This window comes from Xenopus laevis, chromosome 1S, assembly GCF_017654675.1.
Source record: "Xenopus laevis strain J_2021 chromosome 1S, Xenopus_laevis_v10.1, whole genome shotgun sequence".
Classification (NCBI taxonomy): domain Eukaryota; kingdom Metazoa; phylum Chordata; class Amphibia; order Anura; family Pipidae; genus Xenopus; species Xenopus laevis.
Window position 1 is genome coordinate 148,709,388 of NC_054372.1, and position 70,296 is coordinate 148,779,683.

The window sequence follows — 70,296 nt, forward strand, 5'->3', positions numbered from 1 at the left end:
TGGGCAGGACCTATGGATTTGGGGATGGGCTGGACTCTCAAAGTTGGGGGCAGGCCAGGCAGCATCATGTGCTGAGGGAAATATTATCTGTGGTGCGGGGCCCCCAGAGGTGCGGGGCCCTATTGGGCCCAATTGGTCCAATAGGCCTAAGGCCGGCCCTGAAAGCACTGCGTATCTTGACTGCGTTATATAAATAAATGATGATGATGAGGCCCTAATTAATGAGAAATTTCAATATATATTGGACTACATCTGGATAGGTTGGGGGCCCTAAAATTAATTTGCTGTGGAGCACAGAAACATCTAATTATGCCACTTCCTCTGCACTTTGTGAAATCCAATTGCAGCAAGTGCTAAACATCTCCTGTATTTAGGGTTGCCACCTTTTGTGGAAAAAAATACCGGCCTTCCTATATATTATAAATAAATAAAGTACCCCTTGTTGGAAAATATGAGGATATTAGAAGTAACCTCGGAGTTCCATGACCATCTAAAAGCACGAGGCTAAATATTTTACAATAGGGGGTACTTTATTTACAAAATTAAGCCAGCTTTACCATATACAGTGTAGAACAACATTTGGCGGGTCTTTACTTCCCTTAGTCAGGTTACATGAGTGTGCCAAAATTATTGGACATTATACACATATTAGGACATTGAACACACCCATTCTAATGATGTCACTGAGGTGGGGCTTTTGGAGTGAATTTAAAAGAACCATAACATTAAAAACTAAAAGCGTCTTCAAGGAATGACAAGCTTCTATGTAGCCATGGAGGCAACCATTCAAACACGGGATATGCAATGGATAACAGATAAGTTCTGAAGGCTCCCATAGTATACTACAGAGCTTATCTGTTATCTGCTTTGTGTTCTGAGCCTTTTCTCTTTTCCAGCTTTGAATGGCTGCCCTCGTTGGTACGCAGCAGCTTATTTATATAAACTATTGTAGCGTTTCTGAAGCAAGCACGAGTTTTAACAGTGCAGCATAACCAGTGTTGGACTGGCCCGTTTTTTGAAATCCTGAAAAAAAAACGGCGCTGCGCAGCGCTGCCTGAACATGCGTGGTGCGCCGATCGCAGCAGTGAGGGCCCACGCCGAGTAGAGTTGCCACCCGGCCGGTATTTTACCGGCCTAGCCGGTAAAACACCTGCCAAGGCCGGGACCGGTATTACAAATTTACCGGCAATGCAATTGCCGGTAATTTGTAATACCCTTTAAAAAAAGCCCCTGGCCTGCCCCCCAATTCGCAAAGATCGCAAAGAACTTACCTTTTTTCCAGCGCTGTGCGATGTTGCTCCACCCCTTTTGTGGCACACTGCGTAGCTCCGCCCCTTTTCGCATCACGGACCGCCCCCTTTTGGTGCCCGCCCCCCACTGGCCGGTAAAATTTTTTAATAAAGATGGCAACCCTAGCGCCAAGTTCGCCTGCATGTGTGCACGCCAGTCACGCTTCACAGTAGGGCCCCGGGCCCCCCAGTCCGACCCTGGGCACAACAGTACATTATATTTTCTTTACTTTAAAAGACTTTCATTTTTTGGTGTTACTGTTCCTTTTAGGGTGCTCTTGGTTCACTCATGTAACCCGACGGAGGGAGCACTTAATGTGGTAAATCTGGCTTAATATAAGAAGAAATGCACAGCAAAGAAGTATTAAGTGCTATGTTCATCTGTGGAAGTACAGTATCTCTGCAATATGATGACATGGCCATGCGTCTAGGAATAGCAGCACCGTGTAAACCAGCACAGTTGAAGTGTGAGTAGTGCTCCCTACCTATCTATATACTCTCATAGCAAGCATTCACCTCAAAGAACAATTGCCCACACTGTGTTAGCAAAATAATGATTTATTGGAGTGTGACAGGTGGATTCATGCACTAGCGCTTTCCTATTCAGCCAGTGACAGGCATAAAACAAATAGCACTAGATGTTATTCCTGTGGCTGAAATAACCTCGGCTGTGTTATAGTAATACTCGCTAAACAGCCTCTTCCCCCCCTCTCAGAAATCACAGAAAGCCGCATTCGGTTGCTGGGAAACTTACCACATAGCACGTCACTTCCTGTCGACAATATCCGGTTCCGAAGCAGCATGTGTGTTCCATGTAAAGTGTGATCCTGAGTAGCTCTCAATACAGCGGACAGGTAACAGGAATGAGAAGGGATATCGGTGGCTGGATTTGTGTTTTTTTTTTTAAAAAAAAAAAAACATCTTAGGGGCTCAAATCAGTCTCTGTTAATTCAGCGTTTGCCAGCCTTTGACGTAAAATGTAATGCTTGAAAGTTAAAGAGTAAGTTGTAATGTTTCCTGCCGCTATAGAAGAGCCTTTAAAATGAACCTATCGCTCCATCATGAAAAATACTTGAAATACAACTGATATAGTGTTAACGCTGAAACATAATGTCAGTTATATGAAGCTTTCTAAAACTGGGCTGTCAGCCATTCAGAACATTCATTCCCTTCATGCCTCAGGCATAGCTAACTCTTCCCCTTATACAGAAAAGGTTATATATACAAAGAAAGGGCAGCATTGATGAATACATACCTCCCAACTGTCCCTTTTTAGGAGGGACAGTCCCTCTTTTGACTGCTCAACCCGCAGTCCCTCATTTGTACTGGAAAGTCCCTCTTTTCTCTGGACTGAACAGCCAGAAAAAGAAACAAAGTTTCTCACTTAATTGGCTTTTAGCAGAGAGCCCAGAACAGCTAACAGGCGCAAATAAGATACTTTGTAACAATTTTGAGACACAAAAACAGTTTAGATAAGGAGAAATATTTTCAAACTTTCATAACTTGTCAAATTTTGTAAAACAAACATGGTAATTAGGGGGTGTGGCCACAGAAAGGGGTGTGGTCAAAAAATTCTACGCTACGTGCGAAAAAAAAATTTTTGTCCCTCTTTTTACTTCCAAAATGTTGGGAGGTATGTGAATATGAGATTGACATTGCTTCAATGATCACCTACTCCGTTTTAATAAATTGTAATTGAAGGAATTCTATCAGTGGAACAAGCTTGCCAAGTTGTAACTGTAACCCATATACAGCCCCTCACATGTGTTGTCATTTTGGTTAAGAATGTTTCTCAGATCGAAGCCATGGCAGCCTTTGGACAGTGTTCTGAAAGGCCAAAATGGAGCTGCTCTTGATAAAAGCCCTGATTTGATTTTAGATGTCAAAGCAGATGTTATTTTACTTTGCTTTTTGGGTGGCAGTTAGGGTTGCCACCTTTTCTGGAAAAAAATACCGGCCTTCCTATATATTTATCTTTTTTCCCTATTAATAACATTGGGATCAGCCATCATTTTTACCGGCCAGGTGGCAACCCTAGTGGCAGTTGGTCTTTTGGTGAGGATATTTATACGAAGTTTACGTGTATGATTTCCATACATTTGGTATAATGTGTGTGTGTAGTGTTATTAACTTTTCCAGAAGAAAAATGACTTAATTTCATATGTTTTAATTCTGTTTAGACGACTTATCAAGATGGGGAAGATGAGAAAGTGGCATAACTGGAAAGCAAGGCAGCAGGTGAAGAGTACAGAAGAAACGACTTCAGGAGAACAAGAACATCTGCAGCTTGAACTACAAGGTGGGAAATTTACGTTTACATGTTGTGCATGTGTCAGCAATTGAAAGCTGACTTCTGCATCCTCTGGCTAGTAAGAATTGTGCATAAATCCAGTTGACAACGCTTTTACTATAAAGGGGTTGTTTGCCTTACAACACTGGTTTCAGTTCAGTTGGATTCAGAGAGTTCACCAGAAATAAAGACTTTTTCAGTTACTTTCAATTTATATTTGTGACTGTTTTTACTCTAATATTGGAGTGTAAAGTTTAATTTTACACCTTCTTAAGGTTTTTTAAGTCAGCTGGGGGTTTACAGACTCTGTAAACCAGGGGTGCCCAGGACGTCGATTGCGGTCTACCAGTCGATCCCCATCATTCCTGGTAGACCGCGACCTGCTTCCACCGTACTTCTTGGTACTTCCGAAGTCTCACGGGAGCATAATAGCCCAGCCGCTATCTTTATTTTACCGACACGGGTGAGAGCTGCAGAACCAGCTCCAGACAGCCCCACTCACAGTGTTTGGTGGAACAGGCCCTTTCTCCTCTCAGCAGCAAGGGCTGGCTGAGAGAGGAGAATGGAGAGCAGGCAGGCAGAGAATGGGCAGGCAGAGAGCATAGGAGAAGGGAATGCGGGCTGGCTGAGATCAGAGGAGAAGGCGGGGACGGAGAGCAGAGTCAAGCATGGACATGGAAGGAAGGGAGGGTGAGATATTGAGCAGCAAGCACGTCGGACACAGAAGGTAGGGCTAAGCAACTAACACGAGATACACCTATGACTAAGCGCCGGAGGGTGCGAAACGCGTAAGGTGGGCCTGGTGGGGTTGTTTGTAATTGATTTTTAATGCTACTTTAATAAAACAATATTTTTATGAAAACAAAAGCCTTGGGACAGCTATCTTTGGATAAAGGACTTTTTTATAATCAACTAACACGGACACAAAAGGGAGGTCTGACAGCTACAAACACGGACACAGAAGGGGGGCTAACAGCAACAAGCAGTCACACAGAAGGAGGGCTGACAGCAACAAGCAGTTACACAGATGGAGGGCTGACAGCAACAAGCAGTGACACAGATGGAGGGCTGACAGCAACAAGCAGTGACACAGATGGAGGGCTGACAGCAACAAGCAGTGACACAAAAGGGGGCTGACAGCAACAAGCAGGGACACAGAAGGAGGGCTGACAGCAACAAGCAGGGACACAGAAGGAGGGCTGACAGCAACAAGCAGGGACACAGAAGGGGGGCTGACAGCAACAAGCAGGGACACAGAAGGAGGGCTGACGGCAACACGCAGTGACACAGAAGGGGGGCTGACAGCAACAAGCACTGAGGGGGAAGGGAGGGCTATGCAGCAAACATGGAGGGAAAGGGAGTGTGTTTAAACTTTCATAACCAGCCAAATTTTGTAAACTTAATATGGTAATTAGGAGGTGTGGTCAAAAAAATGGGGGTGTTCAAAAATTGCCGCACATTACAAAGGTAGATCTCCTTATGGGGGCCAGGTGTCAAGAGTAGATCCCAGTGTATCAAAGTCTGGGCACCCCTGCTGTAAACTATTCTAAATTGATACGTTTAGTTGATATATTTGTTCTTTTTGTCCCTGCTGAACAGAATCTCTGAGTTTGATTAAAGGCAGCTGTTAGAATTGATACAATAGTTGCTAATATCCCACAACTACTGTTGAGAAATGTATCAACTAATGTAGAAAATTGTAGCAGTTCAGAATATGCACCTGGATTACTTAGCTGCCAGACTGAAACACCAGGAACATTAAACTTTAATTTAGAAAAAAACTGTAAAAAAATATAGTTCTGACGAATAATCTGAATAAAGGTATTTTTTTTTTAGCTGTGTCTGTTTTACTTCATTAATTTTTATTAAAAGGGTGGTTCACCTTTGAGTCAACTTTTAGTATGTTATAGAATGTCCAATTCTTAGCAACATTGCAATTGGTCTTCATTATTTATATTTTATAGTTTTTGAGTTATTTGCCTTGCTCTCTTGCCTCTTTTTAGCTTCCAAATAGTGGTCACTGGTCTAAATCTAAAAACAAATGATCTGTAAGGTTGCAAATGTATTGTTATTGCTACTTTTTATTACTTCTCTTTCTTTTCATGCCCTCTCCTATTCATATTCCATTCTCTTTTTCAAATCATTGCATTGTTGCTCAACTGAAATGGCAAACTGGAATGCCAGAATACCACTCTCTAAAGTTAATTTAAAGGTGAACACCCCCTTTCCAAGCATAATTATGATTAGTTTATTTAGGCTACTACTCTGAGATGAAATGTACTCAAGTTTTATGAATAACCATAACTGCCTCTATTAATACATTAACACTCAGTATGCATGTATTGTAAAGTCATCAGTCACAATTCATGTGCAGGTTCTGAACAGCTGAAAGGTGTAGATGAGAGCAATGCTTTAGTTTTACCGGGCAAGAAATCCAAAAGAAAAATAATCAGCGAGACTGGCCCCACAAAAAAGCCTTTAAGTAGAAAGCAGAAGAAGGTGTTGCAGAAAGTTCTAGAACAAAAGGAAAAGAAAAGCAAGGTTGGTAGAATTACTATGCAGCATTACTTTTTTATATGTGGCAAATTTGTAATTTATTTAGGTGCATGACATGTTATTTAGCCTTAAACCTGCATCAAAATTAATAACTAATTACATGTAGTAGCAATGTTGTGTGTACAGTTTTAAATGCACATTGCAATATTTGGTTTACCCACCCTTCATCAGGCCTGATGAAGGGTGGGTAAACCCCCCCGAAACGTTGATCTTTGTGGTTGCACAATAAACTGGGGTCAATCCCCATCTGCTTGAAGATATAGTGTGTGCGGATCCGTAATTTACTTCATTTGAATCCAGTAACATCTGGCCACCCAAGATTAGGAAACAAGGCACTAAAATATTGAAGAAAATGTTAGAGGTAAAGTTTTTTGATAAAATAGGTCTGCTGCATTAATGAGCATTATACATGTTTTCGTGGTATGTTGTAGGACCTTATTTTGAATTCTATATGAAAGGCCTATGCTAAATGTTCAGTGCCTATGCATTGGGTTGTGATTTTGGGGTTAACTTAGTCTTAATAAACTAACTTTTTTACTACATCTATTTCTGGAGTGTGATCCAGTTTGTGCTAGCCCATTGCTATTTTTGCAGTTTGAATAGACTGTCTTTTAAACCCATTAGTTCACAATTAGTCTGTCTGGACAGAAAATCTCATTATTTCTATTGGCTCATGCATTGGGTTATTGGCTGACTTAGGACTTTCAAGTCCTTCCAGTTTCAATTGCATTCCATTCTTTTGGCCTATGTGCTTTTTAATGTAATGTGGCCATCCTCTAGTAAAGATATATTGTGCAATATTTGATTAGATTGAAGTGTATTCCACAAAATATCTTAAATCGTTTCAATCTTTAACCAATTGAAGTCATTCAATTTAACATCTACTCTTATTTATTACTTTCATCGAAAGCAGTTTTCTTGTGATTCAAACGTTTTGCCTTTCTGTTACAGAAAGATATTTTTGTTTTTTTTTTGTTGTCCAGGGAGTGTGATTTCTCAAAGGTGATAAGGCAAGCTGTGTGCTGGAAGCTGGTGTGCTTTTTTCCATTTTGGGGTGTTATGTCTTCAAAGTTATGAGCTTATTAAAAGAATAGATCACATCCTTAACCGCCTTTAGAACTTTGCAGTTTGATTACATTGAAAATGTAAAATACCCCTTGTTTTCTAGAGAGCAGAACTGCTCAGTAAACTGAGTGAGATTCAGGTGTCAGAGAAGGAGTTAAGCCTATTATATACCACATCCAAACTGGGTACAGGAGATCGTTTGTTCAGTGCCAAACGGTAAGTCGGTCTCTAATTACTGCTGTTTATTTAGCAATTGTTTAGATTCTTTATACATTACCAATCTCCATTATTGCCGTCTTGCTCCACTTTTTTTGTTTAGGACAATAGAAGAAGCAGATTCTTCATTACAGGGACGGATCAGTAGCATCAGTGGGGCCAACAAAAAGAGCAAAAAATCTGAAGAGGAGGATATAGTAGAAGAAAGTGATACAACTTCTGGTAGCTCTGAGGAAGATGAAGATCAAGTTGAGGCAGAGCAGCAAAAGGATGAGGAAAATGACTTCATGGCACAGTGTAGTGTCCTGTTTACTTCAGAAAAACCTCAAGCTGAGCCAAAGTCCCTTAGTGACAAACCCACAAAGAAACCTTCAGAAACTCCTTCATCGCAGCCTGCAATATTCATACCAGTGGACAGATCTCCTGACATTCAGGTCTTTTGTCTTTTTTTTATTTTGCTGGGTATATGTTTAGGGTTCAAGATTGGAAGGGAGAAAATGTGATGGAAGGAGCTCATACATATATTAGCAAGAGAGCAGCATATACCTGTTTAAAATAAATTTACCTTTATCTTGAATCTCTGAAGGGCTTCAGAATGACCAAGATAAAATAATTAGCAACAGAGAGCCAATCATTTTTGTGAGCTATTTGGTCCCCCTCTGAGGGTAACATTTCCCCATGACCCTATAAGCTTCACTGTAATTAAATCGGTGAATTGTTTATGGTGCTTTCAGCTATCACTTTTATAAGGCTTATCTAACTGGAAGCAGTGGTTGCCACAAGTGGGGTTTTCAACTTCTCAACCTCTAGGGACTCTACAGATGTCCCTAGATAACATTTTAGTTTCATCATAATATTGCCTGCATATTAATTAAATATCAAATTATTGCTCCACTTCAGTAAAAAAGTGACAGCTTGGCTCAGAAGAGCTGTACAGTTTCAGGCAACTTTTTGTTTTAATATGTTTGTCTGTCCTTTCCTCTTATGTTAAATGCTAGAGAATGAGGATTATTCTATTTAGATATATTTACTTGTACTTAAAGGGATTCTGTCATGATTTTTATGATGTAGTTTTTATTTTTAAATTACACTTATACCGCAAATAATTCACTCTACAATATAAAATTTAATTCCTGAATCAGCAAGTGTATGTTTTTTTTTTTTTTGTAATATTGGTGTGTAGGCAGCCATCTTAGGTAATGTTGCCTGGTCATGTGCTTTCTGAAAGAGCCAGCACTTTAGGATGGAGCTGCTTTTTGGCAGTCTGTTGTTTCTCCTACTCAATGTAACAGACTTTGTCCCATTGGGACCTGGATTTTACTATTGAGTGCTGTTCTTATATCTAGCAGGCAGCTGTTATCTTGTGTTAGGGAGCTGATATCTGCTTACCTTCCCATTGTTCTGTTGATAGGCTGCTGGGGGGAAAGGGAGGGGATGATATCACTCCAACTTGCAGTACAGCAGTAAAGAGTGACTGAAGTTTATCAGTGCACAAGTCACATGACTGGGGGCAGCTGGGAAACTGACAATATGTCTAGCCCCATGTCAGATTTCAAATTGAAATATAGCAAAATCTGTTTGAATTCTGCTGAAGCAGCACTATTAACTCAAGCATTTTGAAGAGATAATCTTTTTGCTGCTATATAAGAGTTATGTTATGATGTTGTTAGACTCTCTCTATTATCTCATTCACACCCAGGAAGCCAGATTAAAGCTTCCAATCCTGGCTGAAGAGCAGGTCATCATGGAAGCGATTAAAGAGAACTCTGTGGTGGTTTTATGTGGAGAGACTGGCAGTGGAAAAACCACTCAGGTGCCACAGTTTCTTTATGAAGCGGGATATGGAAGGTAGAACATTTAGTTTTTTTATTATTGGTAATCCTGTCGGCAGCTTTAAACTGATTTTGCTGAATCCGCTATTTTTTGCCAAACTAGTTATTTTTTGTAATACTGAAAATACCCAACAATGTGAGTATTTAAACCATTCCTGGGTAGAAAAATAAGAGAGCTGCGAACCTGTATAAATGCATTGCCCAGTCTGTCTTAGCATGATGACACAGCAGACCCTAAAAATAAAAATCTGCCAACAGAGAAACTCATAAACATCTCATAGGACATGTGTTATACAATATTCTTTGAACACCTTTTTTTCCCCAGGCGTTTATATTTTTTACTCACATTAGTTTAATGTACAGGCATGGTACCTGTTATCCAGAAAGCTCTGAATTATGGAAAGGTCATCTCCCATAGACTCCATTTTATCCAAATAATTCAAATTTTAAAAAACAGTTTCCTTTTTCTCTCTGATGATAGAACAGTACCAGCCTATTTCATTTATTTAATGTTTCAATTAGATTTTAGTAGGTTTGAGGTTATGAAGATCCAAATAATGGAAAGATCCATTATACGGAAAGCCCCAGGTCCCGAGCATTCTGGATAACAGGTCCCATGTCTGTACTTTGCACTGTTCTGCCTATAGCAAAATATTTAAATTTTAGTATCACTTGAAAATGTTGCATGTTATGTTGTTTGTAATTCTTATTTAGTATAAAAAGAACTATTAACCTTTTATGTATTTCTCCAGGTCTGCTTGGGGGACACAGGGACAGTGGGTATAGATGGCACCACTAGGAGGCAGAACACAATAAAAAAAAATAGAAACTTGATCAGTATCGGACTGGGACACCAGGGGCCCACCCAAAAAATCTTAGACCAGGAGCCCACCAAACGACCTTAGATCAGGGGCCCACTCTCTACTATTATAATTCTTCTCCTCGCGCAACCTCCATTCTACTAGTCTCTTTTCTTTACATATTATAATCTATTATTCAATCTATTTAGTCTCTATGGTCTCATAGAAATAGGTGATGGCCATGAAATATGCCAAATGTTTTGAAGCAGGAGGGCCCACTGACACCTGGTCCCACCGGGAGTTTTCCTGGTATCCCTGTGGGCCAGTCCGACACTGAACTTGATCCCTCCTCCTCCTCCTCCTGCTATACCCCTCCTCTGTAGGCAGAGACACCTAGTTTTGTTGTGTCCTCAGGAGGTTAGGACCGTCTCCTGCATTCAGGAGTATTTTAGTATTTGTTTTGCTCTTCTTTTTATTTCATTACAATTCCTTTACATTATATGGAGCTGGACAGCTACACTGAGTAGTCTGATCCATTACTTCAGGATGTCAACGGGGTCTCTTGTGCTCTGCACTGACCATCCAGCATTGATTCCCTCCCTCTGTCGTCCAGAGTGAGGATGCACTGGCCGGGACAAAGGGCTGAGGTATAGCCAGTTTTATCCTGTGGCTGATTCCTCCATATATGCCTCCAGGATTCCTACACTAGCACTCTGGGAACTCCTGCCATGGCTCATTTAAGGTAAGCATATACAGAGGATAATGAAGACAGCAGAGAAGATCATAGGTGTCTCTCTTTCTTCCATCACGGACATTTACACCACTCGCTGCATCCGTAAAGCCACCAGCATTGTGGCTGATCCAACACACCCTCACACTCACTGTTCACACTCCTGCCATCTGGAAAAAGGTACCGAAGCATTAGGGCCCTCACTACCAGACTGTGTAACAGTTTCTTCCCCCAAGCCATAAAGCTGGCCATAGATGTTAAGATTTTTAAAAGATCAGATCCTGATCGTGAGACCACGATCTTCTCAGAACGATCGTACGATCGTATGAATATACCATCAACTAAAAAGACAAATTTGCCAGGAAAACAAAGGGGAGCTGCCTGCTTGGCCCTGCAAACACAGATAGATTGCACTGGGACCGACAAAGATTTTTTGACCTGGCCGATCAATTTTCTGACAGATGTCGGCCGAAAAATCGTAAGATGTGCAATCGTTCGAATCCCACTAACCGCACGATAATTTTGAAGGATTGGTCGGACTTCCCTAAAATCGGTCGTTCGGCAAGAAGAATCGTTGCGTCTATGGGATCTACTGCGCATGCGCCGAATGTCACAAAGTTTTCCGATCGGGCGCATGCGCAGTAGATCCGTACCGGTAACTGTTCCTACTGCGCATGCGCCAGAAGACGGCGGTCAAAGCAGGAAGAAGACGCGCACAGGAGAAGATGGCGACTGTTAACTCCGTGGACAGGACCTGCGCAGAGGGGTGAGTAACAAGTTAGGGGCATTTGCCCAGGGGGACAGGTAGGCCAGGGGGGAGGAGGGGGGAGGGGCAACACAGGGGAGGGGGGAGGGGTTTTGCGCCCAGGGGGTTTCCTTCTCCTTTAAACAGCCTCCACCAAACACACAGGCAGGCAATAGGAATGGCAGTTATGTTTCCTACTGTCCTCACTGTCAAGAGATTTTGCACTTACTGTACACTCACCCGGCGAGCAACCCCGGAAGTACGCGCCGGTGCCTTAGGCAACATTTTTCTAAGGCGCGCATCGTCACCATACGTCACTGTTAGGGGAGGGGCCTTTCTTCGTGCTCTCAATTGCGCATCCAGGCATCCCATTGATTCTGGAGGAGGTTCCTCTTCCGGCATCGTTCTAGTCTCCATTACTAGCAGACTCACCACGCTGGGCAGAACTCTTCCCCAGCTTCTCTGCAGCGCAGCCCCCCCCCCCTGTTTTTTCTTAGAACACAACAGGGCAGTACTTCTGACACAGCGGGGTTTTTAGCTATTGCCACAGGGCAGCAGGCTTTGTAATTACTGCCTTATCAGGCTTCTACTCTCCTTCAAGGCTTTGCACTCAGCAGTACCCTGTGGAGGCATTTTCAGTTTATGTATATATATATATATATATATATATATATATATATATATATATATATATATATATATATATATATATATAAACCTACATGATATATATATATATATATATATAACCTACATGATATATATATATATATATATATATATATATATATATATATATATATATATATATATATTGTTAATGTAATTCCTCTCTTACAGGAACAGCTTGTGTACACCATGTCTGAACCTTTTTTCCAGGCCAGCAACTACTGCATCAGTTAAGTATTTAGCTTGTGCCAAATGCCGCAAACGCCTGCCATCTGGTCACAAGGACCCTCTGTGTCCTCAGGTAAGCCAAGCCTCCCATGGGGACCTATCAGGCCAGTCCTGGGACTCCACCCCCCTGGACCCCTAGCCTCCCCCAGAATGGGCATCTCAGCTTGCCGCCGGCATTCCTAAATTGGCTCTCTCCCTTGATAAACTGCTAGCGCGGCTAGATAATCCTCGGCCTAAGCCTCCAAAACGTAGAGCCCCCTCTCCTTCCAAGGATGAGTGTGAGGCGGAGTCCATCACTACTTCTCCCCTGCCGCCTGACTCAGAGGACGTTCCGGCCCTGTCTGATGGTGAACTATCTCACAGCTCCGACTTAATCTGGCTATAGACACACAGATCCTATCGTACGAATCGATGATTCGTACGATTTTCGGATCGTGTGTGGAGAGTGCCGAAAGCTTTTCTTCCCTCCTGCAACTCTGCCGTAGGGGGGAGACTTCGCAGGTTTGACTCAAGACGCCTGGGTACACAAGGTCGTGAGTCAGGGCTACCACCTAGAATTCACTTCTCTGCCGGACCGCCGGTTCTTCATGTCCAGATATCCTCAGTGGCATCAAAAGGCTCAGGCGCTGCACAACGCGATCGACAAGCTTATGCGTTCAGAGGTCATCATCCCTGTTCCGACCAAGGAGAGATTCTGAGGCTATTACTCAAACTTGTTTGTAGTTCCCAAGAAGGATGGATCTGTTCGGCCAATCCTGGACCTCAAGGAACTCAATACATTCATTAGACCGCGAAGGTTCAAGATGGAATCCCTTGGGTCTGTCATAGCAGCCATGTCCCCAGGCCAATTCCTGGTTTCTCTGGACATAAAGGACGCCTAACTTCATGTCCCAATTTTCTGTCCCCATCAGAGATTCTTGCTATTTGCCCTCCAAAATCACCACTTCCAATTCACGGCCCTTCCCTTCAGCCTCTTGTATCTTTACCAAGATCATGTTGGTGGCCACTGCTCTAATCCACACCAGAGGGATCTCCATAACTGGATGATCTCCTGATCAAGGCACCTTCGCAGAGGCCCAGCAGGTGTTGCACTTCACTATGGTTCAGTTACAGGAGTTGGGTTGGTTCATCAATCTGGACAAGTCCTCGTTAACCCCGAGCCAATCCATGGTCTTCCTCGGGATGCAGTTCAACCCAGACACAAACTGTCCCAGCGACAAGGTCCAGCATCTACGGACCTTTGTGCGGTCTCTCCTCTCAAAGTCATCCCACATCACAAGATTCTACATGAAGGTGTTCGGAGTCATGGTTTCAATGATAGAAGCAGTTCCCTTTGCCCAGCATCACCTCAGGGGCTTCAGTGGAATATTCTTGCGGCCTGGAGGTGCAAATTCCTTCAACTGGAATTTCGTCTATCCCGCAGGACTCAAGTCTCTCTTCTCTGTTGGATGCAAACCAGTCACCTGACATGGGGCAGACCCCTAGGGGATCCACAATGGCGACTGCTCACCACAGATGCAAGCCTGTCCGGTTGGGGAGCAGTGCTGGAGGGTCGGTCAGCGCAGGGTCGCTGGTCTCTATCGGAACGACGTCTTCACATGAACCTTTTAGAGATACGGGCAATCCGACTCGCCTGTTAGCCATCTTCATTCCAGGTCTCTTAAACTGGGAAGCAGATTATCTCAGCAGACAATCCCTAGATCCCGGTGAGTGGTCTCTAAAGACGACATCTTCCACAAGATCATTCAAAGATGGGGGACGCCAGAGGTCGATCACATCACAATCGAAAAGTTCCTCTCTTCTTTTCAAGGTCCAGGGACCTGGCAGAAGATGCCCTCACCTCTCCCTGGGACATCCATCTCGCGTATGCCTTCCCTCCTCTTCATCTCATTCGAAGAACGATCAAGAAGCTTCCGAGAGAACACACTACTCTCATCTTCATAGCTCCAAGATGGCCCCGTCGATCCTGGGTCTCGTATCTAGTATATCTCTCAGTAGAGGAACCTTGGACTCTGCCTCTCATCCCGGACCGTCTCTCTCAGGGTCCAATCCTTCACTCTTGTCCTGCCAACCTCAATTTGACGGCGTGGCTACTGAAACCTTGATCCTGAGACAGAAGGGGTTCTCTGACGCTGTCATTCTACCATGCGTGCAGCCCGCAAACCGGTCTTGTCTGGTGGTGCCAACGTATTGGTTTCAATTCACGGAAGTTTTCCACTCCACACCTTCTGGCCTTTATACAGGAGGGAATGTCCTTGGAGATGTCCCTCAGGTCGCTGAAATCTCGGTTTTCGGCACTTTCCATCCTGTTTCAAAGACGTCTCGCCTTGCTCCCCGATGTTAAGATTTTTCTTCAGGGAGTGGCCCACATAAAGCCCCCAGTACGTTCACCGGTGCCGAATTGGGACTTAACCCTAGTCCTACGTGCTCTGCCAAGTGCTCCCTTTGAGCCCATGGATTGTATTCCACTTGGCTCACATGGAAAACCGTTTTTCTGCTGGCTATTGCCTCAGCACAGAGAGTATCTGAGATCTCTGCCCTCTCATGTAAGTCTGCTCTGTTGACCTTCCACAACGACAGGGCAGTACTTTTCCCTCTTTTCTTCCCAAGGTGGTTTCCACTTTCCACCTCAACCAGGAAATTACGATTCCTACCTTCTGCCCATCCCTTTCCAATGCAAAGGAATCTGCACTGCACACCCTCGACCCCGTTAGGGTTCTCAAGTTTTACCTGCACTGGGTCGAGGACATTCGTCAATCGGACTCCTTGTTCATCCTTCTCTCAGGGGCACACCAGCTACTAAGACTACCATATCCCGCTGGAAAAAACAGGCCATCAGTCAGGGCAAATTCCACCAGGAATGAGTTTGTCCTGGGCTTTTAGAAACCAAGCCTCAGCGGAACAATTGTGCAAGGCTGCAACGTGGACTTCAATCCATACTTTTGCCAAATTTTACCAGTTTGGCACCTTTGCGGCATTTGACACCCGCTACGGCAGGAAGGTATTTCAGGCTGCAGTGGCTGGTTCCACTTAGGCCTCTACTTCCTGCCCTTGATTCAGGGGACAACTTTGTTACGTCCCCACTGTCCCTGTGTCCCCCAAGCAGACCTGGATAAAAGGAGATTTTGTGTACTCACCGTTAAATCGCTTCAGTCGCTTGGGGGACACAGGGCTTCCCTCCCTGGATAGAGGCCTTCTCTTGGCTTCAAACTCGGTGGACTCATCCATCTGTTCTTTTTCTGTTGATTATTAATAACCTCCTGTTTCTGAGTGTCTCTGCCTACAGAGGAGGGGTATAGGAGGAGGAGGAGGAGGGATCAAGTTTCTATTTTTTATTGTGTCCTGCCTCCTAGTGGTGCCAGCTATACCCACTGTCCCTGTGTCCCCAAGCGACTGAAGAGAAAGATTTAACGGCGAGTACGCAAAATCTGCTTTTCTTTGCTACTATTATCTAGGTATCATAGATTCATAATAATGTGCATTAGTAGTTGTATTTAGCACTCTGGGTTTATTTTAACTTTTTCTTTTCTTTCTTTCTGTCTTTCTTTCTTTCTTCAGTGGAAATTACATTATTGGTGTTACTGAACCCCGACGTGTAGCAGCAATTACCATGTCACAGAGAGTAGCCTTGGAAATGAATCTGCCTCAGCGGTAAGAAAAAAATGTTAAAGAAGTTATGAAGAATGTAAAAGATAAATTGTAACATTGAGGTTCTTCCTATAGGTTAAGCATAAATAAGTATGAACAAGTAAAGGGAAATTGGAAATTAAAAGCAATAAACATAAAATAATATGATTATATATATATTAACTGGCTCTCCACACCCCAAGTCCCACTACTAGAAGTAATGTATTCCATAATGATCCTAAGAAAACTTAAACAGTGGATTATTTGTGTTCAGTACAAGAAGAGTGTGGAGAAAGTATGTCATTATCATTGCTTCTCCAGTTGCCACCTCATACATAGACTCTGTAAGTGGGAAGAGAGTTCACAGCAGGTTTCTGTCTCTGTCACTGCAACTGCAAAATGCACTGTTAAAGGACAAGAAACGCAAGAGTTTTTTCATGTGTGCTTAAATGTGATGTACTGCTACTCTATGCTGTTACACATGTATATTTAAGAAAATTAAATATGGTATACATAAATAAGCTGCTGTGTAGCCATGGGGGTGAGAAAGTTAAACAGGGCTGTCAGGTAGGCCTTTACATAATAGATAAGCTGTTTAGAATACAGTGATTGTAATACTTAACCTAGAAAAATTCTAGGTAAATATGATGAATTCCCATAGTTCTATGGAATAAGTTATTTTTCTAATAAAATAGGATATTTGTTGTCAAGCAATAGCTTATTTATAGGTGCTAGATGAACACATATAAACTTTAAATGTATAAACCTATTTTATTTTTATGATGTTATTAGTCGTTAAAGCTTGTCTGTCTCATTCTGCTGTATTACAGAGCAAATGATGACTCCTGTGGATGTACATACTGATTATGTTTTTTTTTCGGGTACACCATAGCCCTTTCAAGTCTCACCATCAGCCCAGCAGTTTAGTTTTGTTTTGTCATTAAAAAATTAAATGTTTTTGTAATTGCTTGAGTCTTCTTAAGGAAAACCTTTGTGACCATTAAATAGGAAGCACGAAGCTTGTCCATTATAAGCCATACAGTACCAATACAGTTAAATAACAAGCAGTTGCTGGTGATGTTGGGGGGTGGCAAAATGTGATTGTATCACTATATTCTAATGTCATTGTATTGTTTCTTATGCAGTGTAGTCTCCTATCAGATTCGATATGAAGGAAATGTGTCTAATAAAACCAAAATGGATGGTGTCCTGCTAAAAGAAATTCAGAAGGTATGTGTGTGTTTGTGTGTGTGTGTGTGTGTGTGTGTGTGTTCTCCGTGGTTTATTAACAAAGCTGTTACTTGAACTTTATCATCCTGTTTTTTAAGGGTTCCAAACCATGTTGTGAAACAGTTGATTTCAGCTAAGATCTATGACCACTGTCTAAGAATGCTTTATTATAATTTTTTTAATATGTTTGCAGATGTTAATTTAGTTTACATCTTTTAAGGGGTCATATAGCCTAAGTTCAACCTCTCAAGGACCAAACATGGTTGGTTTTAAGTTATTATCGAACAAATACTGAATTACTACAAAAATGTTACTGATTTTATTTGTTTTTGATTTTTTTTAATAGGACTTTTTACTAACCAGGTACAAAGTAGTAATAATTGATGAAGCTCACGAGAGAAGTGTCTACACAGATATTCTGATTGGGCTGTTGTCTCGTATTGTACCACTGCGGGAAAAGGTTTGAAATTTCCATTTGCCTGTTAAGAATTTTATGCTTCAAAAATACTAATTAATTGTGATAGTTATAGAAGTAACACTTAGGAGGTTATTTATTAAAGTACGAATGCCAAAAACCCGAAAAATTTGATTTTACTATAAACATTTTTTACTATTAAATCGGAATTTTTAGTGGGAAAAAAAACCTTACATTTTTTGAGATTTATTATACCCCGAGGATGGAAAAAGTCCAAATCCGAAAATCTGTCATCGCCGACCTGCCGAGGTTGTATAAAAGTAAATGGGAGAGGTCCCTATCCTATTTGAAAGTTTCTGTGGTCTGCGCGGAAATTAGCCTGAAAATACTACTATTTCGGAATTTTTGGGCAAAATCCAATTAAATTGTGCTTTTTTAATAATAAATAAGGTCCAATCGTGGATTCTAGTTTGGTCTGACTTTTTTTTTTTATATATAAATACAATTCTGATTTTGATTAATAAGGCCCTTAGATGCTATAATTCCCACACTGTGATATGTGCACACACATCCAAAGGCATCTACTGCTAAAGTCAATATTGCATATAAGGATTTGCCTACATTTTTCCCATCAGTTTTACAAAAGAAAATTCTTTGTGATTACAAAAGACAGGGCTGTGCTCAACAATTTGACCATAAAAGTTCCCCAGGAAAAGTTGGAGAAACAAATGTGATATTACTCTGTACAAGCAACCAGCAGTATAGTATTAAATATATATATTTTTGAAAAAAAAACAGAAATCTCCTGGGTAGCTGTGAGCTATTGTAGGCAGATAAACTAAAGAGTCTGGTACTAAATAACCCATCATAGTATTTGGATTTCTTTGCAGAAGGGGAGCCCATTAAAGTTAATCATAATGTCTGCTACATTGCGTATTGAGGACTTCACTAATAACAAAAGGCTTTTTCCTGTACCACCTCCTGTGATCAAGGTAGGTGAATTTTAATATTAAAAAGTTGATAATGAACTTGCTATTGCAAATGGGGAAATGTTTAGATGGTATTCAAACGGTGGCAATGATTGAGGGTGTTTTGGATCTTGACTATGTAGTTAACTGTAAGAGGCAAGTTACACAAGTCTGTTAGTGTGTGATGAGCAAATTGTCCGCAAGGTTTTTCTCCAAAAAAAACATCCATAGACTCCAATGGGTGAAAACATTTCTTGCGCACCAAAAAAAATTGTCGCCCGTCAACAAAATTAGGTTCCTATAGACTTTAATGCATTTGTCGAAGTTTTTGCAAATCAATTCGCCCATCAATAGTGATGAGGCAAACCATTTTTGATGGGTGTATTGCAATAGCCACTGTTTTCTTTCATTACTTAGAGGTGAGATTGTTGTCTAACACTGTGTTGTACTTGTTGCTTTTTGACTAAACCTCTGGTTAGAGCTTGCTGTGCTTCCCAAAACACTTAAAGGGGCAGAATACCCGGTTTTAACTTCAGTCCAGTTAAAAGAGCTTGTGTAAACAAGGCAAAATCTAACATTGAAACTAAAGACACATTCTACTTCTTGTCCTGTCAAGTAAGGTCAAAGCAAATCAGCAATCCACTGCATAGTGAGCTGCTCTTTTAAAATATAGCGGGTTCTAAATGAATGCAGGTAGGGATTCTTTTATGCAAATAGTAAATTTGTTTCTACCTTGCTCCTCATGGTGGAAGTAGTTATGTGAGTTGAATTTCAATTCAGATTTTGCACTGTTTAGTGCAAGAAGAAATAAAAACAATTTGCTCTTAAAAAGGGGTGGTTTACCTTTAAATTAACTCATAGAATTGATAATGGCTAAGGAACTTTTCAATTGGCCTTCATTTTTTTTCTTCTGACTTTTTCCAATTTTCAAATGGGGGTCACTGACTTGATACTGAAAACAGTCTATGAACCCTTTAAATATCTCTCTAATTTTATGTGAATGTGATTTTCAAAGTCCTAAAAGCACACAAGAAAATCTAGTTAAACAAATGAAGCAAAAATGTATATATTTAGTCATGTATAGGGATGGGCAAATTTTTTTTGCCTTGTTTTGCCGCGAAAATGATGCCCATAGACTTGTATGGGCATCAGCGACATTTCGCTGGCGGTGAATTTTTGGTGAAGTGAAACGGGTCAAATTCGCCCAACACTAGTCATGTATTTATGGAGAACAAAATGATCCATTAACATTTCTGTGTGTGGCAAAAGTAAGTGAATCCTTAGGATTATCATATAATTTGAAGGTGAAATCAGAGGCTGGTGTTTGAATTGATGGCATGACAATCATGTGTGAGTGAGAGACCCTGTTTTATTTAAAGAAGATGTGTATCATGGTTCAAACAAAGGAGGTGTCTTGAGGACCTCAGAAACAGATGTTGATGCCCATAAAGCTGGAAAAGGTTACAGGACTAGCTCTAAAGAGTTTGAACACCACCAATCAACAGTCAGACAGATGGTGTACAAATGGAGGAAGTTGAAGCCCATTGTAACCCTACCCAGAAATGGATGACCATCAAAGATAACTACAACTGCAAGGTGAGGTTACAAAGGAACCCAGGGTAACTTACTTCTAAGCAACTGAAGGCCTGTCTCAAATTGGCAAATGTTGATGTTCATAAGTCCACCATCAGGAGAACACTGAACAGCAATGGTGTGTATGGCAGGGTAGCAAGGAGAAAGCTACTGAAAATAATGGAATACGCACTATAGCAATTCCTACGGGGCACTTGCGAGCTAACATGAGATGCCAGTATTTGCGTTTTCAGCAAATTTGCCAAATGGCAAGGAAACTCCATATTGTTGAACTCTATGGGATCCACACGTTTCGAAAATGCACTTCACTGAAATACACCATGTATTTTCAATATCGTGGCCGAACTCTTGCAAGTTAAATTGCGCATATACTTATATATGGTATTGTATGCTGGTGACATAATTATGTTGCATATTGACGATCATTCTGGCTACATTTTGTAAGTAGCTTTTCTGCTTCACTTTTTTTTCCACAAACGTTTTCACAAAAATTCTTCCGAGAGGTTTTCCTCCAAGGCTTTTTGTTTTTTTGATACAGGAACGGAAAAGGGAAGTGTAACTGTGGAAATGACAACGAATGGTATATTGTGTCATTACCAATACGTAACAGTGGAATCGTGGGGAACAAGAAAAACCAGAAATGCATGTTTGGAAAAGAAAAGTACAGGGTGAAAAACGCATATCATGCGTGGTTTAATTTCTCATATTTACACTAAACTGCACAATTTAAAAAATGTGACATAAAAAAAGCCCCATGTGACCTCTCCCAGAAGGATACTGGAATAAGGTTTTGTAGATAGATGAAACACAAATAGAACTTTTTGGCTTACATGAGGAATGTTCCATTTGGAGAAAGAAAAACACTGCTTTCCAGCATAAGAACTTATCCCATCTGTGAAACATGGTTGTAGGAATGTTCTGGTTTGGACCTGGGCAGTTTGCCATCATTGATGGAGCAATGAATTCTGATTTGTACCAGAGAACTTTAAAGGAAAATGTCAAGACATTTGTCCGTGATCTAGATCTTAAGAGACAGTGGGTCATGCAGCAAGGCGACGATCCTAAAGACACAAGTCGCTCTACAAAACAATGATTAAAAAATAATGATTAAGTAAATATTCTGGAATGGCCAGTTTATTTGAGGAAAGCCACCACCATCCACATACTGAAGGTGTTCTGTGTGGAGGAATGGGCTTAAATTACTCAGTCAATGTACAGGACTGATCAACAGTTGCCGCAAATGTTTAGTTGCAGTTATTGCTGCACAAGAGGTCACACCAAAAGTGAATACTGAATCACTTACTTTTGCCACACACACAAATGTTATTGGATCATTTTTTTCAATAAATACATGACCAAAATAATAATTTTTTGTTTCATTCTTTTAGCTGGGTTTTCTTCATCTACTTTTAGGACTTTTTTGATGGATCAGTTGATGGTTTAGGTCACATTCATCTAAAAATATAGAAAGTTTTAAAGGGTTCACAAACTTTCAAACATCACTGTACTTTTCCTTCCCCACTTTATGGTTTATGTAATTTTCCCTGTAAAAGTTAATTGAATACATTGAAATTATACTCCTTCCAGGTGGATGCAAGGCAGTTTCCGGTTGCTGTTCATTTTAACAAACGTACTCCATTGGATGACTATGCAGGGGAATGTTACAGAAAGGTCTGCAAAATTCACAGGATGTTGCCTGCAGGTAAAAAAAAATTATATACAGCTGCAACATCACTAACCTGATCAGTCACTGTTTTTGGTAGAAATTATATTTCTACATGGCAAATAATGTACTAGTAATTTACTAGTAGATGTAGTAAAGTAATAGAAAACCAACAGACCCAACAGTCATGACATGCGTGCTGCTGATTCTGTGTCATTAATTGAGGCGTATTCCAAATTATAGCACTTTTCAGAATAATAATAGCTTGTTCCAAATAATAGCTGTGTGGAGTTTAATTAGTGAGGTCATTCATGCTGTGATAAAACAGAGGCAACAAGGCAGCAAATGTTGTACATGCTGGTTATATTGCATTTCTCTCTGAAAATGGGTCGTTCCATACATTGTTCAGAAGAACAGCGTACCTTGATTAAAAAGTTGATTGGAGAGGGGAAACATATACAGACTTGCAGTAAATGATGGGCTGCTCAGCTAAAGTGATCTCAAATGCAACTAAAACCTCAAAGATGTGGAAGAAAATGGAAAACTACCATTTGAATGTATAGAAGAATAGCCAAAATGGCAAAGCCATTTCAAAGCCATTGATCAGCTCCAGGAAGATTAAAGAAGGTCTAACGTTACCTGTGAGTACTGTTGCAATTAGAAGATGCCTTTGTGAAACCAGGCTATTGGAAAGAAGTCCACGCAAAGTCCCACATACCAGGGAATCATGAATCAGTTCCGATAAATTAAAATACTAGAAGAGGTCATGTTGCCTTATGCTGAAGAGGAAATGCCCTTGAAATAGATGTTTCAACAAGACAACAACCCCAAACACACCACTAAATGAGCAACATCTTGGTTCCAGACCAACAAGATTTATGTTATGGAGTGGCCAGCCCAATAGTAGACAGTAGAAAACTTGTTGTTTCTTAGGCAAAATCAAGAAATGCAGAATTGTGGAATGTAACAGGTGCCAGAACTTGGTCAACTCCATGCAACACAGATGTGCAGCAGTTCTCAGAAACACTGCTTATACATCTAAATATTAGTTCATTGATTCAAAGGAAAGCAAAATGTTGGCACATTTTTCAGTTTATACAGTGAATATTTGAAGACGCTGCTATTTCTTGGAACAACGTAATATTCCCTTTTCTTCACTTTCTGTAAAGGAATAACACGAATTTGATACATTTTTCTTCATGTTTTGATTTGGAATATAATGTGCAGTGTTCCATATGCATTTGTGTTTATGGAAATAAAAGCAATTATAAGGATTTTGAGCTGTATTCACTTTTTTTGTGCAACCTCAACATTGTGTAGCCAGCTTTACCCAGAAGAGGATCCTAGGCACTCATAGCTTAGTTTGACACTACACACTTACTTATTTCAGGCAATACATGAGCTGAATATGACTATTTAATTCTAAGCCCTCAGTAGTTCTAGGTTCGGGAACATCCATGTGCATGTACTTATTTGGAAGTGCCATGTTTCTCAACATTGACTGCATTTTAATGTATTATTCCTTTTGGTTTGTTTTTCTTTGGGTTTGTTCTCTGTATATTGCTACACAATTGACTGTATTTTGCTTCCCAAACCCTTGACAAAAATGCTTGTAAGTACGCAGCACTATTGCCATTGTAGGCTGCATCATTAATCATCTGTTTTACTTATTTTGCCAGGGGGAATATTGATTTTCCTAACAGGGCAAGCAGAGGTGCATTCTCTTTGCAGAAGGTTAAGAAAAACCTTTCCATTCAGTGGCAAAAATATTCATAATGGTGAGTTGCACCACTTGCTTTCATCTACCTTTGCACATGAATTATTTATATGTGCACTTGCATAAAAAAATGAAAGGGATTAATTAAAATGCCTAGAATTTTTTTTTGCTTTTTGAAAATGCTTAGAATCTGCCCTGCATGTTCATACTTATTAATATATATAAGCCAGTACAGTTCCACAATGTCTTCACCTTTCAGTGCTAACTTCTTTTTTGTAATCTAATGGAATGGCCGTTTTGACTTTTATTTCTGTGGAATCAAGTATATTTATTTTTAAAAGACCGGATGTGTCAAGAGTTTATGTACCCTTTCACATTAGCCTGACTTTATGGACTCATGTCAAAAAGGGGAGGTATATATTTTACCTTTAATAAAGTTACAGATATATACGAAAACATGATAACAATCTTTTGTTACACTTTTATTGCTATTCATTACCATAGATCAGGGCTGTTGACCAGATATGGCCCTCCAAAATACTTGTTTGGTTTTATGTTTACCACCTGCTATTCTTTCTTTCAGTAACAGAGGATGATGATTCACAGGAAGCTGTGAAAAGATTCAAAAAGTCCAAGCCAAAGAAAACCATGGTAAGAAATCCTTCCCCATGTCTAAATTTGTATTCCAAGCAGGTACCTGTTGTCCAACTTTTGGTATTTTGTTGTAGTTCTCATAATCAAGGCCAGGGTGTTTCTTTCTCTCTTTCTTTTATTTTCCACTTTCCTTCCATACAATTATGAGTCATGAAGCATTGTTCAAATAACATTCCACTTACATATTCAACATGGGTGGGGACTGTCATATTGCATTTTTCTATTCATATGTTTCCCCACAAAAGAAACTTTGTGTCCTATTGTTTATTCTTCGTACTAAAGAAAAGAGAATATTTTAGTGAGGACAGGGTGATGACAGCTGTGGCCTGTGAAAAAAGAGAACAAAGTTGCCACAAAGCAGTAATACTGCAGTAATACCAAGCCACCAATCAGCATGATATTTTGAAGCCACAAAGTATAATTTTAGTTACATTCAATATGCAGTACAGACATACACCCTTTCATTTTATGTTTGGAAACTTCACTTGCACACTAATGCTTTGCGTGTCTTGTTAGAAACTGGGAAAAATACTGTACTCCCTTTTACCTTGCCTAAATAAAGTTGTATGCCAGTTAGGGTTAGAGACCACTCAATTTAAAAAAGTGATTAAGACCTAGTATTATTTTGTTCTTCACTGAAGACCTGAACTAGTTAATATATGCAGTATAGCACAGTGGCACACATTGGATTGCATTGTGCAATAACTAGAGTCTCATAAGTACTGTACATATCATAATGCCTCCTACATTTGTTAGGAATAGTAGTTCAGTAGTAATGAGGGCAAGAACCCTGATATAGAGCCAATCATATTGGATTTTTGCTATCTTATTTAGCACAGTGTTTATCTGCAAGTGAGTAAGGAATCCACATGTAAGCATGTGGATGCCATTGTTGGCATGTTCAGTCCAGTATGAGATTATTACAAATGAAAAAAAAACATCATCACACAAAGTGGCAATCTGGGTGGGTGAGTGTCAGATGAGATTGTGTCAATAATGCACCATGTAATGTAAAAATATGCTAGCCAACTATACCCTTACTGGGACCATGTTAGACAAATCCATAATGGGAAAAGGACCTTGTGGTCCTTGTAGAAATATACTTGCAAATTCTTTTCAGCCCACGAACATGGAAATTGCGTTCAGTTTGGCCAAGCGCCTCCAAAAAAAAAAAGAGGGAGCCCTGGCCAAAACCCCAAGCAAATCCTGGATTTAGTGCATCTCTAATGACAACTATGTATAAATATATAAGGGGACAATATAATACATTTTCTTTATATAACAGTGGGTCATTCCAGCAGACACTAGGGAATCCATTCCAGAAGAAAGAAGGTTCTATATTAAAATTCAGAAAGGGTTTTTAAAGTGAGAAATGTGAAGCTGTTGAATTCTCTTCCTAAATCTCTTGTACTGGCTGATACATTAGATTCAAAAAGGTGTGGGGCGAGTGAGGAAATACAGGGTTATTAAAGTTAAGTTGATCTATATATTGGCAACTTTTATATAGTCATAAAAGGTTAAACTTGATTGACTTTACTCCGGCCTAAATTACTATGTATATGTAAACGTTAATTAACTTTTTTTTCTGTTTGGTCTGGGTCTGTTTACACGATTTCCTTTATTCATGCAGAATTTGCCCAAGATTGATTTGGCTAGCTATTCTGCCCAGCCTCTGGATGAAGGCGATGAAGACAGGGAGGCTGCTGATGATGATGAAGATGGCAGTGGATCTGACCTTGACCTTGATTTAGGAGATGGAGAAGCGCAGGAAGGTGTGTTAATGTTTGCTTACTTACCAGGCTTTAAAGGAAATATAAAAATACTGTTATACTTTTTGTGGTGTACCAAATGCTAGATAATTTTTTTAACAATTCTACAGTAATTGGTGCTTTAATTTTTTTTTAGATGAGAAAACAGACTCATCTCTCCCACTCTTCGTGCTGCCTCTCTACTCCTTGCTGGCCCCTGAGAAACAATCCAAGGTATTGTAAAGAGCCATATATATATATATATATATATATATATATATATATATATATATATATATATATATATATATATATATATATATATATATATATATATATATATAGGTGCCTGACTGTTTACTTGACATATTAACTTGTTTTTTTGGCTCATCATCCACTACTGATAACACTAAAATGCTTCATAAAGATGTTTATTATGCCAAACAGATCTAAATTTCTCTGATATGATTTAAGCCTCCAGCATAATAAATAAAAAATGGTATGGTTTGTATGACCTGTCCAACAGTTGGCAAGCAATAGCATTAAAGTAAAGGTAAACTTCTTAATACTGCTTAAAGAGGACGTTTGGTAGGTTAAAAGTTTCCAGGTGCTTTACCTGTTTGCGTTGTGATATTGTTTTTTGCCATAAAATAAAAATGTGGTTGTCCTGCTGACTTTAGACTCCTTACATATTCAATCTGCAACCCCCCAATTTCTTATCGATAAGCTCTGATGTTGGGAGTGGTAGTGTACAGCAGAATACTATTTATTCCCACCTGCTACGTATGACCAACCTGTGGTGCTCAGTATGTGCCAAAAGAGTCCCAACAGTCTAATACTTTAATGAATTTATGAGATATAGTTTAACACAGTTCATGTTTTTTCACCCATATAATGACTGTTTGCTTCTTTTTATGTTTTATATATAAAATAAGATATGGGAAAATATCTCTCTGCAGGTTTTTCTCCCCCCTCCTGCTGGTACAAGGTTATGTGTTGTTGCCACCAATGTGGCAGAAACCTCCCTTACTATCCCTGGTATAAAGTATGTGGTGGACTGTGGGAAAGTAAAGAAGCGTTATTATGACAAGGTTACTGGTGTGTCATCATTCCGAGTTGACTGGACTTCCCAAGCCTCAGCCAATCAGAGAGCAGGAAGAGCTGGACGTACTGAACCAGGTCACTGCTATAGGTGAGTAAAAATAATTGAGCAGAAATGTTGGTTTGTTTTTTTTAATCTCCAAATTATCATATTTAAAGATGCAATATACATCCCAGTTAATTGGGTTTATCAATAAATGATAATCATTCAATGAATAATACATCCAGTATTTCTTGCACTAAATCATGCAAAGCCATTACAGTGAAAGGGCTTCATTTAGTTTAAGCATATAGTTTATGAGCATTTTCTCTTGCCTAGATTAGGGGACATGGGCTCCATGGGAAATAGGAATTTGGTAGTAAGGAGCGGGCTTGCAAAATGATTTCTGGTTGGGAATGGCTCCTGCAAATAGAACTTTGGCTTCCAATAACTACAGCACGTCAAACCTGCTGATATATCTTTGCACTTCATTTAGTCAACCATGTTTGTATTTAGAAAGGCCTTATATGATGAGATGTTCCCCTGTCTTATAGATATCAGGTGGATTCCCACACCTGTTTGTGCATGCCTCCACTGTGGATCAATGCAGCGATTTCTTTTTTACCCAGACATACCTGATTAAACAGAAAATCATGATAGTATAAGGGACAGTTTCCCTTTAGCCCTACAGGTTCGTGCAGCACCTCCTGGAAGCAATGGTTATGATTGGCGGAACGAAAACAATACATTTATATTTATTTTTGGAAGCTCAGATTGTGTTTCAGCACCTTTTCTACATAAGCCCAACTGAATAAGTTCATGTCAGCAGGTGGGTTTTATATTCCACCCTTCAGTTTACAGAAATGATATTTTCCTGCCAGTTATTGTTTTTTAGCGTGCCTCCATGTAGCACAGGGCTTCTGAACTGACCTTTTGGTTTCCTTAAATTGAATATGGTACTTCCTTTTCGTTTGTCTTTAGACTTTACTCATCGGCAGTTTTTGCTGATTTTGAACAGTTTTCCCTTCCTGAAATAACACGGCGTCCCGTGGAAGACCTCGTCCTCCAGATGAAAGATCTTAACATAGAAAAAGTGGGTTTAAAACTTCTCCAGGTTTTTGAATGGCAAATAAGTACCCCATGCCAGTGCAATTTATACTTAAAGTGATACTGACACTAAAAAATGAATTTTAGCATATGAATTTACATTAAATGTTACCTATAGGTCATGGTGATAATTTTTTGCTGAGAGGTTTTGTTTTTGTATATAATTGTTAGTTGAAGTTCCTAAGCCTGACTCTCTGACACTCTGTCTTTGCCAACCTGACTGTCCCATCTCAGCCTGTTAATTACAGTTTCTAATGCTAACGGACTCCTGCTGCACAAATATGGCAGCCCCCTCATACAGGAACATGGGGGATCAGACAGGTAATGTAAAAGCATCATGCAAATACTTTATGGCAAAGTTAGAAGTAGCTTGCAAAGCCAATATTATAATAGATGTAAAAAAAAGTTTAATTTCAGGTGTCAGTATCTCTTTAAGTGAAACTGCCCTTTTTCTCACATATTTGAGTTTAGTTGCTTGTAGGTTTTGTGATCATTCCAAATGTGTGTTTGTTTTCTACTGTAATATTTCAGGTTGTGAACTTTCCCTTTCCCACACCACCCTCTGCAGATGCCCTTATAGCTGCCGAGGAATTACTGATCTCTCTTGGAGCCTTGCAAGAGCCTCCAAAAACTGGCAGGTAGGATCACCTGATTCATCCAGGCATATTCCTAACAAATATCTGTGTCACAGGGGACAGATTCAACTGATCCCTCTTTCGTTCACATTTCCACATTTGAAGCAAATTACACCAGTTAAATAACTTGCAGTTCTGCTTTATTGTATAATAATTTGTTCACCTTATAAGTAAAAAGGCACCTGTGTTTATAGCAGATATTTCTGTGTTTCCTCAGACTGAATGATCTCCAGAAAGCAAAACTGAGCAGCCCCATCACTGCCCTAGGAAAGACAATGGCATCTTTTCCTGTTGCACCACGATATGCAAAAATGCTTGCCCTGGGCAGACAGCATGAGTGTCTACCATATGTTATCACAATTGTGGCGACAATGACCGTGAGGGAGCTGTACGTAGAGGTTGACAGGTATGTGACTAATTCACCAATGTACCTACCCTTCATCTGAGTCTTGTAAAGCAAAATTACTAAAGGAAGGGTGGAGGTTAATGTTGCCATATGTACTTCTTTAATGTTAGTTTATTTATTATTTTCATTGCAAGAGCTGCATAATGCATTGCAATAATAAACTGAGCCAACCCATTTCAATACACAACAAAAGCACTGCAGTGTTAATTCTACTATTTTAAAATGCCCCTCAGCATTAATATTTTGAAGCCATTCTTCCTAAAACTGACCACAGGAATGTTTAACTCTGCAATGCAGAGAAATCCACTTGTACTAAAAAAGCCACATATTTTTAAAATGTTTATTGGTTGTTGCTTCGCATGCTGACTGACAAAACACCGTAGTTACATTGATGGGGCAAATCTGCTATGTGGTGTTCACCTATAAGATACTTTCATTATTTTTCTTCACTGAGCTGACTAAATCTGCTGTAATGCCATAGACCATTAAAGCAGCTTTTTGGCTTATTTTTATGACAGGCAATAGTAGGTGACTCCTAAAGTATGATTTTAGATTTCTATAGCCTGGGAAAAGAATGTAATTAGTATTATGAACCTTTTTTCAGACCTGCTGTTAGTGATGAAGAAAAAGAATTGCTGAAAGGGAAGAAGGCCAGAGTCCTGCAGATGCAGAGGATTTGGGCTGGACAAGGTTCTGCACAGAAACTGGGGGACCTCATGGTAATGTTAGGTGTGTACAAGCTTAAATGCATAGTAGCTATGTGTAGCCTCATCTACCAAACTACAGACTGCGAAGCTGCAAGTTTATTTTTTTACTGTTGAGACAGTATGAATTGCACGTCTGCAAAACCTTGCTGAATACTGCAATGCTGTATAAAATAACTAGCACATGGTATGATAAAACAGAGTGCTTTGCTAATTGTGACTTTCCCATAGGTGCTGTTGGTGCTTGTGAATACGCTGGACTTGCACCTAAATTCTGTGAGCGCAATGGTCTTCGGTTTAAAGCCATGCTGGAAATTAGGCGCTTAAGAGGGCAACTAACAACAACAGGTAAGGAACAATTCAGTATACAACTAAATGCTCTCTGGGTGGAAACTGGGAATTTGATGTTAGTAGCCTCTCATTTAGCATTTGTGAGTACACTATACCTGACTATATAAATAATGAGCCCTTTTCTTTCCAGTCAACTCGCTGTGTCCTGACATCCAGCTTTACCTGGATTCAAAAATGAATCCCCCCACAGAGAGCCAGGTTATGTATTTAAGGCAGATAGTTATGTCTGGTTTAGGGGACCACATTGCCAGAAGGATTCGTGCAGAAGAACTTTTGGATGAGAAGTGGAAAAATGCCTACAAGGTCAGTAACTCACATGATTGTGTTTCCCTATTTATTTGTATTGTACTTTATGGTCCTGCCAAGGAGAACCTTGCTGTTTTTTTGGTGCTTGATAAAGGGTCCAGAAGGGCCCGAAACATTGCTTTTGTTTTGTATGTAAATGGGCTAAATAAAACACTAAAGATTTTGCATCAACTTCAGAGTGCTACTGGATTTTTCCTTCTGGATGTATCAGTTGACCCAAAAAGCAGGCAAGGATCTTCCAGTTTAGCACCTGAAACCTACACAGGTATTATAACAAGGGTAGAGCAATTATCACGATTGCTGTTTGTATACAGACCTGCAGTGCATCAATTTAAGCGACTCTACCACTCAAATTAAAAGCTCCTATCTTTTTCCTTTACATTCCATTCATTCTCCCAAACTTTAGCCCACTCGTACTGATAGGGTTGTGTAATAAAAGGCACTAAGGATTAGTAACTCAAAGCAACCAATCAGCAGGTAGAATTTACTGGGCATCAGTTTAAAAGCAAACAACTTATTGGTTACTGCTCCTGGACAAACGTAGTTTCTTTTATAACATATGGGGTAAGAATCTTTCTTTTAAATTCCAATGTTTTGCAAACACATAAGTACCTTTGTGTACTATATGGTTACTCTCCATCTTTTGTGGCACTCCTAAAAAGTCTCCCTTTTACAAACCACACCTACGTTTTTTTCTTTCTGATTGCTCCCTACCTTTGAAAAGATTTTAAATCTGCGATGAGCGTTGTCTTCCCTCTCCAGCCTATTTTGACACTATGTCGCAAAAAAGAAAAGTATTTCTAATAGCAATATTTTTCTTTTTTGTGACATTTTTGTATGCAGTTGAGAGACTGAAAAAGAACGGCAGGAGAGAGACACTCTAAAGGGTTAACTATTTCTACGTTTGTTGTATATTGTTCTATTTTGACACTATGTAGTTTGGAAAGTGTTTTATTATCAGGAACCTTACTGCTTCTGAATACTCTTTTCCCTGTCATTGAGATAAACGTAACAATTGCTGATATTATTCTACATTATATTATAGACACCCCTTTTGGAGGAACCGGTTTTTATTCACCCAAACTCTGCCCTCTTCAGGCAGCTACCAGATTTTGTGGTTTATCAAGAAATTATGGAAACCACAAAAATGTACATGAAAGGTAAATATATAAGAATCTGCAGATTAAATGTTTTGTGCTATTTCATATCCAGCCTTTTACATGAGCTTTCCACAACCATATTACTGGTGCCTTTGTTCACTTCACAAAATAAACCTTACTGTATAATCCCAGTTACTGCTTAAAAAATAAAACCTAGTACCTGTATGCCTATTTACTCTATCTAGGTTCACGGGAGGCATGTTACTTCAGAATTATTCATTGCAGATATTTTATATATATATATATATACACATACACGCATACATACATACAATAGTCCAGAGAAAGCAATCACGGCCATGACCATCAGCTGCGTATCAAAATATATTTATTCGTGCATGGTGCATCAACGTGTTTCGGCTCACATGGAGCCGAAACGCGTTGATGCACCATGCACAAATAAATATATTTTGATACACAGCTGATGGTCATGGCCGTGAGTGCTTTCTCTGGACTATTGTGGATTAATTTTGGTTAGCACCCGGCGAATAATTGGGAGATTGGTGAGTGCGGTTTCATTCTACATCTTTTCCCTTAATTTGGATCTTCATACCTTAAATCTACTAGAAAATCATGTAAACATTAAATAAACCCAAAAAGCTGGTTTTGCTTCTAATAAGGATTAATTATATCTTAGTTTGGATCAAGTGCAAGCTTACTGTTTTATCATTACAGAGAAAAAGGACATAATTTTTAATGTAGTCTATGGGATAAGGCCATACTGTAATTCAGAGCTTTCTGAATAATGGATCCCATACCTGTACCATCTCCCCCGGGGTCTTATGCATATATAAACAAGCAGGACCGCCATCAGAAATCACAGGGCCCCTTACAACAAAATTTTCTGGGCCCCCTGGGCTGCGCCCACCACAAGCCCCACCTACAGGTCTGCCCTCCCCACCCCACAGGTCCGCCCCCCACCACACAGTAGAAAACAAAAAAAAATATTGGTGGCTAGGGTTCCCACATGTTAATAAAAAATAAAACATATTGGTGGTCAGGGCCCCCATAAAAAAACATTTGTGGCCAGGGCCCCCCCATTAAAAAATATTGGTGGCGGACTTCCGGGGCGGAGCCAAGTAGGCAAGCCGCATTTTACACGAGCTCCTCACGACCCCTAACTACTTTTCAGAATCTGACTCGCAGCATTGAAAATTCGTCATTGTGACTTGGGGATAACATCCAGGAGGATAAGCTGGCAGACAATAGACTGAAATTTCTTTTTTTTTTCAGACCTTGCTCTCTGCCTCAGAGCCCGGAGTCCGGGGGCAACGTGCTCCATTCCACCTACGCCGTCACGCACACTGTGTGGGAGACTGAAGCTATCCCTACTATTTGGGAGAGTAAGTGGCGTCCTCCCGACCCTACTCCGGAAGCAGCGGCATTGCAACTGAGGCTGTAGTAATACCCCTCGTCTGCCGCGGGCCCTGAACAGGCCGCGACTGCGGCCAGGACTACAATTTGGCGCCTCTACACCTACTGCGCACAACGGCCCGGATCGAGCGTGGCGCGAAAAGTGAGAGTCGGTGGAGCCCACAGGGAGAGTGTGTACCCCAAATGGTGACCTGCGCACATCCAAGGCATCGAGTCGCATGGTGCATTCATGGCTTGCGGGGCACAGTGAGTACCACGTTTCTCTGCTCCACATGGGGCATGCTCTGACCTGGGACATCACGCCCCTCCTCCTGCTTCGGCCATTATACTTTGCCTGAACTATACATCCCAAGTTCTGTGCTTGGTGCGCTCTATATCCCCCTGTTTATTGTGCAATCCGGCGGCCTCTCCCATAGCCACGGCTCTGACCTGCATCAATAGAGGGCCGGTTCGGCGGTATAGGGGAAAGCGCACACCACTGAGCGCAGCTGTCCTGCTTATTCTCAGGGGCACGCCTCGTGGCATGTACTATGCCTGCGAGATTCCATGAGTGAATTGGACCTACTCTTTACACGGGACGCATGCTTCTCTGGTATACCCTGTTTACACGCCTTTACTGCCAGCCCTGCAACTTGTATTGAGGCTTAGTTCACCTCTAGGAGTAATCTGGAACCATCACAGATAAGGGCCATATCGCCCTGCTGAGGCCTCGTTGGTGGTGAATACTATCTTGGGGACACCTTGACCAAGCAGTGAGGGGTGCTGTGGCTGAAACCACCAACCTACCACCCACACCCTCTACATCTCCAGCAACTTCAACGCTGAGCTGCCTCATAACACCGCCTACTGGTACTTCATCTCAGCATGGCAACCCCATAATTGTATACGGGATTGGTAAGACTTTATTATTTGTCTGTGTTTGGGGGTTAAATCTGCCCTCTGTGGTGCTTCTGGTTCAAGCCATTGGGACGGATCTCAATTGGATCACGATACTCGCTCCTCCTTCTCCTACCCCAACCTGAATTGGAACTGTGGTGCACAACGGGTGCAAGCGACACTTGTCCCCTTTCTATTTATTGACTTGAACATTTACAGAGGACTCTCCTCCCCCCCCTTTTTTTTTTTTTTTTTTTTTAGGGCAGGAAAACTAAGCAGTCAGTTCAGCTGTCAATACCACTGCTCTTTCTGAAGGGGTTTTTTTTTTTTTTTTCTGTTCATATCTTTACACTTAACTCAGATACATTGTTTATCATATGTAACTATTCTGAATGTTGATGTAAAAAGTACTGTAACATTCCTGCTCATATCTAAGTCTGCCTGAGAGGGGGAAATAGATCAGAGAACCTAATACGGCAACTTGGCTCCACTGCTAATAGGCAATAAGAGAGCTTAGGCATTAGTGGGGACATAAAAACTGCATCACCCACTGTATGGAAAGGTACTTGGAAAAAACTCTGCAAACTAAGATGGGGCGCAATAGAAACAAGTCCCAAAAGTCGGATAGTCCACGCAAATCCCAGGACCCCCCATCCTCTCCCGCTTCAGATACTGAAGGGGACCCTACACAACAATCTGCATTTACTAATGCACAAGAAATGTTCCAACTTCTCACCCCGTACTTTGATAACAAATTTGACTCATTACAACTGACCATCAATAACACCTTGAGTAGGATAGAGTCTAACACGCAAAGGATAGTTACTGTAGAACAGAGGGTCAGTGATGCAGAGGACCAGCTGAATACAGCTCAAACACACATTAGTTTGCAAACGCAATTGATTCAGGAACTTCAGGAGAAGGTGGACGATTTGGAAAATCGTTCACGTCGGAACAATTTGCGATTTATAGGGGTTCCTGAATCAATATTAGCAGTGGACCTGGCGGACTATATTCTCACTGAACTGTGTCCAGCATTGCAACTCCCACGTAAATTGGCAGATAATGGCATAGAACGAGCCCACAGATTAGGGGGAGAGAGACTCCCAAACAGAAATGGGTCTCGCCCGGTCATAGCCAAATTTCTGAACTATGTGGACAAAGAACTAGTGTTGCAATCGTATAGAAAATCCAGAGATGTGCAGGTTCAAGGTCACAAAATCTTGATTTTCCAGGATTTCTCAACCACGGTCTCACAAAAGCGGAGGGAATTTACCCCCATCTGTAAACACCTTTTCCAGACCAATGTCAGGTTCTCCTTATTGTACCCCGCTAAATTGCGAGTTTTCCTGAACGGCCAACCCCAACTCTTCCTCACCCCACAGGCAGCTAGGGAACAGCTGGGATTACCTCCAGAAAATGGGCAGGACGGCAATAGAGTGCCTTGAAGGTTATTCAATTGCTGATCTATGGCACAGTACTTTACTCTCACTACCCCACAAAGTGGGAGTGAGCGTTTTTTCTTTAGGGAAAATGTTCTTTTGAAATTGAGCATATTTCGAACATGTTTTACGGTTTATTTGTTATTTACGATGATCTCGTTGAAACTAAATGTTTTCTGTACTCTTTGGTCTATGTCTCGAGTGCTGATGCTGCCCTTATGCCGGAAGCAAACTGCCCAGGGACTGCCCGATGGCTGGGACGGGTGGACCCCAGATGTCTCGGATACTCAGACTTCACGACCCCTTAATGATAGAAAATGACTGACTCAGGTAACGCTAACGCGGACATGATACGCACACGGACACAACACCACATCAAGATAGTTTCCTGGAATGTGGGAGGACTAAATACTCCAATTAAGAGAAAAACAGTCCTGGCACATCTCAGAAAATTGAAACCGGACCTCATATTATTGCAAGAAACTCATTGGAAATTGGGGGACACTAGTACTCTTAAAGCCCCCTGGATTCGAGAATGTGTTTCAGCGCCTTATAAGTCTAAACAAAGAGGTGTGGCTACCCTAATATGTACTTCCCTGCCTTATCAGATACGAGATACGGTTACAGATCCTGAAGGTCGCTTTCTAGTTACCCGTCTTGACATACTGGGGACAGACTATACCATTGTCAATATATATGCCCCAAATGGCCCTAACAAACCATTCTACACACAACTTACACAGAAACTACTGAGTATCCCGACTCCGAACTTGATAGTAGGGGGAGACTTTAATGCTCTAAGGGACCCCACTATTGACAGAACTGGACCCCCAACCAAACATAACCGTAATACTAACGGTGACATACTACAAATGGAAGACCAACTGACCCTAATTGACCCTTGGAGGCTACTACATACTACCGAGAGACAGTATAGCTTCTATTCTGGGGTGCATGATATGCACTCCCGCATAGATTACATACTTACCCATGAACGTCTCTTCTTTCAGATAATTGAGGCAGAAATTGAGGAAATTGTGCTGTCAGATCATTCTCCGATCCATATTAGTCTACAACTGGCACATTCACATGTACAATGCAGACGGTGGACCTTCCCTTCCTATTTAGCCCAAACGGACTCCTTCCGTACACTATTAGTTAATCACTGGCACAACGTCATTGACGATAATATTGGGCACTGGGAGGAACCACTTTTACTGTGGAATACCACTAAAGCAGTAATGAGAGGGCACCTTATATCCCATTTGGCTAAACTACATAGAGAGGAGCATACTAAATTCCATCAAATGTTAAGTGAAGTTAAGCGAACACACAAAGACTTTATAGGCACACCAACTGCAGCATCCAAGAACAAATATATGGAAGCTAAACAACTCCTTGAGACCTATACCACATCTAAAGCCAAAAAGAACTTAGAATATACTAAATACAAATTTTATAGATGGGGAAACAAAACAGGGAAACTTTTAGCCGCCCTTGTCAAATCCAGATCTAAAGCTAAACATATCCTTAAACTTCAACCCTCGCATAATAGACCACCCATCTGTACTCCTCAGGCTATCAACCTGACGCTTGAGGAATACTTTAGGAAGGTATACTCAGCAGATGACCCTCAGGATGAATTGATAAATCACATCTTACATAAGGCCTCTCTCTCAGAAATTTCACAGACTCAGAATGACATGCTTAATGCGCCCATAACGCACGAAGAAATAACAAACGTAATAAGAACTCTGGCCAACAACAAATCACCAGGTCCGGATGGGTACACTGCTGAGTATTATAAAATTCTGAGCCCATATGCCACTCGATTATTAACGAATGTATATAATGCCATTTATCAGAAAGGAGACATTACCTCTGAACAAATTGCAGCGTATACCACACTACTCCCCAAACCTCATAAGGATCCTACTCAACTGAATTCCTACCGTCCAATCTCCTTGTTGAATGTCGACCTTAAGATTCTATCTAAAATTATAGCCCAGCGACTTCAAACGATATTACCTGATCTTCTCACGCATCACCAATTAGGCTTTGTTCGCCACCGACACTCGACGAAGGGGATTCGTACGGCAATAGCAGCAACATTGATATCTGCACAGCACCAAAACACAAAAAATGTCCTTTTAAGCCTTGATGCGGAAAAGGCATTTGACAAAATATTGTGGCCCTTTTTGTTCCGAATAATACAATGTAGAAACCTAGGTGACAGCTTTGGGACATACATACGTAATTTGTATGTTAATGCTCAAACTAGGCTGTTAATTAACGGGACAATAACGGATCCCATTACCATCTATAGAGGTACGAGACAGGGCTGCCCTTGTTATTCAATCTGACGTTAGACCCACTTCTAAGAATCCTCCAAGCCATGGTGACTTTTCAAGGCATCACAATTGGAGATCATGAAACCAAAATTACGGCCTTTGCGGATGATCTCCTTCTATGTATAGCAAACCCTAAACAAGCTTTACCGCACATCCTATCCACTATCCAACAGTACGGGCTAGCCTCAGGCTACTGCATCAATATAACCAAATCAGTGGTCCTGCCACTAGGGTCAAAGGGGAAGCCTAGATGGAGTAACAAATATGATCTAACATGGGCCAAGGATGCGATTACGTATCTGGGTATTCAAATACCGAAACGACCACATGAGCTGTACACCCGCAACATCTCACGTAGCATAATGGAAATTACACAAGATCTGAAAAACTGGAAAAACTATCTACTCTCGGCTATGGGTAGAGCCAATTTGATTAAAATGGTGGCGTTCCCCAAGCTTCTATACAAACTACAAAGTCTCCCCCTACTAATAGCTGACAGAGACATCCGAACTCTATATAAACTGTTCAGGGATTTCATATGGAATGGGAAAAAGGCTCGGATTAGTTTGAGAAAACTCCAACAAACTACCTTAAACGGGGGCCTTAACTTCCCCAATCTTAAACAATACAACTTGGCTGCCATAATGAGACATTTGAAAGATTGGATCCACAATTCAGAAATATACACAAACACCTCCCAGGAACAACAATTCATTCCACAGACGAACCTCTTATATATCCTACACATGCATAAAGCGGAGCTTACGACTACCATTACAGATAATCCATTGTTATACTCCACCTGGCAGACGTGGAAAGAGTTGAGGAAACAGAATAACTTAAATAGCAATCACTCCTTATACCTACCTCTCCTATCCAACCCAGAATTCCAAAGTGGGAGGGCACTGACGATCTATCAGGACTGGGGTAAAGACGGGGTGACGACGATACGCCAATTGACAAAGACAGACACTCGTAAGCCATTAACGTTTGTACAACTGCAAGCCACATTTCCCTGCATACAACATAAAGTATTTGCCATTCTGCAAGCTCAGACGTATACCAGTAGGACAATACGACTTTTATCGGATAAGGATTGGGACAATGATTTGGACAGGTTCCTTTTATGTACTAACTCCATGAGGGGTACTATATCTCTGAACTACAAGTTTCTGCAAGTCTCTATAGACTATGACAGTTTACCTAACGGACCTAGGCAGTGGACAGTGGACATACCAGAATTGACCACAGAAGAGGTTTTTAAATTGTATGTATATTCCTGGCGCACCATGCCGTCTAGCATATATAGGGAAATGTTTTTAAACCTGCTGCACTGAACATATCTGACTCCGGAGGTTCTTTATAAAATGAAGAGAAGGGAGCGTAGTAACTGCCCGAAATGTGAACAAAGTGGAGCTAGCCTTATTCACTGTTTATGGTCCTGTCCGTACATTCGACGGTTTTGGACTCAGATACGGGACTATGCTACTAGGCATCTGGTGAATTTTGTCCCATTGTCAGCAGCCTGGGCGATCTGGGGTAAAATTCCGACTACTCATACTAAAATTACACGGGGTGCAAAGAGGCTCTTGTTGATAGTATCGGCGGTAGCAAAAAAAACGATACTACAAGTATGGATAACAAACACCCCCCCCCCACCATCAAACTATTCTTGGAGAAGTTAGTCAGAGTTTTTCATATGGACTGGACAGAAGCATCTTTGAATAAGAACACAATTGTCAAACGGTTTTTTGAAACTTGGGAAACATTTATTGACATATGTCCAAGAACAGTAAAGATAAGGCTTCATGACTGTTTCCACTCTACAGAGTGGTATATTACTAGGACTATGGGTGGTGATCCTCCTGTCAATATATGATTAGGCCTATATAGCACTATAGATGGGGCTTCCGGCATCGCAGCTTTGGGGCCATGGTGAGACCTGTGAAGAGATAGAAAGAGTACTTTACGTGGTCATCATTTTATTTTTATTTATTTTTGTTTGTTGGCAAACATAGTGGTTAATATGTTGTTTGCATTTATGAGTTTGCATTATACATTAAGATTTCCTATCTGATACTACACTGTCTATTTGACCCTCCATTTCTGCACACTTGGATTCTGAATGTGACCTTGGTCGCACGGAACCACCCTGAGCAAACCGAGCCACCACGTGTACAGGCTACCTGTTATTATCAACTGTCAATGTTACTTGCTGTCATTGTTGTACCTTACTATGACGATGTACATGATTTCTGCTCAGGAAAATGTATGTGTAGTAACGGAAACTTTCTCTTGGAAATATTGCTCGAATAAAAAAATGTTGTTTTAAAAAATATTGGTGGCTAGGACCCCACATGAGAAAAAAAAAATTGGTGGCCAGGGCCCTCCCCCACATTCTAAGAAAATTAGTGTTATTTAATTGTCTTCTGACAATTCACTTTTAAGGAGGCAGTTTACGCCCTGTTTCAACATGAGCAAAATAAATAGATTTTATACTAAAAATTTATTCTACCTACTTTTATGAACAAAACGTTATTTACTTTTATTATTTAAAAAAAAAAAAAAAAGATTATTGTTTTGATTTTACACTTACTGCTCAAGTTAGTCGTAATGGAGAAATATATATATATATATATATATATATATATATATATATATATATATATATATATATATATATTTATATATAAAGATATTGAAGCTAGTGTGAATTTTAAACTAGCATGAACATAAACAAGCAACCTATAAGCAGCTGCATAGCAGACGTTGCCCCATTCTAGCAACCTAAAGAAATCAGACACTCGCTTTCTGTATTGTGATTGCACTAAACCAGTAAATGCTATTGAAGTTATGTAATCAATGTCACAAATGTATACCAGGTCTAGTAACTCATTAATCCTTCTGTCTTGAGAGGTGATATGGTAAAATATATTTGAATGATGACGGACTCAAGTAAACTATTGTAATATACGTTTCTGTATTTGGGGGTGTCGGCCATTGAAGCAGAATGGATTCCTGTACTCCTTCCTCAGTACTGCCATTTTGGTAAACCCTTAGAAGAGCCACCTCCATTTTACTGCTCAGAGACTGGACGAGTGAAGTGTCACCGACCAAGCACTTTCTGTACGTAAATAACAGTGTACTTTCTGTTCTGGTCCTATTTGTGTTTATACATATTGACAGAATGGTAGTGTATGGAACATTTATATATCACCAGTCAATGATGGCTGTATAAATCCTGTTACAATGTGTAGATAATATAGTGTTATATAAGTTTAGGCTGTATCTTCTTTGTCCCTTTGTGACTGATCTATATACATATAGTTTCTATATACATATGATATTTCTCAGTTGCAATACCACCTGTTTTGTGTTTATCTGTATGGTAGGAATCACCACTAAACAGTGCCGGGGTGGGTCAATCTATCTATAAAAGTCTCCTGTCCTGCCCAGTCCTTTCTTGATTCTCATGCCTGAACGACAATTGTCATAATAATTCAATAATTCTCTTAAAGACAGAGTCGGGTGGCAGCTCCCTGCCGTTGTGGTGGACTACCCAGAAGGCCTGGATCGCTACAAGTACTTTGCCATGTTTTTACTAGAAGGAAAGGTAACCAGTAGCTAATTTTTATATTTGTATTTGTTTAAAAAAAGCAAGCTTTAATCCACACTCGCTCTTATGTCTAGGTGATCAAAAAATTTGGCTCCTACAGAAGCGTTTTACTGTCAACACCAATAGCAATGCTAAAGACTTGGGCCAAGTAAGTTGTACAACAACCATTGCCAATTCCCTGTTTGTGTTTATATTCCACAGTAAGGGGCACATTTATTAAGGGTTGAATAGTAAATTAGAATTACAATTTTTGAATACTTTTTGGTGTCGAATTCACACATTCAAAAATTAAACCCCCAATTCGGATATAAATTTGAATGTGAGATTGATCACATCTCAGCCATGGAAACAGTCCTAATTCGAATAATCTTCACCTAAAGTTTATTTACAAGTTAATTTTTTTCAGAGGGAAAACTCAATTTGAATTTGATTCCAATTTTCGGGTCGGGACTATTTGATCGATTATTAGACGTTCTAAATTTTTCTTATATAACCTCCCATTCAAGTTGTAAGTATATTCTAATTTATTAGAGTAAAAAAAAAATAATTCACTTAAATTGGAAATTTGACCTTTGATAAATGTGGGTGGGGGTGGGTGTGGGTGGATTGTGTGTGTGTGTGTGTGTGTGTGGGTGGGTGTGGGCGGCGGGCCATGTCACGGTGAAGGCCAGAAGGAGGACAAAAGTTAAGTTTGCAGCGGATTGAGGACAGGCCAGGGGGTTTTGTTAATGGTATCACAAATTTACCAGCAGCTTCATTGCCGGTAACTTTGTAATACAGGCCCTGGCCTTGGCAGGTGTTTTACCAGCTAGGCCAGTAAAATACCAGCCGGGTGGCAACCCCAGCAGCACCCACAATCGCCTCCTTTGCATCATATACACTTGAATTGAAAACACCAGGCAGTGAGTGCGTGGTCTCTCTTGTACCCATGCGGCACATTTTCAATGCATACCATATTTCCAATAACCTTAAAACAGAAAACTATGAACTATTGGTTCAGAAAAGGAAAAAGGACTGTCTATAAGGAATGTATCTGTAAGCGGCTTAAATTATTGTTGCATGTGATTGCACAAAATCTTATCTGAATCGTCTTCATTGTGTACAGGCTACAGCCACGAACCGAAATACTTCTCAAGGCTTTGGTTTCTGAGAATGCAGACTCTCTAGCTGGTTTGCTTGCTGCCTGGAAGAAGAACCCCAAATGTATGTAAATGAAATTCATATTGCATCAGAATGCTGCATTTATGCTTGTAAGCATTAAATAAACTATATTACAGCTGGACTATTTCTTTAAATTATTCCAGAGTAATGGCATATGGAGCTGTTTTCTATAGATAAGGCGTTTAGGTTGCTCAAGTGCAGTAAACCCTAGCACCCAACAAGATGCTTGTTTTTTGTAAATAGGTGACTAGTAAATGCTTACTTGGTATATTGTCACTTTGTATTTTATGACCTTTTTTTATTTTAGATTTGTTATCTGAATTATGCCAATGGACCCCAGAAGCTATTCATGAAGACATTTCCAAGGCTTGGCCACCAATACAACATGATGAAGATTAAGCACTGTGGTTTTATGAATGCTTTTTGAGATATTTACTTAGTGACAAGTACAGCTGAAGCTGGCACCTGGACCTGAGAGCAATGTAAAGAAGCAATTTCACAGCGACTGCTTTAATGTGCCACAAACTGAAACTACATTAGTACAATGTATACACTTCTCAGGATTTTTTATATTTTTTTGCTAAATATGATTATGAAATTTCGGACTGTTTAGAACTTTTTATAGGTCAGTATTTGACCCCTACACTCTTCCACTTCCAACAACATTGCAGATGTGTGTGAAATTTTGACCTGCGAATATATATATATATATATATATATATATATAAACAAGTATTGGAAAAACCGCACACACAGGACTTGTATGAATGAAAAAAAACTAAATTTTATTGTTGTTTGTTTTTTTCATTCATACAAGTCCTGTGTGTGCGGTTTTTCCAATACTTGTTTGTACACATTTTTCTTAACCTGCACCCAGGCAGTTGGCCTTTGTTTGTATGAGTGCTCCAGTCCGAGGACGAATATATAAATATCAACTGAGAGCCGGATGCATTACATGAAGATGTTTAAGCTCTGTCTTATACATATTGTAACATATGTAAATAAAACTGTTCTGTAATGTTTCAACGTATCTTCTATTGATGTTTGACACTGAGATGTATTACATTTGTCATACAGCTTTCCATATTAAAACAGCAGTATACCTCTTTGTTTAAAAATAAAGCATTCAGATATAGTAAGAGGTCATCTAGCAGTAACACAGTAGCCAAGGTATTTTTATAAAACTAAAAAAAACTTTATTTTGTGCCTGAGGTGGGCACTTACTCATACACTAGCCTATGAGCAAGTGCCCACCTCAGGCACGAAACGCGTCTGGCCTACATATGTCCTAATAAAGATTTTATTTACTTTTTTTAAAAATACCTTGGCTGCTGCGTTACTACTAGATGACCTCTTACTACATCTGAATGCTTTGTATTTTCCCTAAAATTTTGGCAAACCTTTGGACTGGTTGGTTACCCTGGTTAAGAGACCATCTTTCAAATATATTTTTGACTTTGTACTTTTTCATTATATATTATCTTAATGTACACTAGTACATATATACCACGTTGTTTAGCCTCCGTTTAATTAATGGGCATTGTGCCAAAATACTTTTTTGCCTATTTTTATTGTTATATTGTTATTTTTTCTTCTAGACAGGAAACATTGCAACTAAAAGTACTCACAGTCCCCAGGCAGACCTCTTGTGTAAGGAGCTCCTGCTTGCTAGCAGTGAACACATAGCTAATTCTGATACATATTAATACCACTTCCTTTAACATGTGCCCATTCAAGTGGAAAATTCTCCTGCACCAACAGGGTGTTTAGATGCAATAAAATGGCACTAGAGCCAATGATATTACTTATTAGACTAAATATATTGCTTGCTGCAAGCAAACAGATTACAAAATTCTGGCTCATCAGTAAGAACGACGGGGTAAGGATTAACAGATCCAAAATTATTTGGGCCGATGATTTAGGTTTGGGGGTTTTAAAATCCAAAAACTGGAGTAAATCCAATGGACACACATATATAGTAGAGTTTATGTGGTTTATTAGAGATCTGTATATGTATGACACAGTTTGACCACATCCAGACACACATCATTTGAAAAAGACTTTGAGAGAGAAACTCTGCTTCTATTCTAGCATGTAGACAAGATGAGCATATGGAGAGGTTTGAACTGGCTATGATAGTGCTGTCCAACTGGTGGCCCTCCACCATGATTTATTTCATGGCCTATTTTTGTGTAAGCTTTAGATGGTATCAGAACTGAGATCAACTAGTCCCTGCATTGTTCACACCTCAGATTTAGACTGTAAAGACCCCCCATACAAGGGCAAGTAAAAGCTGCCTCGTGTGTGGGGCCATCCGAAGGGCTTCTCCAATCAATATCTGGCCTCTCGATAGTAGATAAACTGATGGTTGATCCCAATGTTATTAATATGGAAAAAAGATAAATATATAGGAAGCCGGTATTTTTTTCCAGAAAAGGTGGCAACCCTACCTCTAGATCGGGCAGGTTATAAATCCTGTCGGATCACGACCGCTTCTGTGCGTCTATGTGGTCCTGCGATCCGACCACCCGTATTGGATCCAGTCTGATTCGATCGTTGGGCCCTAGGGCTCATGATCTGATCACACTGATATCGCCAAATAAGCGGATCTCTATGTCTATGGCCACCTTAAAAGTCCTGCATTGTCCAATCCTATGTATTGTTCACACCTGTGACCCCACACACATTCTTCATACATTTAAGCACCTGTATTGATCACACCTCATATTAGGTCTGGACTGAGATTCAAAATAGGTCTTGGCATTTTGGGTAAACAGAGGTTCATACAGTCCCTACCAGCCCAATAAATAGTCACTGTCTATGGCAACTTACAGCAGCCCCATTGGCATTTGCCAGAACCCACATATTGCCAGTCCTGGGACTGCCTCACAGTCCGTAGCCACATTGTTCACCCCTCAGACAGACTGTAGAAGCAGTCAGGCCCGGACTGGCAATCTGTGGTTTCTGGCAAATGCCATAGAAAGTCAGTATTTAGTGGGCTGATTGGGCCTCTGTGTACCTGAAATGCCAGGGCCTTTTTTAATTCTCAGTCCTGGAAGCAGTAGTGGCATTGTGCCAGCGTACATATTACAATGGGGTGGGCCTGTTGGTCTCCTGCCCTGTTGTGCTCTATCCTGCCTGTGTGTACCATACTCTGAAAGTCAATGAGTATATGACCGCTCAAGACTCATCCCACCATGCGATGTCCCTCCAGTCAGCTCAGCCACTAGCATCCCAGCCAGGGCCGCCTACAGGGGGGCTGGGGGACAAGCGTACCGGGCACGGGCATGAAGGGGGACCCGGCAGCGCTGCATTTTTTGAAGATCCGGGCCCCACTTATGAGCGCCCGAGCCGTACGTCTTGCCTCTGCGTTGCTGAATGCGGAAGTGCCGAAAAGCCGAAGCCGATGCGCCGAAAAGACCCGAAGTCACGAAAACAGCCGAAGCCGAAGTCCTGAAACGGTGCAAAAGACCTGAAGTCACGAAAACAGCCAAAATTGAAGTCCTGAAGCGGTGAAAATTTTTATGGGGCCCCAATTTTTTTAACTTGTAAGGGGGCCCCTGCCACCAATGTTTTTTTTTTATTATTTTTTTTGTTGGGGCCCCAAATTTTTTTTAACTTATAAGGGGGCCCCTGCCACCAATAGCTTTTTATAACTTGTGTGTGGGGGGGTTACTTTTTTAGCGCTGATGTCTGTGTGGTCTTTTAACTACGTGGAGTGGGCAGGATATGGGGGTGAAGCTTGGGCGTCAGTGTGGGCGGGGCCCCAAAAATTTTGTTGTACGGGGCCCCATGATTTCTAATGGCGGCCCTGGTCCCAGCTGTGATACAGGTCCAAATGAGCAAATCAGGCGACACCCTTAAGCTCCCCATAGACGCGACGATTCTTCTTGCCGAACGACCAATTTTAGGGAAGCCGATCCTTCTAAATTATCGTGGGGTTAGTGGGATTTGAACGATCGTACATCTTACGATTTTTCGGCCCGACATCTGTCAGGAAATTGATCGGCCAGGTCAAAAAATCTTTGTCGGTCAGTGTGGGCGGGGCCCCAAAAATTTTGTTGTACGGGGCCCCATGATTTCTAATGGCGGCCCTGGTCCCAGCTGTGATACAGGTCCAAATGAGCAAATCAGGCGACACCCTTAAGCTCCCCATAGACGCGACGATTCTTCTTGCCGAACGACCAATTTTAGGGAAGCCGATCCTTCTAAATTATCGTGGGGTTAGTGGGATTTGAACGATCGTACATCTTACGATTTTTCGGCCCGACATCTGTCAGGAAATTGATCGGCCAGGTCAAAAAATCTTTGTCGGTCCCAGTGCAATCTATCTATGTTTGCAGGGACAAGCAGGCAGCTCCCCTTTGTTTTCCTGGCAAATTGGTCAATTTGTACGATGGTACGATCGTTCTAAGAAGATCGTGGTCTCATGATCAGGATCTGATCTTTTAAAAATCTCAACATCTATGGCCAGCTTTAGGCATCCTTATGTACCCTTAGGCAAAGTTGTTACCCTAATGTTGCAATAAACCTACTCACACCTATCCTGAATTGCTCATTTGGACTTGTACCATACTCTGCCTGCTCTGCTTCTGGGAGATGAATCTGGTGAGGGATCTGTGACAATGCGCAGAAATAATATATTTTTAAAACAATACATCCAAAACATGAAAAAGTGGAGATGCCGGGGATTGAACCCGGGGCCTCATACATGCAAAGCATGCGCTCTACCACTGAGCTACATCCCCTAGTAGCTGTTATTGGTACAGTTACAATTACAGACTGCACTTACATTAGCCAAGTTTCTGTATCTCACATGCAGTCTGTCTCATAACCGCCAGCCTACTTAATTCTCTCTGCCCTTATCATCAGCCGGCGACTGGATTCTGCGACACGCTCGGCTGCTTTCCCTTGAGAGGCGTTGGTACGTTCTATACTAAACAATACTCACTGGTAACTGTAACATTACCTCTGTGCAACCGCTTGTGTAGCTCATTGTGTCGCTGCGCGGATTTGATTAACCGTTGCAGGCTGGTTTTACTGTCTGAGAAAGAAAAAAGAAAGATTCCAGTAGAATAGCAGCCTGTCGTGGATGCACGATGTGGCTCCTTCCGATATACAGGTTTCCATTGCCGCTTCGTTTACCACGGCAATCCTCGTTAGTATAGTGGTCAGTATCCCCGCCTGTCACGCGGGAGACCGGGGTTCAATTCCCCGACGGGGAGGCTTCATTTTCCTTGAATTAACTACTGATTTTGGCACCTATGGTAACCCTTTTACTGCCGATCTGTGCTCTACAAATATTATTCAACAATTTCTATGGCTTGTAGTTATACACTAAAAGCATCAATATCTGCATGTATTTTTCCATTAGACCCCCACAAGCCGAAATAGCTCAGTTGGGAGAGCGTTAGACTGAAGATCTAAAGGTCCCTGGTTCGATCCCGGGTTTCGGCAGTTCTTTTTTGCATTTCACTCCTGTAGTCGGTCGCTGCAACATAATGGCTTCAGCTGTTTTGAGCTGAGATTTTGAGGCAAACTTGACAAAGTGTTGTTCCTGTGCTTTATTACAGTTTACAGAAAGCACATGACTCAAGACAGATATAAAGCACTGAACAACAAAAAATGTAACTTTTGTAATGTATGTATCTACAACTTTATTTGTAAAGCGCTGTTAAGGAGCCATTGCGCTGTACAGTGCATAAAAGTACAATATATATAAAAGTATACATCCTTGCCTCAGGCGGCTCAGAGTGGCCAATTACCAGGGGCAGCGAAAAGCCGCCTCTGGTAACTTTAAGAGCCAAGTTTCCATTTTTTAAAATGGAAATTCAGCTCTTCTAGTGCAGCGAACACAATAACGCTCCCTGACAAAGTACCTGACATAGAACTTAAGTGCTATGTGGTAAGAGACAAAGAGGGAATGAGGTCCCTGCCCCGTAGAGCTTGCAGTCTAAGATGATCGGAGGCTAAAGCTGGCCATAGACGCAAAGATCCGATCGTACGAATCAACGTACGATCGGACTTTCCCATCTCCCGACCCTCCACTAACCATTCAGATCAAAGTCTTTACCATTCCGATCAAATAAGAACAGATCAGCCAATGTTCTGCCCCTGACAGCAATCGTACGATACTTATGTCTGACAACACTAGTGACAGTCTCCCTCTGAAAATCGTACGATCGGCAATACACGCAGAGATATTATCGGCAGGCGACAGAAATTTTCTAACCTGTCCGATCGACCAAACGACCGATCTCCGACGGACGAAAAATGTCGGGACTCTCCACACACGGTCCGAAAATCGTACAAATCCACGATTGGTACGATCGGATCTTTGCGTCTATGGCCAGCTTTACACACAGGCACAAATTGACAAAGGGCCTGCGTAGCCTGAAACGTTGCCTACTGCATTTTAAGTAGAGTTTTTCACTCTATTCAATAATACCGGTTTGCTGCTGTTTTCATTGGATTTATGCAAAGTTTGCCCTGGCAGGGGGTACAGCTTGCACCCGGGGGGGGGGGGTATAAGTAGCTTAGTCCGCTTTTGAAGCACACTTGAACCAAATTCGTTGGAGGGGTCATTAATGTGACACTTGAAGTCACCCAGAATAATTGCAGGGCTGACAGAGCATAGGAAAAAAGAGAGTGAAGATTCAAAGTTAGAGAGAAACGTAGCAGGAGATGTAGCAGAAGGAGGTCTGTAATGCCATGATTTGCACCTACAATCTGACCCCTATTTATCCTGGTTATAGGACACGCTGCTAAGCTTCTCCCATGCTGTGCTCTATGCATAGTTCGGCTGCCTGGGGGGGGGTCTCTATAAATACTGAATTTTTCAGGGCAAGATGCAGACTCTATCTTGTGCATAAGAACACTTCTGAGAAGCAAAATTTTAAGTCATTCCTCGTTAGTATAGTGGTCAGTATCCCCGCCTGTCACGCGGGAGACCGGGGTTCAATTCCCCGACGGGGAGGCTCAAACTTTTTTTGCTCTCTCAATATTTTAAATTGAAAGAATTATGCATTTTTTATAAATAACCAGTAGGGTTGGCATCTGGCCAGTAAAATTATGCTCTATGCCAATTATTTAATATGGAAAAAATATAGGAAGGCCAGTGTTTTCTTTACAGAATGTGGACACCCTAATCACTAGTGAAACCACTGTTAATAGAGCATGCTGGCACTGGTAGAAAATTGCTACTGCTTGCTGGTTGGTAAAGCCAAAGGCAAAGGGTGATTTTTGGTTATCTACTGTGTATCCTGTGCTTGATTGGCTGGCCCCATGGTATTGCTGTTCCTTTAAGAGCTACTAACTGATGGGCCCACAGGCTGCATGGTTAAATACTAGGTAATATTTCACTTGACATGGACGAAGCCCAGACTATTTTGAATAATATAATATGCACAGCAATCTCATATTATCAGAATGATAGAAAAGGTTCAGTTCATCCACATTACTGGAAATCAGGGCTAATGATTGGGTTGTTTACAATTAAACCATGTTTATTGGTCTACTTTCACATAAAACAGAGGTATATGCTGTGTCATTTATAGGAGATCTATAGAAAGTATAATGCAGATATATTTGGTCCCCTTGCAAAAAACAGTACCTGCCTTTTTACTGCAGTTTCAACGGCTGAGGTTGAAAAAAAAACTTGCATTCAACCATTAAGACAAAATTTGTGTGTAAGTTAAAGTAGCCTAACTGACCTGCTAGCTGACCCAGAGGAATGGGAAAATGCAGGAATAGGACCTGTTATACAAAATGCTTGGGGACCTAGGGTTTTCTGGATAATGGATCTTTCCTTAATTTGGATCTTCATACTATAAATCTACTAGAAATTAATTTAAACATTAAATAAACCCAATAGGCTGGTTTTGCTTCCAGTAAAGATTAATTATATCTTATTTATAATAAATTATAATTATATAATGTTATAATAATATCTTCCTGTAATTTGGAACTTTCTAGATAACTGGTCTCTGGATAACTGATCCCTTACCTGTACATGAAAGGTATGTATGCTGCAGTCTAAAGGTGGCCATACGCGATAAGATCCGCTAGTTTGGCGAGGTTGTCAAATGAGCAGATCTTTCCCCCGATATGCCCAGCAGCGGCAGGGCAATATCAGATTAATCCAAACATTTGACCCTAGGGCCAAACGATCGGATAATATGACGGAAATGTGCTTGACTGGATGTAGCTGATGTGGTCCTTGATCACAGGAAAAATCAAACTTGCCCAGTCGATATCTGCCCGATTATTGGCTTGATAAAGATCGGGAAGACCCGTCGGAAGCCTCCACACACGGGCAGATAAACCGCTGAATCGGGCCGAAATCTCCATCTTTAATCTGCGCCTGTACAGCCCCCCTAAACTGGAATACAAATTATGGAAGAACTCCAGTAAGAAGGAATGGCATATCTATTTGGTAGGCAGCTAAGGATACAAGGCCTTTAACCCCTTAATGCAACTGACACCAATATCTAATCACAACGGTTCCATTGAACTATTCGGGTAGGTGTTGGCTGTAAATCACAGAAGTGTGAAAGTGTGATCTGGTCACAGTGCATCACTGCATCCCTCTCTTAGGCTAAGGCCACACTAGGCGATAGCGCCACGATTTGACTCGCGGCGACTCGCTGGCGAAAAATCGCCAGCGTAAAAACACACGCGGCGATCTTTTCCCTCTCTTAGGCTAAGGCCACACTAGGCGATAGCGCCACGATTTGACTCGCGGCGACTCGCTGGCGAAAAATCGCCAGCGTAAAAACACACGCAGCGATCTTTTCTCTACTGTCGCTCGAAATTGCCTCGCTAGGCGATTTCGAGCGACAATAGAAAAAAGATCGCCGCGTGTGTTTTTACGCTGGCGATTTTTCGCGATTCCCCATAGACGCCAGCGCAAAAGTTTCCCCAGCGATTGCGGCTTAAAAGTCGCGGCGAAAAGTCGCCGCGAGTCAAATCGCGGCGCTATCGCCTAGTGTGGCCTTAGCCTTAACACTTTTTTTTCAGTTTCAGCTAACTCCTACCTGAAATGCCATTGACAATGGTATTAATGTTTTGTGCTAATAGCTCCTTTCAAAACCCCCTATCCAGGATGAGTTCAGATGCAATGTAAGTATTAAACAATCCCCACATACTAGATAAGCAGGTGGAGGAATAGCAGCTACTTTGTCTCTTGGCCAGTGGGCCCCCAGCCCTTGTAGGCCCAGTCCCGCTATTGGCGCTGCCCCACTGACCTCCCTCCCAGCCCCTAGCTGCAGCCACAAACAGGAAAACCAGGAAGCGTGGAGGGCCGGAGGAACGTTGCAGCTGCGGAGGGAGGGGCCTGGCCAACACTTTTTCACCTCTGGGACTTCACTGAAAAAACTAGAGGCATACTATGTAACTATACTGGGGCCACTCAGCCTCAAGATCTCTGTAAGTAAAATCTAGCTGGGGATAGCGTCACAGCAGTGGGGGACACCCCATCAAGGCTAGTGGCACACAGGGCTGTTCTCTGCCTGTGTAGATTATCAAATGTAATATCATCTATTGACAGGCACGGTATCAGCTTGTGAACACAAAATTCACTCCATGTATGAACTCTCTTTCTGATGCCAGGCCTTTCAGTGCACTTGTAAGGAGGAAGAGGTGAGAGAACACAGACTTTTCTAAGCAGCCACAGAAAAGCTAATGATCAGTCCTACGTGCTACTAGCCTTATGGTGACGACACACAGAGCTACTAGTACCAGCTACTTGTCATGGCTACAAAATAGTATAGAAAAATATAGATTAGGGAGCACCTTCCATCAATTGGATAAACAGTGGATGGTGTGCAGGGTCTGAATTATGAACCATAAGTGAGAGAAGAAAAAGAACTGACCCTTGAGATTGCACCTCCCCATTCCATAATCCGATCACTTAGTGAACCAACTTAAAACTTTCAATCAATAAATTAAAAAGAACAAACCCAGGAAAAATATTAAAATATGGTAAGGAACAGGGAGACGGAAAGACTGGAGGTAGGTAGTTGATGTCTAAAAGCTTCAAAATGGGTCTCAGACCCACCTAATCAGCTTAGAGATGGTTACTAAAGTCACCTAGGGATAGACTGGAGGTAACTAATTGATGTCTATACACTTCAGAATGGGTCTCAGACCCACCAAATCAGCTTACAGCCGACAGCTATAGTCACCTAGGAAAACCCCTTACCATATTTTAATATTTTTCCTGGGTTTGTTCTCCTTTTTAATTTATTAATTAAAAGTTACGCTTTAAACTGGTTATGGGATAGGGATGTGCAATCTCAAGGGTCACTTGTTTTCTTCTCTCACTTATGGCTACAAAATAGACAATAGTGATAACTGGCTTTGCTAAAATACTACTACTTTGTTTTAGCAAAGGCAATTCTCAGTATTGTCTATGGCAGGGTATTTTTTGGCATTTTGTAAAAAGCAGCATTAGTACAACTACAGGCCCAGAGGAAATCAAAGAATGCTTTTCACCCTGCACTCCCCTGCACTGGAACTAGGGTTGTCACCTTTTCTGGAAAAAAATACCAGCCTTCCTATATATTTATCTTTTTTCCCTATACATAACATTGGGATCAACCGTCATTTTTACCGGCCAGGTGGCAACCCTAGCAGGAACACATTAAAACTGAATCCTTTCACCTAGAAAGCAGCGCTGTCTTGTTCTCCTTTAACAAATCCAATGTGTGCTTTAGCAGCACAGATTGACAATTCTAAGTAATAAATTGAGTGTTTATTTTTCGTGGTTACACAAAGAAAAGATGCATTAATTTGCTCTGAGAGATGTTGTCTGGTTCCCTGAGTGCATTGTTTACAGGGCTGTCCTGAAACTTCCATTCCTATCCTCCCACCTATTCTACCTTTAATCCATGCTGCCCTTTCTTTTGACTTCTATTATTCATTCGAATGGTTTCTGTTTAGGGGTTTCTCTTATCCCAAATGGTTTCCTTTTTGCTTTCACACAGCAAATTATTATGCCAAAGTACCCCTGTTTTTTCCATCCTTCAACCTAGTATTTCTGGTCCAGCCCTACTTGTTCATTGTAAATGTGTCACTTGTGGCATTATTTTGACCCTTAACTGGATCTTGCCTTCTGCCATTCTCTCCAAAAATGGAAGTTTCTTTCAGCTCCTAATGCAAAGCACTTATGTCATTAATAAGCACTTTTCATAACTCTGCTGCTGGTGCCTGCAGAATATTGCTACTGCAATGCAGTCAATGTCCATGCAGCAGTAGAGGATTAAGGTATGTAGGGGTTTGACTTCCTGTAAGAACACAGAGTAGATAGGAGTGGGTGGAATAAGCAAGAGAAGTCTACTTTATCCTCCATTGCTGTGCTCATTCCTTTCGGGTAATACCTTAGAAGTGGAGGAGGAGAAGAATGCAATGGTTTAAAATGAATGAGAAGGAACTTAACCCTTAAAGTGGACCCGTCACCCAGAAATAAAAACCTGTATAATTATATGTCCTTTTCAAATTAAACATGAAATCCAAATTATTTTTGTTATTAAAACAGCCATACCTGTTGTAAACTCATTTAAAAATCTCAGCTGTCAATCATATATTGCCTGTCCCTCCTCTGTGCCTAAGGGCACTTACTCACTGGCGTTCTGACCTGCGCTCCCCTGCGTTCCGTTTTTTGGCATTCAGCCGCAGGGGAGCGCAGGAATAGACGCATGTCATTATTTCAAATGGGGCTGTACTCACTCAGGCGCGTGTAGGCACCGAACGCAGGTTGAGACGCAACATGTTGCATTTTTCCTGTGTTCGGCGCCTACACGCGCCTGAGTGAGTACAGCCCATTTGAAATAATGACATGCGTCTATTCCTGCGCTCCCCACGCCAAAAACGGAGCGCAGGTCAGAACGCCAGTGAGTAAGAGCCCTTAGACATAGAGCTGGGGCAGGCAATTACCCTCAGTTTCCATTCAGCACTTCTTAAATGTCACTGCTCTCCCTACATCCCCCTTCCTCCTTACCATCTAATTATGTAGCCTGTGCATGGGGATTGTCATCAGATCCCCCATTCTGGTACAAAAATTATGAGATAATGCAAGGCTTGCATTAATAACAGTGTCCACAAAATGGCAGCTGCCTGCGGGCTATAATTTTGAATTACCAGGCTGAAGGAAACAATATTTAAATAATTTATATCGTATCAGTAAAGTATATTTTGCTTGACTAACATGATAAAATAGGATTTGGAATTGTTTCTAAAGGTGACAGGCCTCCTTTAATAGGGTTGATAAGGTAAGTCCAACATGCGGCCCTCCAGCAAACTAAGAATCTATATCTTCTTTGCACTTATAAGTGGCCCTGCCCAGGGTAGAGGTTGTTCATAATACTAAAAGGAAGAGGCCTTGTGCTTTTCCATGGCATCAGGACTTGTCTGTGACACCCAATACCTTTGCATTTTACAACAGTTGCTACATTATTTCCTATAGCGTTGCTGTTGATGATGATGCAGTCTCCCAGTGTAAAGAACTCACACAGACACACAAACTGAAAATGTAACTGCTCCAACCCTTTATCACTCTGTTACGTTTCTTTACTTTAAATCAAGCTCCTTCCAACCCATTTTCACCATTACCCACAGGCCCCCAGTTCCAAACAACGAAGCTAAATGACAAAGCAGAGTAATAAAGTCTAGAAATTTCCAGTCAGCTGATTGCTGAGGCGACGTTTCAGAATCACGTTCCGGCTCGACGCCCCTCCATTTTGTATGCAGTCGTTGTTCGTACGCCAAAGTCACCCCTTTCATATAAATAGCTGCTTGCGGTAAAATACTTATATCAGTTTTACCGTTTAATTCAGGCAGAAGCCAACGTAGTGGAATTTGTTTATTTGGCATATTTGACACTGTTGTGCTGTTTCGTGCGTATTTAAGTAGTCCCTGTTAGTGACCACCTCGGAAGGATACACCTACAATATAAATAAAGCTCGCGCCTTTTGTTCTTGTGGCGCAGTTGCACTTTGACAGCGGTGTAGTGCAGAGCAGAGGGATTAAGTTGAATTTCGCGCAGGACCGACAGACCAGCAGTAAGTTCTTGATATTTTATTTTTTTTTAATCGCATAGGTTATGTTAGTACCATGCTGAATGTATGTCTTTGCCTCTATTCCTATGGTTAATTTGTGTGGAACCCTAGAGCAAATATGGGTTTGCCCGCCTTTGTACTATGAGTAAATTAAGTGTTTGGGAATAGTTGGTTGGCCATGTAGGACTTATATGGATCATTTACTTAAAAAAACAATTTTATATATTGTACGATTAGGAAAACTAGTGGGTGATAGGGCGCCGTTAGACGGCTGATATGGCGCATGAATTAAGGTGGAAAAACTCGTCAGACGAGAGCAGAGGTACGAGGCGTTGTTCCAGAATAAATCCTGAGCCGCCATTACGCGCTCTGAGACTGAGAGCGCATGCGTGACACGCGAATCAGTTTAACACGTTGTGCTATAGGCGGCCTGTTGGGGGCGCTGACTGGAATCGCCAATTTATGATTTTTACAGTTTTAGCTTGTGATATTCCGAGGCAACTTGCATTGGTGGTCCTTACATTCTAGTTGCAGTCTTGATTTCCAGACGTTTGGTTGCTAGGCTCCAAAAAGTAAATGAGATTGGAATAAAAGTAAAGTTCAAAAATAAATCGCCTCATGGCTATTGTTTTGGCCGTTCCCATTAAAAAAAGATGCAAATAAGATGTTTTATAACTGATCAGAAGGCATTGCATTTAACCTGTACAAGGGTGGTGCATTCTGAGAATCCAGCTGGCAGTGTTAAAGGGGCTAAATACCTTTAAATTCTTAGTGTTGTAAGGCTGCCAGTTATCTTTGCATAATTCAATATTACTATTTTTTAATTTTGTACTGCTTCTAGGCTTGATTTTTTTAAGTCCCAATAATAACCTTTATAGCCTATGTTGTACATCCTAAAATTATCTTTATAATGTAATTTTTTATTATTTGCTTAGTTTTGTGTTAAATGCTGCTATAGCATACGGTGGCATTTCCAACAGAGCATGTACCCTGAACTATATTAAGGCACAGAGCGACTAGTGTAGCGGGGACAAACGCAAAACCTTGTAGCTTCCATTCATAAAAGCAATGTCATTATTTGTGGTAAACTAATTGAAAATTATACATTTTTGTAAAGGTGAACTACCCCTTAAAGGAGAATTCAACCCGTAACAAAATCCCTATCCTACGTAGACCCTCCTCCCCCTCAGCCTAGCTCCTCTAACTTTATTTTTTTTACTTACCCCTTGGTGAAGATTCAGGGATCACAGTTCACCACAGCCATCTTCCGGGTCTTCGGTACACTGAGTCTGGCGAATCGGCGCAGTTGGAGCAGTTTATCGCTTTGCAACAACTGCACATATGCCGAAATGGACAAAATTTTGCCGAAGAACCAGTAGATGGCTGTGCGATCCCTGAATCTGCACCGAGGGGTAAGTAAAAAGTTAGGGGCATTTCCGGGGGGGGGAGGTTTTGGGTTTTATTCTCCTTTAATACCTGCTCTCAAAATTACTATTCATTTCCTTGTTGCTAGGATTGGTGGGGACCTAACAACCTGACATGTTTACATTACAAACTTAGTTGAGTGAGTATGAAACCTGACCATTTTGGGTTATTTCTCAAGGAAGTCTTAGATTTTGAGGGAATAGCTCATGATAGTCTCAATTTTCCATACTTCGCCCTCATAACTTTCCCTTGAAATGCCATGATTGCAAACCTATGTTCAGTAAGTAACTTTACTGTAAAAGAGAATTATGAAACCTTTCATAGTATGTTTTACTTTTTATAAATTATCTACAATGTAAAAAATATATATTTTTTTTCTTTACAGAACATGCAGATATTTGTGAAAACTCTCACTGGGAAGACCATCACACTAGAAGTTGAGCCAAGTGATACTATTGAGAATGTGAAGGCTAAAATTCAGGATAAAGAAGGCATTCCTCCAGACCAACAAAGGTTGATTTTTGCTGGCAAACAGCTGGAAGATGGTCGAACCCTGTCAGACTATAACATTCAAAAGGAATCCACTCTGCACTTGGTTCTCCGTTTGAGAGGTGGCATGCAGATATTTGTGAAGACCTTGACAGGGAAGACAATTACTCTTGAGGTTGAGCCTAGCGATACTATTGAGAATGTCAAGGCCAAAATCCAAGACAAGGAAGGCATTCCCCCTGATCAACAAAGATTGATCTTTGCTGGCAAACAATTGGAAGATGGCAGAACCCTGTCTGATTACAATATTCAGAAGGAATCCACTCTGCACTTGGTTCTCCGTTTGAGAGGTGGGATGCAGATATTTGTGAAAACACTGACAGGGAAGACAATTACTCTTGAGGTAGAGCCAAGTGATACTATTGAGAATGTCAAAGCCAAAATCCAAGACAAGGAAGGCATTCCCCCTGACCAACAAAGATTGATCTTTGCTGGTAAGCAGCTGGAAGATGGGAGAACACTATCTGACTACAATATACAGAAGGAATCTACTCTGCACTTGGTCCTTCGTCTCAGAGGTGGGATGCAGATATTTGTGAAAACACTGACAGGGAAGACAATTACTCTTGAGGTAGAGCCAAGTGATACTATTGAGAATGTCAAGGCCAAAATCCAAGACAAGGAAGGCATTCCCCCTGACCAACAAAGATTGATCTTTGCTGGTAAGCAGCTGGAAGATGGGAGAACACTATCTGACTACAATATACAGAAAGAATCAACCCTGCATTTGGTTCTCCGTCTGAGAGGTGGGATGCAAATATTTGTCAAGACCTTAACTGGTAAAACCATTACCCTTGAAGTTGAGCCAAGTGACACAATTGAAAATGTTAAGGCAAAAATTCAGGATAAAGAAGGTATTCCCCCTGACCAGCAGAGATTGATTTTTGCTGGCAAGCAACTGGAAGATGGCCGAACCCTGTCAGACTATAACATCCAGAAAGAATCCACCTTGCACTTAGTTCTCCGTCTGAGAGGTGGAATGCAAATATTTGTCAAGACATTAACTGGGAAGACAATTACCCTTGAGGTTGAACCAAGTGACACAATTGAAAATGTAAAAGCCAAAATCCAAGACAAAGAAGGCATTCCCCCTGACCAGCAGAGATTAATTTTTGCTGGTAAGCAACTGGAAGATGGCAGAACACTGTCTGACTACAATATTCAGAAGGAATCCACTCTGCACTTGGTCCTTCGTCTCAGAGGTGGGATGCAGATATTTGTGAAGACCTTAACTGGGAAGACCATTACCCTTGAAGTTGAGCCCAGTGACACAATTGAGAATGTAAAGGCAAAAATCCAGGATAAGGAAGGAATCCCTCCTGACCAACAGAGATTGATCTTTGCTGGCAAGCAGCTGGAAGATGGTCGCACTCTCTCTGACTACAACATACAGAAAGAATCCACCCTCCACCTGGTCCTGCGTTTGAGGGGTGGGATTTAGGACAATCTGTTATGCATCTGCTCTGCATTACTTGCTTGTTGCACTTTTGTTTCAATAAAGATATTGCATTCCAAAATTCCTGTTTTCATCTCTATACTGGTAGCGCAAGCACATTAGCAAGTGTTGTAGGCAGTGGCTTCTAAACTTGCTGAGCTTTTAATTCTGTGCTTATTAACTGTTTTTGGGACACTTCTGTTTTGCACCGTAATAATTTTAATTTAACCAGTAAATGGCATACCAAAGCACATAGTATTTTAAGTTTTTAACCTCTACAAATCTGAGTGCTATGTATAAACTTTTTCCCAACTTTAGGCTGCTTCCAGGAAAAGTAGTCTCTCTTGTATTTACCTGGCACTCCCACTTAACCCCATCTCAGTCAATGGACTAATAATCATGAATCCTAGTTGTCAGGCACTGCTGACATGCCAACCTCATAACCGTTTCATGTCTGGTATGGAAGAAAATAAAGGCTGACTAGATTTCCTTGGAATGTAGTCTCAACAAATTCAATTCCCCCTAAACACGTTATTGGTTACAAGGGCTGTTACCTTTGGTAAACTCCCCTGATGAAGGTAGGTTAAACCCCCCCGAAACGTTGATCTTGGTGGTGGTATAATAATGAAATGGGCCGCGTCACCGATTGCAGATAAGTGTGTGTATGTTTACTTACCTCTCTTTTCAGATTCAGCGGAGCTCACGGGCACCGGCTCTTTGGTAATCTTCGGGTCTTCCCAAAGAAGACCGAAGAGAAGATGGTGCCAGTGAGCTCTGCTGAGCTGAATCTGCAAAGAGAGGTAAGTAAAGAGTTAGGCTGGGGGAGCAGGTAGGCTGGTCTATGTATGGTTGGGGGTAGAGGTTTTAAAAATTAAGGGTTTGGTTCTCCTTAAACAGTAGGAAGAACAGTAATACCAGAAGTATTTTAAAGGAAAGCATATAATATATGGTTTTGCTGCAGTAGCAGCAGTGCTGTTTGCTTCAGAAAAACTATTCTAGTGTATATAAACAAGCTGCTGTGTAGCCATGGGGGCAGCCATTCAAGCACAGGACACAGAATAGATAACCGAAGTTCTGAACAATCCCATTTTATACTATAGAGGTTATCTGCAGTGTAAACTGCCTTTTTGTTTCAGCTTTGAATGGCTGCCCTCATGGTTACACAGCTTGTTTATATAGTGAATAAAGTACCCCCTCTTGTAAAATATAAGGATATTATAAGTCACCGAGGAGTTTCATGACCATTCGGCCGAGTGTTTTTATACAGGTCATGGAACTCCGAGGTAACTTCTAATATCCTCATATTTTACAACTGGGGGTACTTTATTTATTATAATACACACATTTCAATGAGTCATGTGACAGAAATTACATCAGAACTCGGTTTATAACTGATGACATCAGAACTCACTGTTTATAAGGATATAATTTACAGGATATTCATGGCTTTTGTGTATTCTATAAACTATAGTTGTTTCTGAAGCAAACATTCCTGTTTTACCAGGGCAGCAGTTCATTACATTTGCATTGCTTTAGGACTTTTTAATTTTTTTTGGTGTTCATTTCCGTTTATGGCTTGCTAACTATATTGAATACTTTATTTTGCACAAACTATTTATGCAGTCTAATTTTTTAACTGAACTGTTAATTTAAAACTCCATTAGTCTCTGGCCCAGTTAGCTGGGAAAAAATGGGCATCATAATTTGTAAGCATTTATAGTTAGACCTGCTGATCAAGGGGGCTTGGACCCTCGTTATAGTGTAAGGAACCGGTATTATTTGTGATGGGTTTGTTGTCTTTCTCATCTTAGGTCAGCGATGTGTTCACATTACTGCTGCTTGTATTGTATATAATAGGGATGCACTGAATTCACTATTTTTAACTAGAAATGGCACTTTGATTTGGCTGAATCCTCCTGAATGTGTGGATTCAGTGCATGCCTAGTATATACTGCAGATTGCTTTAGTGCATTTCCCATTTGTGCCAATGTTCTAAGACTGGACCCAGAGCACAAGAAGACATGCCTGTTTTAAGACTATTATGGGTGCAGAGCTTCCTGTGGCTGTCGGTGCTCTGCATCAATCCTCTGCTTTTGCTTGCCGCTGAAAGGCAAGTCAATAGAGAAGCACCTGATTCCTGCCAAGAAGTCATACATTTTACTGAAAGCTGGTGGATATTGGCCAGAGATTTCTGTAAACGGGTGGTTTTCATTACATCAATGACAAGTTTCTGAGTAGAATTGGGGTATAAAACAGCAGCAGCGAATGTCTTGTGTAAATCTGGTTATATAACAGTAAATCTTCTGGTTATATATAATGTAAGGGATGGGTAAGAGCTCTTCAGAATGCTCTATTTAATAATATTTTTGTGCCTACCTTAGAGACAGTTATATACTGTTTCATGACAACAGTATTTTGACAGAAGGCAGACAAGTACATGAAATACTTGATTTAATCCATTCATTTTAAGTAGTTTTTGTTTTGCAAAAATAAAGGAGCAGAGCATAACATTTGTTTCCAATTCGTTGAATACATGTCCTTGTTTAGCAGATGTTCAGGAACCGTGAAAATTTCAGCATATATAAAAATAAAGCAAGAAAAGAGACAACAAAGGAAACAACTGAAACATAAACAAGAACTACAGAATCGTTGAAACTTTATGGTGGAGCCCCTATAATGGATCCGAAGTCCCATATTTGATACTGGTTCATATAGCACAAGTAAAGGGGTTGTTCACCTACAAATACTGTTCAGTGATTTGAGATATGTCACCAGAAATAGAATTTTCACAATTTTTATTTGACATTTTTTTTTATAATATTGAAGTGGAAAGTTTAATTTTCACCTACTAAGAGGGGGTTGCCAACTCTTCACTGTTCTAAATTGATACATTTAGTTATCTTTGTCCCTGCTGAGCAGAATCCATGTGTTTCATTAAAGGCAGCTGTTAGAATACAATAGCTGTATTGACTAATTGTATCGGCTAATGTAGCAAATTGTGAGTTCAGAATCTGCTCCTGGAGCACTGAGCTGTCAGACTAAAACACTAGAGACATGAACATTTACATTTTGGAAAAATGGTAAAAAAATAAAAGATGGAAGCACTGAGCCTTACATACAAAATACTCAATCAAAAGCTTCCTTGAGGCTAAACTGGACTACATGCTCAAGTGGGAAAGAGATCTGGGGGTAACTTTAACAACTAAGCAGTGGGCCCAATGTAGCATAACAGCCAACCGAGTAAGCACCTGTGTCACTAACAGGGAAACATCGATAAAAGTGCTACATAGAACTTACCTGGTCCCGGCCCGGCTTAAAAAAAATGTACCCAGTGTGCGACTGGCCCCAGGAAAACTCCCTGTGGGCCCTCATGCTGCTAAACATTTGGCCTATTTTATGGCCATTCTCCATTTCTATGAAAACAAAGAGGCTAATTATATGGAATAATAGATTATAGTATGTAATGAAAAGGCATTAGGAGAACAGAGGTTGAGTGAGAAAACGAAGAATAATAGAGTGGGCCCTGGTCTAAGGTTTTTGGGTGGGCCCCTGGTGTCCCAGTCCGACACTGAATATACCCCTCATGTGACCCACGCTGCTTCAGAGGATGCAATGAGGAAGGCACTATGCTTCACATATGATGGAATTGTAAAATAGCTTCTACCTTCTGGGACTCTGTATGCCACCTACTCATACACCAGTCAAGGAAGATCCCCTGGTTATACTTCTAGGTGCGGAAAGCTCATAAATTTACAAACTCAGCACATAGGCTATGCCAGCATTTTCTAATGGTGGCTAAGGCTAAAATAATCAATATAGCAACCAATGAAAAACGTACCTATATGCTGCAAAATGACATGGAAACGTGACAAAATCTGGCTTCCCTGGCTAGCTCATGAGAATGACCCACTGCTCGTCTCTATGCGTGTATAAGTCCCCTACTACATCAGTGTGAACCCGACGTTAGAACGCACTTCTATATATATATATATATATATATATATATATATATACTCCTAACTAGACAGAACAAGAATAAAACCCAGCCACTGCTTTACAAACACCAAGAAACAAAAGCATAACAAGGAAGATTTCATTCCTTTCATTACAACTTACAATTGTTCAAAAAATAAGTTTGAAAGGATTTTACAAACGTATTGGCACTTTTTAAAAAAAGACAAAGATTTGTCTAACCATCTAACATATAATCCAAGTATACTATATAAAAAGCCACAAACTTTGAAACAAATTCTAGTACCTAGTTGCATACCGGTTGAAAATAAAACTATTAAAACATTCCTCGCCCATGATAATAAAGGATACTATTCTTGCAAAAAATGCAAAACTTGCAAAAACCACGGGCAAAAATGTTTCCAATTTAAATCACATGGAACCAACGGAACTTTTGATATCAAAAGTCTAATAACTTGCAACAGTACTAATGTTATATTTGTTACAGTGTCCATGTGATTTACAGTATATAGGAAGGACAGGCAGATGCCTCAAGACAAGGATAAGAGAACATATTAACAATATTAAAAAAGGTGTATTAACACATCGCGTGTCAGCTCATTTCAAAAGTCACCAAAATTCTGACCCATCTCTATTAACCTTTGCAGGAATTATTCACAAAAAGCCACACTGGCGAGGAAGCAATATAATTAAAGTAATTTCCCAGGAAGAAACAGTCTGTTGATTTGTATATTTTAAACCATTTGATGACCATGTATGTCTTCTCATATACAAATTGAAATCTTTTAAATCTGTAATTTATGTTCGTTCAATTGGTTTTACTAACTATGTTAATTGAGAGAACCACCCACCGATTAAATAAAAAAGCCACCGAAAAGGAATGTGGGAATTAACCTTTGCTCCTGAGGAAGTGTTATTAATACGAAACGCGTTGGGCTGTATTCAATTTGTCTTAAATAAAGCCATTAATTATACTGTCACAGTGTATACTTCTCCTATATCGCTAAAAGATAATCAGTGCAAATTATATTCGAAAACTATCATCATCTCTATATGAGAAAATCTACTCTCCAGCTAGAAGCGCTTTCTAAACTGAAACACAACCGACATCCTCCGTCTCCAAAAAAGCCGATATGAAGCCCAGCAGATCTGAACAAACACATCGCAGAGGAAGGCAACATTCAAAGCATCAGACCGTCCACCGCACTGCCAAGGGCTTTCCACACAAAGGGTGCCTTTCAGAAGCAGAGGAGCCACTTCGAGGTCCAGCGTGTTTTGAGCAGATACGGCGCTGAAGAGAATGTCATTCTGAGACATCCGACTGGCGACTTTTTGAATCACATCCACCGCACTACAGAGGGATTTCGAGATCGTAACACGATCTAGCGCACCTACTACTTTTAACTAATTTTACTGCTTTACAATGTTGTATGTTTCAACTAATCCTTTTTGTTTCTTTTCTCTTTCCTTGTTTTCCCTCCTACTCCAAGTCTCCATTTTGCAATATTTTGTGATGTAATATGTTTTATAAAAAAATATATTTCCTTAAAGGAAAACTATACCCCCGAAACAATGTAGGTCTCTATTAAAAGATATTGCATAAAACAGCTCATGTGTAAAATCCTGCTTCATGTAAATGAACCATTATCATAATAATATACTTTTTTAGTAGTATGTGCCATTGGGTAATCATAAATAGAAAATTGCCATTTTAAAAAATAAGGGCCGCCCCCTGAGATCGTACGATTCACAGTGCACACATACAAACCACATGTAAGGTCACATGAGCCAATTAACAGACAGAGTTCTGCCTTTTGCTTCCTCACTTCTTCCTGTTACAGTTAGTGTTGTAGTATTTCTGGTCAGGTGATCTCTGAGGCAGCACAGATAGAGTCACGAAATGGTGGTTCAAGGCAAGAGATGTAAAAGGGCAATATTTATGTAAATATATATTCCAGTTTGGTAAGATTCTTTAATATGTCATTCAATTTGATATAAACTATCTGTTGCTTAAGTATTCATTTTGGGGGTATAGTTTTCCTTTAATATACTTTTTGTGAAGTTTGGTTTCCATGAAAACGCAATAAAACATTTCAGTTTTAAAAAATAGAAGATGGAAAGCTATTGAAAAAAGTGTAACAATATTTCTGCAATTGTGCTTGAGCCAAAGAGAATATAGTAATGATCAGATTGTGATTGTTTTACCACTTTGTTCCGCTAGGTGGCACATGGACAAGAATTCCAGCCTAGCCGTTCCTCATACTTTCCACTGTCAACAGCCGAACTATAAAACAGGCAGCTATAATAAAACACCTTGCTATAGTTACAATGCATGTATTAACTAGAATAAAATATGGGTATAAAGCCACATACATTGAGGATAACTACACAGATAGAGAAAGGCTAGTGGGCCATTATACTTAAAAAAATATGGAATTGTGAAATCAATGCCTTCATTTAGAAAATGAACAATAAATGGAAAATAAATCCTGCATATTAATGTATGAATTATGCCCATCAACACAATATACAAGAATACATTAACTAAATGTGGACCTACAACTTGAAGAAGATAAAAAAAATCAAATCCACTAACAACCCATCTGCAGAAATAGTACTAACTTCAACTAACTTATTTAGATTTGCTTTCCTGCAATATTGAAGTATGTAGTGATACTAAATACTTAACCGCTGTACATTGTGTTCTACATACACACACCGATACTATCGAATAAAATACATTTTCAAACAATATTCGGTGCGTGTATGGTAGGAGATGAGCTGAACAATATCTGCAGAAGACTTGGATATTGGTCGGCTCGTCAATTTGCCCAGGCGGAAAATTTTGATCAGGTGCCTTTGAAGGCACCCAAACATAGGCTTCTGGTTAGTGCTGAATCGTCAGACAGGTAGAATTCTATTGTTTCTACCTGTATATCTGACAATTCAGCTCTACACGTGTGTATTGAAATGAACAATCTTTCTTGGAAAGATCTTTTCCAGGAAAGACCATAATTCTTACATCTATGGCCACCTTAAGAGGGAATATTGCTCTACATGACAACAATATACAGTTTTGTTGTTACATTCAACAATTCTTCTGCATTTCTTGGTTTCGCTCAGAAACATAATTTTTGATGTCACCCCACAAGTTTTCCATTGGATTAAGTTCCGGGGATTGGGCTGGCTACTCCATAACATCAATCTTGTTGGTCTGGAACCAAGATGTTGCTCATTTATTGGTGTGTTTGGGGTCATTGTCTAGTTGAAACATCCATTTCAAGGACATTTCCTCTTCAGCATAAGGCAACATGACCTCTTTAAGTATTTTGATGTATTGAAACTGATCCATGATCCCTGGTATGTGATAAATAAGCCCAACACCATAGTATGAGAACCATCCCCATATCATGATGCGTGTGTCACCATGCTTCACTATCTTCACACTGTACTGTGGCTTAAATTCAGTGTTTGGGGGTCGTCTGACAAACTGCGGCCCCTCGACCAAAAAAAAAATTGCTTTTATCAATCCACAAACTGTTCAGCTCGTCTTCAAAAATGGGACTTTGTGGGGGGCTTCTTGCCGATAGCTTGGATTCACGTAGGCATCTTCTAATTGTAATAGTACTCAAAGGTAACTTTGATCTTCCTAGAGCTGATCATTGGCTGAGTCCTCTCCATTCCAATGGTAGTTTTCCATTTTCTTCCACATCTTTCAGATTTTGGTTTTGAAGCATTTGAGATCATTTTAGCTGAGCAGCCTATCATTTTCTGCACTTTATATGTATTTCCATTTCCCCTTTCCAATCAACTTTATAATCAAAGTGTTCTTCTGAACCATGTTTGGAATGACCCATTTTACTTAGATTTTCAGAGAGAAATTCACTATAACCAGCATGCACAATATTTGCTGCCTTCTTTCCTTAAATAAGGGCCGTAATTGACACCTGATTTCTTCACAGAATTAATGACCTCACTAATTAAACTCCACACTTCTTTTAAAGCATTTGCTTACTTTAAAAGTATTTATTATATACAATAGACAACACTGTTAAGGGCTAATTGTGGTGAGCCGATTGTCACTCTCTGCGAAATACACATCACTTAAAATACACTTGATAAAGGGCCAACGCCCGATAAAAGCACTTTGCAGTCATAGCTACTGCCTTGGATTTGTCCTGCTTTCTATTATAATACTGACTGTATCAATTTGGGCGTGGACACAGGACACCTTGCAGGAGAATCCACCTACACAGGGCCGCCATTAGAAATCACTGGGCCCCGTACAACAAAATTCTCGGGGCCCCCTTGGCCCCGCCCACCCTGGCTCCCAAGCCCCACCCCCGATCCCACCCACTCCACATCACAGTTAAAAGACCACACAGACATCAACGCTAAAAAAGTAACCCCCCCTACACACAAGTTATAAAAAGCTTTTGATGGTCAGGGCCCTCTTATAAGTTAAGAAAAAAAGCATTGGTGCCAGGTCCCCCCTTATAAGTAAAAAAGAAAATTGGGGCCCGAAAGAATATTTTTTTTAAAAAAACATTGGCGTCAGGGCCCCCCTTACAAGTTAAAAAAAATTGAGGCCCCAAAAAATAGTTATGTTACTGATTATCTTGCCCTTCAGACCACTATACAGCCAATACAAGATGGTTGTCTTTTTAGCCAATTCCCTTCCTGTGTATGAGATATGAGTCCCTTATCCCATACGCTAGCAGCGCCACTAGATTATATAATATTTAGTCGTGACGTCGCAAGACTGTAATGTAATGTTCCGAAAAAAAGCCGATTGGTGAGGCCAAGAAAAGCCGAAAAGCTAGACATTTTCAGGACAGCAAGATGCAGCATAAAAAGCGGAGTTGGGACGTTTGGGAGTGTTCGCTAAAGAAGAATCACTTCCCCACACTGTAATACTTTATTAACTAAATCACTGTGCCTCGTAGTGCGCATGCGCAAATCGCTGAAAGTATTTGTTGCACTAATGCGCATGCGATATTGACTTTATTGATGAGAGGGCGCAACTATAGAGGAAGCAGTCCGGGCCACGGGGAACAGGGGGGCCCGGACCGCGAGGTCTGCAGCACCAAAAACCTCCCTCCGACGCTGTATTAAAGAAAAATTTTCGTGCACGCCGCATCAAGCAGGTGCGCCGCTCAAGCGTCGGAGGGGGGAGGAGTGCCAGACGGTTCTATGCGCGCCGGGCCCCTTTAAAGATTTTTAAAGGGGGCCCGCAATCATCTTGTTACGCTGCTGATGAGAAGACACCGGTAGTGCAGTACTGCCGGGCCCCCCTTCTTGCCCGGGCCCGGGACACTTGTCCCCCCTGTCCCCCCCTGATGGCGGCCCTGCACCTACATATACTAAAGGTGAGCTACAGCCTATTTATAATTGATCTGCGAAATACACCCACTAGTCTCTTGTGTAGCTGCAACCTAAATACTGAGTGACTACACGTCCTATATATACTGTATGCATTCAACTGAAACGACTACATAGATGAACATGCACATTGTTTTGTAAAGTAAAAGGAAATGAGTAAGAGTTTCTGGGGCAAATAATTGCATAAGGCTGAATAGCAGAGGATTCCAAGGCTATGTGTAATGTATAACTGAGGTGTACAATCCCACTTAGGTATTTGTTTACCAAACAAAAAGGTTACAGAGCAGTGGATGATGCAGAAAGTTCAAGCAGTACAAACTGATATATAATACACAAGAACCATGAATATCCAATAAATGATATCCTTATACATGGTGCATGGTAAAGTCACCAGTTATAACAGGTGCTTGGTGATGTAATTTCTGTCACATGACTCAGTGAAACTTGTTTATTATAATACATAATGCACCCTCTGTTGTAATGTATAAAGGCTGGAGAGTCTGTTTGTATTAGAAGTCACTTTGAAGCTCCATGACCTGTATGAAAGCATGAAGCAGAATGCCTTGTGTTTTTATATGGCCATAAAACTCCCTTGTGATTTATAATATCCTTATATATTATAATGGGGTACATTATTGATCATATTCTCCTCAGCGGGCTGGGAAACCTGTTCAGCTGTGGTCTCTCAATCAAAGTACACCAAATGATTTCACTTTTCATAGTGGATTTGGAGAAATTCATCTATATGAGTGCATGAGAGCCAAGCTGCCATTTAAGGGATGGGTCACCTTTATAGTATGTCATAGAATGACTAATTTTAAACAATTTGTATTCATTTTTTCTTTTTTATAGTTTTTGAATTATTTGCCTTCCTCTTGTGACTCTTTTTAGCTTTCAAATGGGCGGAGGCACTGACTCATCTATAAAACAAATGCTATTGTTTGTGCTACCTCCTGTTTCTTTTCAGAGCCTCTCCTATTAATATTCCATTGTCTGTTTCATATAAATGCATGGCTGCTAAGGTAATTTGGACCCTAGCAACCAGATTGCTGAAATTGCAAACTAGAGAACTGTAGGATAAAAAGCTAAATAACTCAAAAACCATCAAAATTAAAAAACAATTGCAAATTGTCTCAGAATATTACTCTCTACATCATACTAAAAGTGAATTTAAAGGAAAACAACCCCTTTAAATAAAAAAGAAAGTTGCATATGTATCATAATTGCAAAAACTATGCACTGCAAATGTATGCTTTGTGTAATTTTTTTACATTGTTTCACAATTATCTACAAAAAGCAGTTCACTATCCAAACACTAACTGGTATACCACAAATAATAGATTTTTTCATTGCTTTATTTTCTGTGTTTCCATGTTTTTCAGTCTGACTCAGTACCTGGATACATTTATCAACAGCATCTGGAAATGCAGCATTGAATATATCCTGTGTAGCAGCTACTCTGTCATAGACTTAGGGTGCATTGATACCAAGAGCAAAAATGACTGTAGCAATGTATCTGATTGTAACCCTTATAGGAATTGTTCAGTATAAAAATAAAAACTGGGTAAATAGATAGGCTGTGCAAAATAAAAAATGTTTCTAATATAGTTAGTTAGCCAAAAATGTAATGTATAAAGGATGGAGTTACAATGATGATAACAAAACAGAACACTACTTCCTGCTTTGCAGTTTCCACTGATTGGTTACCATGTAGTAACCAATCAATGACTTGATGGGGCACATGGGTCATAATTGTCACTTTTGAATCTGAGCTGAATGCTGAGGATCAATTGCAAACTCACTGAGCAGTTATGTCCCACGTGGCCCCCTTTCAAGTCGCTGACTAACTCAGAGTTAGAGAGCTGAAAAGCAG

At 40.6% G+C, this 70,296-nt stretch overlaps 2 protein-coding genes and 4 non-coding genes across 7 annotated transcripts; 5 read left to right on the forward strand and 1 right to left on the reverse strand.

Annotated features, from left to right (window-relative positions):
• Nucleotides 1-1,416: 1,416 nt before the first annotated feature.
• On the forward strand, nucleotides 1,417-43,310 carry dhx37.S (DEAH-box helicase 37 S homeolog). Of its 2 annotated transcripts, XM_018244186.2 has the most exons (28): nucleotides 1,417-2,143; nucleotides 3,470-3,588; nucleotides 5,954-6,120; nucleotides 7,304-7,416; nucleotides 7,520-7,850; nucleotides 9,116-9,264; nucleotides 15,979-16,071; nucleotides 17,193-17,277; nucleotides 17,624-17,737; nucleotides 18,583-18,684; nucleotides 21,841-21,955; nucleotides 23,596-23,694; nucleotides 24,217-24,284; nucleotides 25,918-26,059; nucleotides 26,193-26,269; nucleotides 26,995-27,227; nucleotides 28,098-28,209; nucleotides 28,755-28,861; nucleotides 29,076-29,264; nucleotides 29,869-29,993; nucleotides 30,200-30,316; nucleotides 30,450-30,622; nucleotides 31,671-31,783; nucleotides 40,815-40,954; nucleotides 41,347-41,441; nucleotides 41,519-41,592; nucleotides 42,550-42,647; nucleotides 42,913-43,310. In XM_018244186.2, exons 2-28 carry the CDS (start codon nucleotides 3,483-3,485, stop codon nucleotides 43,002-43,004), a joined length of 3,429 nt encoding a protein of 1,142 aa, XP_018099675.1. In that variant the 5' UTR covers nucleotides 1,417-2,143; nucleotides 3,470-3,482; the 3' UTR covers nucleotides 43,005-43,310. The 2 variants fall into 2 exon arrangements, with proteins under 2 accessions (XP_018099675.1, XP_041436274.1); XM_041580340.1 differs by lacking the exons at nucleotides 1,417-2,143; nucleotides 5,954-6,120; nucleotides 7,304-7,416 and having other exon boundaries at nucleotides 3,502-3,588; nucleotides 31,671-31,785; nucleotides 40,817-40,954.
• Nucleotides 43,311-47,281: 3,971 nt separating this feature from the next.
• trnaa-ugc lies at nucleotides 47,282-47,353 on the reverse strand. Its single transcript has one exon. It is a non-coding gene; the product is annotated as a tRNA-Ala (tRNA).
• A 405-nt stretch (nucleotides 47,354-47,758) lies between these two features.
• trnad-guc lies at nucleotides 47,759-47,830 on the forward strand. Its single transcript has one exon. It is a non-coding gene; the product is annotated as a tRNA-Asp (tRNA).
• A 159-nt stretch (nucleotides 47,831-47,989) lies between these two features.
• Nucleotides 47,990-48,062, forward strand: trnaf-gaa. Its single transcript has one exon. It is a non-coding gene; the product is annotated as a tRNA-Phe (tRNA).
• A 1,447-nt stretch (nucleotides 48,063-49,509) lies between these two features.
• Nucleotides 49,510-49,581, forward strand: trnad-guc. The gene has a single exon. It is a non-coding gene; the product is annotated as a tRNA-Asp (tRNA).
• Nucleotides 49,582-55,371: 5,790 nt separating this feature from the next.
• ubc.S (ubiquitin C S homeolog) lies at nucleotides 55,372-59,151 on the forward strand. Its single transcript, XM_018244187.1, has 2 exons — nucleotides 55,372-55,663; nucleotides 57,471-59,151. Exon 2 carries the CDS (start codon nucleotides 57,474-57,476, stop codon nucleotides 59,073-59,075), a length of 1,602 nt encoding a protein of 533 aa, XP_018099676.1. The 5' UTR covers nucleotides 55,372-55,663; nucleotides 57,471-57,473; the 3' UTR covers nucleotides 59,076-59,151.
• The last annotated feature ends 11,145 nt before the right edge of the window (nucleotides 59,152-70,296 follow it).

Excerpts from the sequence above, each read along its gene's own strand:
- ubc.S (XM_018244187.1), top strand. The coding sequence starts at position 57,474 with ATGCAGATATTTGTGAAAACTCTCACTGGGAAGACCATCACACTAGAA.
- dhx37.S (XM_018244186.2), top strand. The coding sequence starts at position 3,483 with ATGGGGAAGATGAGAAAGTGGCATAACTGGAAAGCAAGGCAGCAGGTG. Across the intron at positions 6,121-7,303 it reads AAAAGGAAAAGAAAAGCAAG|AGAGCAGAACTGCTCAGTAA; the intron begins GTTGGTAGAATT and ends CTTGTTTTCTAG. Across the intron at positions 23,695-24,216 it reads TGGCAAAAATATTCATAATG|TAACAGAGGATGATGATTCA; the intron begins GTGAGTTGCACC and ends TCTTTCTTTCAG.